This window comes from Amblyomma mixtum, chromosome 2 (genome assembly GCF_055824585.1).
Source record: "Amblyomma mixtum isolate Tamu chromosome 2, ASM5582458v1, whole genome shotgun sequence".
NCBI classification, from domain to species: Eukaryota; Metazoa; Arthropoda; class Arachnida; order Ixodida; family Ixodidae; genus Amblyomma; species Amblyomma mixtum.
The window spans coordinates 165,860,862-165,932,950 of record NC_143013.1 but is presented as its reverse complement, the minus strand read 5'-3'; the positions used below and the strand labels follow the sequence as shown (position 1 = coordinate 165,932,950).

Below are 72,089 nucleotides of genomic sequence, written 5' to 3'. Positions count from 1 at the left end.
AAGATACGTATCAACAAAACCTAACGACTGAGACGTACCAAGCTAAACGAAAAAGATGTATGAGATAACCAAGGTCAACAATAAGATTAACCGTACTTCTCGCTACGCACATCCACGCATAACTGCGCTGAGCCACAGCCAATTTTTTTTACTGCATCACAGCCCCCTTGCTCCTTGGAGACATGAAATCTGGGTACCGCATACTGCACACACGCTTTGAGGAGGGTTATTCATGTTTAAACACGGTAGCGTGGAAGGCCCCGTTACGCGGAAAAATGAGGCGTCGGCGCGGTGAGTGAGAAACCACGAGAATGGCTGGCAGTGCCCAGAAAGCGACCTAGGTGGTAGTTGGCCCACCTAGGTGATGTGACCTTGCGGCATCATCCCAACCTGCCCACTCGACTTAGACAAGTGCCACCGTGGCTGGTGGCAATTTAATTAATGGCTGGACCCGCCGCGGTGGCTCAGTGGTTACGGCGCTAGGCTGCTGACCCGAAAGACGCGGGTTCGATCCCGGCCGCAGCGGCTGAATTTCTTGAAGGCGAAATTCTAGAGGCCCGTGTGCTCTGCTATGTCAGTGCAGGTTAAAGAACCCCAGGTGGTCGAAATTTCCGGAGCCCTTCACTACGGCGTCTCTCATAGCCTCAGTCGCTTTGAGACGTTAAACCCCAATAAACAAAACCAAACCAAACCTGGGAAGAGCAGCCTGGACCCAGAGCACCCACAATCGCTGGGCAGCGGATGCATCTCTTGACCACTGCATCACTGCGCCAGGTGGTACGTGGACTTCTAAGAATCTGTGAACGTGGAGCGGAAGATTAGCTTTCGCATATATCGGAATTAACCGATTACGCTATGGGTTCACGCCCTTGAGGAGTGCTTTAAATGTACCCTCTAATTTTTTTCTATGAATTGTGACATTGTTTGGGAAGCTCTACTCGGCGCTTCACCGCACCGAACGCCATTTGTCCAAAATCAAGCCATAACTAGGGTGTGGGACCGGAACTTTTCGGGTTCGGATCGGGTTCGGATTCACGCCTTTCGGATTCAGTCGCGGGTTCGGCTGCAGAGAGACGTTCTGTGCTGACCATACTGAACCAGTTCAGACGGGTTCAAGTCATAAAAAAAAATTTGAAAGTAGATGGGTTTCAGCCAACCCTTCTCTGCTGTTTACTCTTTTCTGGCACATCGATATACAAAAGAGAAAATGCAAAAATTTGTATACCAGAACGGAAAACTGGACTTGCTAAGGGTTCATGCTTAAGCAGCGCAATAGACAGCACAAAATGAAGACGAGAGACGACTCGAGCGCTAACACACAACTGGTTATTTTATTCACGGGAAAGGATATAAGGCGCAGGACACAGTGAATTTAGAAGAACGTCAATTTGGGCTAGATGGTGCATTATTTGAGACTGAAATGGCAATAGCGCTACAGCAAGATGTACACAACAAAGACCGACACAGGATATCCGCTAACTTCATCTGAGTTTATTTACTGCGAAGCCAGCAAATATGTAGAAAATTTAAGGCATGCGCAAAAAACCGGTACAACAAGGCATCTACAAAACCGTTCAAAATATGGTATCTCAGTTTTGAAAAGGCGGACCGAAGTATCACTTGCTAAATTTAATCCCCTCTTTTTAACGTGCAATGCTTCCAAAAGCTCCCGCTCCTTCATATCTCCACTCCTGCCCAGAATCTTTATCTCCTTATCTCTGGCTCACACTTCTTGCATTGCTGGCATCTTTTTTGCCCCGGCCCTTGTTCTGCCGCACGATTACACACGAAGCACTCAGTGCAGTGCTTCGAAAGATGTGCACCTCCTAGTTTTTTTAACGATCGTGTGTGCTCAGCCACTCGGTCTTTAACGCACCGCCCCGTTTGGCTAACATAGGCTTTTCCGCAGGTCAGGGGTATCTCGTATACCACACCTGTGCAGCACTTCACGTACTTCTTGCCACGCTTTTTGTTGCAGGAGCTCTATTTATCGCTCCCAATTCGCGCGCATAGCTCGGAAAGCTTTCGTGGAGCAGAAAACACGAACGGCACGTCAAGTCGCTTCGCCACTTGTTTCACATTGTCTGCGACTTTGTGCACATAAGGCACCGCTTCTGGACTCAGGGAATGTTCTTCTGGCTCACACGACTTCTGAAACATGGCACACTTGATTTTTCTTAAGAGGGCTTCAACAACTGGTGTGTGTGCTTCAGCACTTGCAGTGTGTGCTTCAACAAATCAAGTGTGCCATGTTTCAGATGTAGTCTGAACCAAAGAATCCTTCCGTGAGACCAGAAGTCGTGCGTTATGTGCACAGGGTCGCGCACAATGTGCAAAATGTGGCGAATCGACTTGGCGCGCCGGTCGTGTTTTCTGCGCCACGAAAGCTTGCCCAGCTACGCGCGCGAATTGGGGACGATAAATAGAGCTGCTGCAAGCAAAATGCATGCCAAGCAGTACGTGAAGTGCTGCAAAGGTGTGATATACGAGGTACCCCTGACCTGAGGAAAAGCGTCTGTTAGCCAAACGATGCGGTGCGTTAATGACCGAGTGGCTGAGCACGCACAATCATCAAAAAAACTAGAGGTGCACATGTTTCGCTGCACTGCGCTGAGCGCTTCGTGTGTAATTTTGCGGCAGAACAAGGGCCGGGCCAAAAAGATGCCAGCAATGCAAGAAGTGTTAGCCGCGGCGTAAGGAGATAAAGATTATGGGCAGGAGTGGATATATGAAGGCGCGGGAGGTTTTGGAAGCATTGTACATTAATTACAGGGGATTAAATTTTGTAAGTGATACTTCGGCCTGCCTTTTCAAGACTTAGATATCATATATTGAACGGTTTTCTTCATGCCTTGTTGTACCGGTTTTTTGCGCATGCCTGAAACTTTCTGTATATTAGCTGGGTTTGCAGTAAATGAACTCAGATGAAGTGAGCGCATGTGCTGTGTCAGTCTTTCTTGTGTACATCTTGCTGTAGCGCTACTGCCGTTTCAGTCTGAAAGACATATCATCATCATCATTATCATCAGCCTGACTGCACCCACCGCAGGGCAAAGGCCTCTCCCATGTCTCTCCAATTAACCCTGTCCTTTGCCAGTTGCGGCCAGTCTATCCCTGCAAACTTCTTAATCTCATCCGCCCACCTAACTTTCTGCCGTCTCTTACTACGTTTGCCTTCTCTTGGAATCCACTCCGTTACCCTTAAGGACCAGCGGTTATCTTGCCTTCGCATTACATGCCCTGCCCGAGCCCATTTCTTCCTCTTCATTTCAACTAGGATATCATTAACCCGCGTTTGTTCCCTCACCCACTCCGTCCTCTTCCGATCTCTTAACGCTACACCTATCATTTCTCTCTCCACAGCTCGCTGCGTTGTCCTTAACTTAAGCTGAACCCTCTTTGTTAGCCTCCACGTTTCTGCACCATAGGTGAGTACCGGTAACATACAGCTGTTGTATACCATTCCCTTGAGGGATATTGGCAAACTGCCATTCATGATCTGAGATACAGTGAAAAGAATAAAAAAAGACACTGAACAATAAAAAAAAACAGAAGAACAAAGATTAAAACTTAAAAACCATACTGCTTATGGACATCACAGTCAAACCTTTACATCTTTTTCAACGAAATTCGAAGACAATCTGCCATAGTAGACTGCACTCCCTTACCTCCTGGACCATACACTGTTGCCAAGAAAGCCTAACTCCATATATGCCACACTGATAGATGGTGAAGCAACACACTATTCTGCTTCCTACCTGATTATAAAGGCCTCCACCGGCTCCCTACAAATTCTGTCAGAGCTATTAAAGAGGCCACTTGTCCTATCTAAGTGTGGGAAGCAATGAGCATTTGTTCGAACATCGCAGATGGGTGAAAAAAAGGAGCGGGGTTGTACAACTTGGCTTTGCATTGCAGAAATTGCATCTATTACTTCTCTCACCCGTTAGATAAGACAAGTTTCCCGTTTGATCACCCTGATCTAATTTGTAGGGAGCCCGTGGTCAGCAAAGAAGCAGATCAGCAAGCAGATCAGATGATCAGCAAAGAAGCAAATGAGTGTGTTCCTTCACCATGGATCATGCTGGTAGATAAGGAGTTACGCTTATTTGTCTACTGTATGAGGTGCAGAAGATAAGCGAGTGCTGTCTACTAAGGGAGACAGTCTTCGAATTTAATTGAGAAAAATGTTATGACTCGACTGCGATGTACATGTGAAGTATGGTTTCTAGGTTTAATGTTTATTCTTATGCTTTTTGTTGTTTACACTGTCCTGCGCCTTTATATACTTTTCCCAGAATAAAATAACCAGTTATTAGCGCTCGTGTCGTCTCGCATCTTCATTTTGTCCTATTTACTGCGCTCCTTAAGCATGAAAAATATATTTCATGCGAGATGTTCTCATTTTACCCAATTTATTGATTGTCCGCAACAAAAAGACGGATTTACGGCAAGAGCCGTGAAATCAAATGGTCTCGAAATTAATCTGAATCGGAGATGTATACGCTTCAGTCCACCTTATCAGGTAAAAGGCGAAAAGCCGGTGGATTTTTCACCTCCACCTACAAAACCCTCCAGCTTGGGCAGTTTCAGGGACCCCGTTGAGCGAGTAATAGGTCTGCCCTGAAGCTTAAGTCACTCGGGAATTTCTCATACGCATTGCACTTAGCAGGCGCCGATGGATGGATGGATGGATGGATGGATGGATAGGAGCGCCCCCTTTGAAACGGGGTGGTGGCAATTGCCACCATGCTCAGCTTTTGTTTATTTATTATTATTTTTTTTGTTTACTGTGTTGGCAATTCTCATTAAGATTCTCCATCACCTTTGCCTACGGTTTCCTACTATTCTAACCTTATGCCACATCTCTGCTTTTCAGCCACCAATCCTCCAATCGCTTTTTGCTGACTTCCACTGCAGATTTATATACATGACCATTGTTATCTTTAAACCCTAGGGCCTCAGAAAGAGCGACTGTGCCTGCATCGACATCCGGATGGATACCATCACATTTGATTATGAGGTGTTCAATTGTTTCGACAGATCTACCACACACTGCACATGTGTCATCTTCTTCGTTAAATTTCTTTTTGTAGCTGCGCGTTCTAAGACACCCTGATCTAGCTTCAAAAAGTAGGGCACTGCCTCTTCAGTTATCATAGAAAAATTCTTTCCTGATCTGCCTTTTCCAGAATCGATATAGTTCTACACTATGTTTCTTTTCCATTGAATTCATACAATTTTTAACTTCCGCGTTTTTAACCTGTCGTTTAATGCTCTTTCTTTCTCCGTCCTAATGACCGGCATACTTACTGGTTAGTTTTCTAGTTCTTTTCTGCCACTGTGAGTCAACGTTCTTTCTGTATAAATATTTAAATACCTTAGCTGCCCATCTGTTATCGTCCAATTTCCTCAGGCGTTCATCATATAGTATTTTACTCTTAGCTTCCCGTGCCTCGAACGATGCCCAGCCCATATCCCCTTGTACTGCCTCGTTTGTGGTTTTGCTGTGGGCACCTAGTGCTAATCTTCCAACAGCTCTCTGATTTACGTCTAATCTCGACTGAACTTCTGCCCTTAAGCACAGAACCGCATTGCCGAAAGTAAGTCCCGGCACCATTATTCCTTTCCAAATACCTCTTAGTACTTCATATTTGTTGTACCCCCATAATGCCCTATGTTTCATTATCCCGGCGTCTCTTCGTCCTTTTGCCCTAAGAGCCTGTTCATGCTTTTCCGTGTATATCTTCCCTTCGTTTAGCCATATCCCGAGGTATTTGTATTCGGCCACTTTGGGTATTTCATGGCCTTGTATGGTAAGCACCTGATCAGTTGTATCGTTAAAAATCATCAAACCTGATTTAGTTGCGCTAAAACTGAAACCTAGAGCGTCTCCTTCGTCTCCACAGCAATTAACCAAAGTTTGTAAATCTTCTTGGCTATCTGCTAACAGTACAATATCGTCCGCATACATTAAACCCGGGAGTCGCTGCTCAACTACATTTCCGCCTAATCTGTACGATAGATTATAACCCAGATTACTTTCTTCTAGCCTTCTTTCCATATTTATCACGTAAAGCATGAACAGCAGCGGTGATAGAGGGCAACCTTGCCTTAATCCTTTGTGCACCCCTACAGTTGTGGTACTTTTTTTCCCTTCCCATGTAATTTCAACTTCATCATCTCGGTAGATTTCCTGTAGAAAATCAATTACCTCATCACCAATACCTAAATCTTTCAATATGCTCCACAGGAGTTCCCTGTTCACGTTATCGTATGCACCGCTTACGTCTAGAAAGGCTATAAACAGAGGTCTATTTTCCGCCTTAGCTATTTCTATGCATTGGTAAGCACGAACAGGCTATCATCTAACCGCCTACCCCTTCTGAACCCATTCTGAAGTTCTCCGAGTATCCTATTCCCTTCTACCCATGACTGCATTTTTAATTTCACCGCCTGCATTGCCAGCCTGTACATAACAGATGTTATCGTAATCGGACGAAAGGATTTTATGTTCATCTTATCTCCTTTCCCTTTATAAATCAAATTCATTTTACTCTGTCTCCAGCTGTGCGGAATTTGCTGATTTGTTATGACTGCCTCCAATGCTTTTATCAGCGCGTCCTTGCTTCTTGGGCCAAGTTCATTAATCAGCTTCATTGGAATTTCGTCTATCCCTGCGGATGTGGTTTTAGGAATATTCGCTTCCGCCTTTTCCCAGTTAAGACTAGTCAGTTCTAAGCTGTTCTCTTTTGTGCTGTCCTGTGTTGCCGCCTCACTTGGGGAGATTACTCCATTGGCGTCGCTAAAAGACGCAGCTATAAATGACGTAATGTAGTCCACAGCAGCGTCTCCCTCTAAACATTTTCCCTCATCATCTATAATCTGTTCCTGCTTTCTTTGATTTGTTTTTCCCATCCAGCTTATATGGTTCCAGAATTTTCTTGGCCCCCCTTTATTTGCCTCGCGAAGTTCAGCCAGCCATTTATCAGAGGACTGCTTTATTTCAGCCTGGACTAGGACCTGAACTTGCTGTTTCTTTTGTCGATAAGATTCCCATTTTTTTCCTATTTCCTCTACAGATAACTGCGCCCTCTTTGCTTCTCTGTGTTCCCTTGAAGCCACCCGTCGTTGTTCGATGGCCTCCTTAATTTCCATATTCCACCAGCTTCGTGGCTTCCTCTTTCCTCTCCAGCGGTTAACTCCTTTCACGTGTTTCATTTTTGTAGCGATGAGCACTTCCAACTGATTATAATCCCAATTTTCCATGTGGCGTTTCTCAATTACTTCTATATCGGCTGATATTAGCGCTATTTGTTCATCATTTAATTTTGCGTTGTCTTTTGGACTTCGTTGCATTTCTATTTTGACTAGGGCTCCCAACTGTAGACTAATACGTTTATGATCACTTCCTAGGCTGTCCTTCCCCTCTTCGTCTATTTCCATTATTGCGAGCTTGCTATAGATGCCCTGCGACATTAGACAGTAGTCAATGGTTGTTTGCCTGTTACGGGATTCCCACGTGATTTGTCCCTCACATTTAGTTTCTCTATTGACAATAACTAAGTTGTGCCGCTCACACAAGTCTAGCATTAACTTCCCGTTACAATCTGTGTATCCATCCAGATCCTCGATGTGGCCGTTCATGTCTCCAAGCAAAATAATGACCGAAATGACCGCCACACGCGCCCTCTATGTTCCCGCGCACTACTGAGAAAAGAAGCTGTCGTGTATCGGCAACTATATACAGACTGACACCTTTCCATCGCCCCGAAAGCGACTTGCGAGTCCATCCCCCCTCCTTTCCTACACGTAAGAAAAAGTGTGAAAATCCCCCCACTACCCATCGCCCAACAGCGAGAGCCTCGTGGAAGCACTGGCTCTCCCAAACATCCAGAGCTAACCGAACATATTTTATTCAAATCACGTCTTCGACATCACCTGTCTGTCTCGCGTTATATACCCTGAGTCCCTATAGCTGAGTATCTTCAAAAACACAGCTAATCGTAGCTTCTCGCTAGTACTGTGAAAAATTACTTTAGCCTATTATGATGACGCCGACGTTTTTTCTTCACATAAGAGTATGATAAAAAAAACATGCTTGGTTGGGTTGAGAGCGTTTCGTCTTTACACGGACACAAAATGGCAACATCTTCGTTGCGACGTTGCGTTGCAACGTTATTGCAAATGCAGCATTGTGAAAAAAAAAGAAGTTATACTGGCAATGCGTAGAACTTTTGTGACTTTTCCTGGGGCGCTATCAAAGGCAGCCTTTGGTGAACAGAATTATTTGCGCCCTTGATGGAGACTGGTTAATCTGGCATCCACCATTTGTCCACCAACTTGTTTCAGGCATTTATTTTCAAACCTACAAACAACACCTTTCTGGCAGCTGTGATTAATTGGCAACTAAGTGCTGTCCCGTCTTCTCTGGATATCCTCGCGAGAAAACTTTGCGCTGGTTGATTCGGTTGTCTCAATTTTCGCTTTTCCTTAGGATACGCATCAGGCCTATCCTCAAGGCAGACGACAAAGTGCTCAGATGAATAATTACTTCTTCTTCCCATACAGCTACAGCCTTACCTATACTTTCTTGACACCGCTGTATTAAAGCGAATTCCGCGGATGTACAGTCAAGCCCAATTTAACGGCCGCAGTTATAAGGAACGCTCGTTTATTACGAGCCAATGCGGTGCTGCCGTCAAAATATGCATAAGGGCAATGCAAAGTCGTCGCAGATACAACGAACAACTCTGGCCACACCACTAGGCTAGAGCTAACGAGGAGGCGCGGTAAACTACACTCGAAGTTGAAGAGGTCGTGCTTCCACTAAGCCGGCAGGTGAATGAGCGTCTCTCAACCTTTACGACTCCACCTTGGAAAAAACACGCCGACCCAGAACTGGAATGAAAAGGCGGCACTGGCGTGCACAGCGCTACCCGGAAACTCCGGCGTCCGGTAACAGTGTAAACGGTATAGTAAACGCGGTAACTCTCCATTGAAAAAGTAAGTAACCGCCGGCCAAGCCCGCGTCGATGGCCTACGAGGGAAAAGTTTTGCCTATGTTCCAGCAATACTTTGATTTGAGCTAGTTGGTTGTAGCATGACATGTTTACGCAAAAGGCGTACTGGCGCTAAAAACGCGGTAAAATTCATTGCAAGGTCAAAAGACAGATTAGAGCGTGAAATAATAGAAGCCAATTACATCAAGCAGAGGGGCGATATCTTGAAGAAATTGGTGAGCGCTAAAAACCACGGAAATAGGACGAACACACAGGCGATATCTGCATAAGCAAGCCATCTGGGTCACTGTCAGAAGAAGAGATTAGGTTTCTGAGTGGGTCCCTGTCAGCGTTATAATCATTCCATTGGTCCGTTTGGCACGTGTATCTTTGTTAAATCACCCATTGTATCTGGTTTGTCTGTATCTTTTTGCATGCAGTGTGGTTATTAAGTGGTTTTTCTGTGAATAAACTCAGTTGGAAGTTGGCGCCAGCCCTGTCCTGTTGTGTGTGTTGTCTTCGTTTTTTAGCGCCAATACGCCATTTGCGTAAACATGTTTTGCCTACGTGTTCGCCGGCTGGGCAAAGCATCCTAAATGGAAGAAGCGCGGTCCGCGCGAGATGGGGCATTGTCGAAGGCGAAGCTACTGACCACGGCCGTGGATGAATTAAAAGCACACATTTAACGCTTTTGAAATCCTTGCTGGCTATACTGGTCACATGCCATCATAGCCTGCCCAGTCAGCTCCAAATTTTGGGCTGCTACTACGTGCAGGCAGCATGATACAGCAGAAAGTGCAACTGATGCGCTGTGCGCGACAAGCGCTGCGCTACTTTCTTCGCTGCATCAGCCCTGAAACGACACAAGCAGCTCGAAAACACACGGGACGAGGCGCATGTAGATTCCTGACAATGCTTCGGTAATCCTTAGCTGGACAGATGATTCCTCCGATAACTACCTTCCTGCGGACCACCAAATCGCAGAAGCGCATGCTCTGACGAAGACGTTGAACACCAAACAAAAGTTCTCCCCTACTGCGAAGAATCTTATTTATGTGACCAAAATGCCACCTGTTGCCGTGTACGCGTCATCCACGATTAGTTATACCCTATCCCTAAATTTGATAGTTGGCAGCAAGGGTCTCGACGAGGATTAAATTACCGCTCTAGACAGCCTGGAAATAGCCACGGCAGGCTCTGATTTGCACAAGTAGGCACGCATAACGCTGTGTTATACGAAATAAACGCCACATTTAGCGGCCTTAGTATTTTGGCTGTTGTACGAAGATTGGTTTATTGGGGTTCAATGTCCCAGAACGACGCAGACTATCAGGGAAGCCGTAGTGAAGTGCTCCAGAAATTTCGACGACCTGGGGTTTTTATCATGCACTGACATCGCAGAGTATACCGGCCTATAGAATTTCGCATCCATCGAAATTCGGCAGCTGCGGCCGGGATCGTGCTATGCTAAGAATCCACTTGCTGCGAACATCAGATATAACGAACGGAACTCACGTGACCGTCAGGTTCCGTATAAGTGGGCTCGACTGCAGTTTCAATTGGACAGAAATACCTTTTTCACGTTTCAGACATGGACCTTACGCGTTAGGACGTACCTTCCCGCCAAGGGGACGTTTGTGCCGTGGTCAGTGATTTTCTGCCTGTCCGAGGAACGAGAAACATTGATCAATGAAATGATAATTTTGTCGTGATACTGCGTTCTTTTGGGGACATAGATAAGCAATCTCTTAAAGCAACCATTTACATCATGCATATTACCACGTATCATTATATTGTTTGTTCGTTCACGCTCAAGGCTGCAGGAAGGGGTTGTTATCACTTTTGTTCGAGACGCGAGAAGCGACCAGACTAATTTCGATTGATCGCAGCCATGAAAGGCTGCATCTAGGTTTTTCCAGAATACAGTAGATGATCATGTCCTGTTATCTGGAAGTTTCCTTAACGGCTTTAAATTGAGCGATGCCGCGAGCGGCGGGCATTCGTAGTTCGACGATTGACGAGCACGCTTGTTGCTTACGCCGCCACCGAGTGATTTAGTTCTTTATCTGCCGAGTGATTATCCGAGTGATTATCCGCAATACCGAGTGATTATCTGCAAAACGTCACATGACGTCAACATGGACTTCACGAGTGTGAAACTTGAATCCGCAGCAGCGGTCCAACTGAAGGCTGAGTCGCTTCCACGAAGTAGGGCGCGCATAGGCTCAACGACGTCGGAGTAATGCGGGATAAAATTGGAGTGGAAACCCGCAAGTCCATGGAGGGAGCGAAGCTCCGTGATGTTTGATGGAGTCGGAGACTTCATAATCGCCTCGATGGCAGAAGAAAGCGGAAACACTCCTTCACCGCTGACAACGTGCCCCAAGAAAATGAGCTTCGGAACATCGAAGACACATTTGTGCTTGAGCTTCAGTCCGGCTTGCGACAGGCGCTCGAGAACAGCACGCTGGTTGGTCAGGTGCTCCTGTCGGGTGGTGCCATGGACTGTGATGTCGTCGATATAGAAGAGGACATCTTTGCACCCTTTTAAAATTAAGTGCATCATTTTCTGAAAAGCCGAAGCAAGGCTGAAACACACTCGCTTGAAGCCGAAGAGGCCATCATGGGTAATGAATGTGGTCAATTTCCGACTCTCAGGGCTAAGTTGTACTTGATGGTACGCCGACGCGAGGTCCAACTTCGAAAAAAGTTCTGACCCGGCCAAGCTATGTAGAAGTTCTTCCGTTTGAGGCAAAAGAAAACTGTCGACCACAAAAGCTTTATTCTACTCACGCAAATCGACACACATTCGAATGGAGCCATCGTTTTTCCGAGCAACGACTATCGCCGAAATCCACTTGGAAGCGTCGACCCGTTCAATGATGTCTTGAGCTTCAAGCTTCTGGAGTTCCTCGGATACTTGCTATCGAATGGCAAACGGCAGCCGTCGGAGCTTGCAAGCAACAGGAGAAACGGAATCCTGCACTCTGACTTTGCTCACGTAGCCACGGGCAACTCCGAGTTCCTTGGAGAAGAGATCTTCGAATTGTGGACGTAGTTCAGGAGGTAAGAGAGGCGTATCAGGTGTCATGGAAAGACATTCCAACGATGCACGTTTGATCTTCATTTGTAGGGCTGCAATGGAATCCAGACCCAGCAGCGCTGTGCCTCTCGAGACAACGTACAACAGGATGCAGGCGGTACGGTCGTGAAACTTGGCTGTGGCAACAAAACACCCTTAGACTACAATCCGAGACTTAGAATAGTCCAAGAGTTGAACTACAGTTGATTTAAGCGGGAAACTTTCAGCGAAGAATCGTTGGTATAGGTTTTCAGAAAGAATTGGCACGGATGATCCGGCGTCAATCAGGAAGCGGATGGACTTGCCTTCAATCAGGACTGAGGCGAAAATTTCGTTTTTTTGACTTTCAACATTGAGAATAGATGCACAGCTGGAGCCATCCGGCATTGACGACGTGTCAGCAGAATCTGCAACTTGCTGAACTTGAACAGGATGGTCGGACGACTTGCAGAAAGCGTCTAAATGGCCCATCTTGGCGCACCGACGACATTTGCGGTTGCAGGCACGGCATGCAGGGTTGTTCGCTTGTGGGCCGTAGAACCGTTACGGTAGCACATGCGGTCTGGTACTACAGCAGCAGGTTGCGATGGTTGACTTTGACTTCGGCACTTTCAGCAATGGACCTGAGGTGGTGTGTGTCTCGATCCGCGATCGCATCCCACACGCTGTGTTGGAGCGACCTCCTCAGCCAATTCCCTGGCTTCACGGGAAGCTTGCTCGCACTGTCGAGCAAGGAGCACGGCGCGCGACAGAGTCACACCCCGGAATCAGCCGCACGAAACGTCGGCTCCCAGAGCTCTACTGGTGGCCGCGAATGGACGAGCACGTCGAAGAAACGGTACGGACATGCGTCGTGTGCCAGTCCTGTGACAAATCGGCTCGTCCGGTGGCAGCTCCTCTGCAACCTGTCGCATTGCGAGAATAACCTTGGGATAAGGTTGGCATTGATATCGTGGGGCCTTTCGACCAAGCTTCCAGTGGCTGCCGCTTCGCGATCACTCTCAAGGATTATTATAGTAAGTGTCCAGAGGTTTAGTTCGCTGATACCATCACAACTCAAACAGTTCACGAATTCCTGCTAGGCCTCTTTTCTCGTGAGGGGTACCCTCAAGAGATAGTCTCTGACCACGGACCTCAATTCTCATCGATTGCCATGCAAAGTTTTCTCCGCGAACGGGGGACACGCCATTGCTCCTCTTAGGTGTATCATCCCCAAGCCAATGGACTTGTTGCACGATTCAATCGAGTGCTTAAGTCTTATATTGAGCTGGCTCTGTCCGAGCGACGCGACCTACGTACAGCTATTGTGGACTACCTCGGTGTCTACCGCTGTACGCCACATGCCACGACAGGAATTGCACCAGCCGTCCTACTTCATGGCCGGTTGCCCCGCACAAGACTCAACGTCGTAGGACTGCTGGATCAGTGCTTCTCAATGGATCCGATAAAAGCGCTTAAGCTTTTGCGGCAGAGCCTTGAGGAGAAGCAAACGCAGTACAAGCTTTATGCGGACCAGCGGAGTGGCGCAAAGTGTCGTGACTTCCAGATTGGCCAGAACGTGCGTGTTCGCAATCACAGTGTACGAGGCAAACTGTCAGCTCGGTTTTCGGAGCCTCGGAAGGTTGTGGAGCAGCGTGGACCTGCATCTTATGTGCTGGATGATGGGCGAGTGTGGCACTCCTCTAAGGTTACTGCGGTTCGTCCAGAAGTGGTTAAGCAGCAACTGTCCTCCCTAGCTCCAGCGGCCCTTTCGCTGATATTTCGCCGCCTATCGACTGCAACAGAATGCCGCCGCCCAGTCCACCGTCCGGAACCGTGGTCCAGGGTTCATCTTCGGACGCGCCTTAAATCCATCTGATGCCAGCCGCTCAAGTTAGCTGCCAGAGCCCTTCATCGCACCTGGTTTCGCCCACTCCGCAATCGGCAGCCGCTCCTAAACCCCCATGTAGTACATCCACAGCGGCAACTGCGGCTTCACTTCCTGCGCCGCCTCGTCGAAGTACTCGCAAAAAGATGCGGCCCGCATGGTTCAAAGGCTATGACATTCAGTATACATTTTTTTTAAGTGCGGCGGAAATGTAATAAAAATTAAGTGTCGCAGGTGCGCTGCACGCAGTCGCGCGCACGGTAGTAGAGAAGACGACGAAGTAGGAGAATACAGATCGGCTTGACCGTATGATACCTGTACTGTTTAATTGCTAACTATCATTAATTGCGAACAACACCGTTGAATCAACTGGAAACCTAATGAACTAAGCGTATGTTGAGCCTACTCAATACCTGCTACACAAAATTTTTGTTGACCGTAGTCAAGACATTAACTGATGAGCAATTTCTGTTGAATTTAAGTTATATCAGCCGCCGCGATGGCTCAGCGGTTATAGTGCTTGGCTGCTGACCCGAAAGACGCGGGTTCGATCCCGGCCGCGTAGGTTGATTTTCTTTGGAGGAGAAATTCTTGAGGCCCGTGTACTGTGCGATGTCAGTGCACGTTAAAAAACCCCAGGTGGTTGAAATTTCCGGAGCCCTCCACTACTGCTTCTCTCACAGCCTTTGTTGCTTTGGGACGGTAAACCCCATAAACGAAACCAAACCAAGTTGAATCATCTCAAGGCACCCGTTTCTAAGCCTAACTGAATGAAATGATTTCGACGTGCATCGTGTTAACGGAACCTGATCACATTACCCAAATTAAGAACGCATGCAGCACAAGTTAAAACTCTCATAAACCGCTCAAAGTCATTTTCTTGCATAGAATAAAGTGCTAGTAGTGAAATATGCTTATTCAGGCATACCTACTTTGGAGGATTCGTATGTGCGCTCACAAAAAAGGGCGCTTAATTATTGCTTTATTTAAGTTGCTTATGAATGAATCAAGGTCGTCAAATAACAGAACGTTGCATATGAACTTGATTACTTCTGCTACTCCAAATTAAATAAACAATAATTAAATAAACAGATATAGCTTTTCTGATCGGCAGGCCACAACCTGCGGAGGTCCGAACACCCCCGAGTAGGACTATATAAGGGCGTAGCCGGGGTTGGACTAAAGATCGTAAGATGAACTGTTAGCCAGTTCATGAGTGGTGCTCACGCTGGTCGGCGATTGCTCAGTGTAGCTTGTAGTCGACGAGTGGCCGTCTCTCTGCTCGCCCTGGGCCCGCGCCGTCCACCGTCGCGTCCCAGGACCGGCCTGCGATGGGCACCCGAGCCTCCCCCCCCCCCAACCACCCCCCCAACCGGCCCCCTTAAGGCACATTGCCTCTACATCGTAGCGCCTGAGGGCACTCCTAGTCATCACAATGTCGTCATTGATGACGACATTGTGATGTCACTACCCAGTTGAAAAATACACCAGGATGGCTTGGTGTGTTCTGGTGTTTCCTAGTGTGAACACCAGCTTCTGTAGTGTGTTCTGATGTTAACACCAGACCGGGCTGGTGTGTTGTAGTGTGCACACCAGATCGTTTTGGTGTGTTGTAACATGCACACCAGCCCGGTTTGGTGTGTCGTAGTGTGCACACCAGAATGGGTTGGTGTGTTGTAGTGTGCACACCAGACTGGGTTGGTGTGTTGCAGCGTGCACGCCAGACTGGGCTGGTGTGTTGCAGTGTGCACACCAGACTGGGTTGGTGTGCTGCAGCAGGCACACCACAACGGGTTGGCGTGTTATAGCGTGCACACCAGAAAGCGTTGGTGTTGTAGCATGCACATCACACTTAATTGGTGTATTTTGGTACCCACAGCGTGCAGTGTTAGTGTGCTGTAGTGCATACACCAGACTGCATGGGTTGTGGTGTGCACACTGTTTTGGTCGTCAATTGCACTTAAGAGTGGATTGGTTAATATTGGCATGAAAAACACTTTGAATAGGCATTAAGGTTTGGACACCAATCAACCACATTCTGGCTGACACACACAGGAAGTTAGTGTGCTGTTGTAAACGAATACAACTACACTGCAGTACCTAATTTAGTTTACTTCAGTTTGGGGGCATACACAGCAAAGACAAATATTGGCAGAGTGCATCCATCCTAATCTGGACTTCTTGTCTAACGCGCGTCGCACTGATCACAAAGTGCAGTATAGAACTATACCAACCATTTTTCAGGTAAAGCGAAGGGCAGAAGTGTTTCATGCTTAAGCATGCCCTAACTTTGCTTCACTGGATGTTATGTGCTGATGCAAATGCCTCGACACACCAATTCAAGCAGAACGTATGCAGCAGAAGGTCGCTCTTCTAGATCTAATCGCCTCTGTGAAACAATGTTGAGTAGAATGGTAATTAAGGTAACCTCCTAACATGTTTTCATAAACATGTGTGAAAATTATATATCAAACATCATAATTCTTTATTTACACTACAAATGAAGCGCTATTTTAACAAACCTCACATAACAAACTAACAATCTCAAATAACAAACCAAAACACGTACATTTGAACCTTAGGCCAAATATGGCATATGAAAAATGCGATTACAAGCCACATTCAACTTTAGTAATTACAAACAGGACTACACACTGGACATTAGACAGAATGCTTCTTCTATATACAATGACCTATAACAGTGCAACACAGAGATGCAGAGATGTTTCACAATAATCGAGAACAGCACAAGGAAATAAACTTCAAATGACATATGCAGCAAAAGGTGCACACCTTCCATACAACTGAGGCAAATATTGTCACAGAGTGGTGACTGCAGTACGGAGAGCAAGAAGACAGCGAAAATTGCTTCTAACCGAAACTCTTTCTGTGCTGACTTGCACAAGCAAAGAACTGAATGACTCCGCGGCGGCGTAGCAACAGGCGAACTCTGCGGTCAGACAGAATGCCTGCCGCTCTTGGCCATGCTGAATTTAAAGCTGACAGCGAACTTTCGAGATAAAGCGTGCAAAGTTACTAGAACATTCTGGAATAACGTAGAAGCGGCTCCGCCTGGATGCGATCAATCGAGATAAATCTGGTCGCATCTTGCATCACAGCCAAAGCAATAAAGCGGCGCACCGGCAACACTGAAGAATAAACAAACACTACAAAGGTTAACAGAATTTCTCCCCTTTCAAAGAAGCATCGACCCAATGCTTTAAAACATAAGACTACAAACAAATAAAATGGACTGTGCAAAAAAAAACAGTGTGGGAACAGTGTCCTTTAGCATGCATAATAGGGCTCTAGACGGACAACATAGAAAACTTCTGGTCATACGCAGCGTCGCAGGGATTGGCTATAAGCCAATTTAAATTTGTCCCTGGCATCTGTTCCTAATCACTTTCATAGATATTGGGCACCTTCACAATATGTGACTGGTCGCTCTGTGCCACAAGCACACAAGCACACAACTTTCTGCTCACAAATTAGGCACAACCCAACATCAGTCGAAGGGTGTTCAGCAGTGAACATGAAAGGCATAAAGCTTTCCTCGGTAATTAGTTCTTGGCAGAGTAAGAAGATACTGTTTTCCACTAAAAAGATTTTGATCACTCGCAAGAACTTGCCATCATCTGTTAGAATATATTCAGAGCACGTTTTCTCGGTCCTGTTGTAATTGGCACTATATACAGTGAACCCTTTAATACGTGCTCTGAGGTATTCACTCATACTGGGCACAGCACCAATGGTCTGGCTGATCAAATCCAGAACATGGCATTCAAGACTGCCAGGCTGCAATGGCGAACCTAATACTCCTAACTGGAGCTTATTGCCTTGCTTCCCCGAGATCAGTTTTTGCTGCTTGTTCAGGTAGGGTGGCAGTAGTACCAGACGCTTCAGGGACTTCTGCACCTCTCGCATGATCAAGCGCTCTGCTATTTGATGTGGAACACCTTTCGCTGCAGAAACCAGCTCGAGAATGTCACCATTCCCTCCTTCAAATGGGAAGGTAGAGGTTGCCCACAGTGGCCCAGTCATGCGCACAGATTTTGCAAGGTGCACAAGTTGGTCCACATTGAATGTCAGGGTGTGTTCACCATACAGAACTGGCATCTACTCAACAAACTGCACAAGAAGCCTTTCGGCACAAAAAATATCTGTCTCTTCAACACTTGCTTGTAAGAGTAAAAATAAACTCTGTGCAAGAAGGCAGAAATGCGTCAAATATCTCTGCGGGAGCATATTGAAGAGGCAAGGTGCACTGTAGTAAAGAAGCCAATATCTCCACTCTGTAGCTTTCCAAAACGAGCGCTCAGTTACCAGTGATGGCAATCTGGTAAAATTGGTGCCCGAATTTTCAACAGGCGGTCATTCAACTCCCTCACATGATTCCCAATGTGCCAGGCACTTCCTGGTGAACACAGCCAAAGTTCCATTTGCTGCGATGTGACACCTTCCAGTACGCAGTGCATGTAGTCCGGTGGAAAGCCCCACGACAGGTCCAATGTGCTGAGGGTTGCAACGGCTGACAAGCCCTTCATACCATCCACAGGACGGTCTCGCCTGGCTGCAAGTTTCATTGTACTGTACACAGTGTCATGGCATCGCTCGACCATATCTCGCCCCTCCATGATATATTTCAGGGTGCCTGAAAAAAGAAATGACAGATAAAATTCTCACAGTACTATGCATAATAAACAAAGAAATACATGCTAAAGAACAGACAGGAGAGTACGAATGAACATGTAAGTGATGGTTATGAAATGCTACAATAACTTAAACTACATGCAATGGTACCACATCTACCTTTAATCAATGCACAAGCCCATTTTACAAAATTAGGCTTTTCATGTTACACTCAGAATATGTACATGGGCAATAGGTCAACATGTGGAGCTTGCATGTCCTATTTCTCACTGCAGAAGCCAACTTCCAAGAGGTAGACCTAGGCTATGGGAGATGCTAATGAAAAGCTCTGGATTATTAGGGTCACCACGAAATCTGACCTGCACAGTCAATCTTCCTGACCTTTAATGTGCATAGCTTCTGCAGGAAGAGGTACAAAAGTTTACAAGAGTGATTGTGTAAGATAGAACTTCCAAGTGACAATTTTTCCATTCTGAATCCATACATGTGCACCACAGGTGACAACTCCCAAGCAGCACAAATTGATTGGTCCAACAGTGGCAAAAGAGTGGCGGAAATTGGCATGAATATTGGTCCTACAGTGGCATTTGAGCAATCCGAGACTTTTTCCAACAATGGCCCTTCATTCATGCCAAGGATGTGCCTATACTCAGCCAGTCTAGCTACAAGCATTGACCCAACATTCAGCCAGTCTATCCACAAATGGCCAAAGTTCGTGCCAAGACAATGCCCATGTTCAGCCAATCTATGAATTATGGCCCGACATTCGTGCCAATACTATGCCCATGTTCAGCCAATCTATTAATTATGGCCCGACATTCGTGCCAATACTATGCCCATATTCAGCCAATCTCACGCCAATAGTGTGCCCACATTCTGTCGATCTGTCAATAATGGCCCGAAATTCGCGCCAATAGTATGCCCACATTCCGCCAGTATCAATAATAGCCCCAGGTTCACTCCGACTTGTGCCCACTTTTCCACCCTTGATCTAACTTTTATAGGTGGCATATCAATTGCAAGGCCAGTGGGAAGTTGTATGCGATCGGGGGTCCCACCTAGTTTTGTCCCACACCTCTTGCTGGCCAGCAACAAGGCAGACATATACCGCTTGTTTTCCACCAGCCGGAGCTTGCATGTGTAACATTTTACATATAAGCAGTCAGCAGACGTACAAAAAAGAAAGAACGGATTCAAAGAACGAAATTTATTGCATCTACGGTGCCAGTACATCGTGAAATGCACACTGCCGGAGCAGCTGAATCGATGAGTCATATCGGCACTAATCGTTGCACTCCTCTTGTAAGAGAACTTTTGCAGTGTCTTGAAACAAATTCCTCGCCAAGCTCTTGCACGATGACCTGGCTGTACATCGCAGCTGCAAAGAGGTGCATGATGTGATCTTGAGTGTAAGTACAACCATCGCAGAAAAAAGGCAAGAAATAAAATAACACATTGATCTTAGAGGCGCGCAGTGTGCGAGAAGGTACTCGCAACATATGTTGAAAGTGTAATTTCTAAATGACTCTTAATATAAATCCCCACACTAATAGCAAAATGTTGAATTGAATTTAACATTTTTTTCCCACCGTATTGCTAAATTATTATCCCAATTTGCCGTGTCACGCCCTCAAATGCATATTAAAAGTCACAAAAAGAGATAAATATAGTGTTTAATACAAATCAATCTATTTTTATATTTCCTATCAAAATTATATGTCAATTGCGAGCTGGTTGCTTGCCTTTTTGTTCCAGCAAAGTATGGCACAGGTGGTAGCAGCTCCTCCCCATTGAACAGCTGTGAGCAATTTTTTTTTTCGCTATGAAATATAATATTCCATGCAAAGACGGCTTGCACAGTTTTGCGAAATGCGCTGAACGCAGGAGACCGAATACACTTTTTTTTAAGTAAGCAGATTACCGATGCCGCTTGGCATGCATGGAACGGGGCAGACGGAAATCTCACTTGAAAACCACACGAAATCACTCTTCCGATACTCCATGGGTGATTAATTCCGAGACAACATGGATAAAGTTCGCTCGGACCAGGAATTCCCCTTTTTCTCGTACGCCTGCAACTGGCCAAGACCAAGGCACCCGGCACGGGAATATTACATGCGGCCAGAAAACTGCTGCAGTGGAAGAATAAGCGCTTCTGATACTCATCTTGCACAAACGATAGACGACCAATGTCGTAATGAACGCAACATGAGTCGGGCCACACAACACTCCGCCACGGTGATTGAAGAGATAGTCAACGTTCGGTAAATCCATTTTTTCAAAGCTGAAAAATAAAGTTCTCACCATTCTGTGCATGCCTTTGCGCTAGACATTTCGCTGTGAAAGTTGGCATTCAGAAGTTGGCGCCAGTGCTTTGTCGCTTTCTCTTTTCCTGCCGGAGAAAAAAAGGTCGGCGCTGTTTCAAAGCCGCAATTACGCCAAGAACCATATTCATTTCCGAACACATTCCAATATAAAAGTATGGTGGTACTCACAAATAGAATCTTGCAGGCCAGGCTACTGAATTCCGTCATAATTGTCAAATCGTATCGGGTGCGGATTCTCGACAACGAACGGCGTCAGCTTGAGCGCGCATGCTTCGTCGGCACGCTGGTTGTGTGGCTTTTCGCCGCCTTGCTAGCTACAGGCGATATTCGCTGGGCGAGTGTTCGGGAAAGGAGGAGACGACGATGGGACAGGTTTCTTATATTTTTCGGAGAATTTGCTGCAGCAAGAGAAACGGCAGCTGGAAAAGGGGTAGAAGAAAATCTAGGGAGGGTGGATGAGCGGCGTTGAGCTTAGTTGGGCGCGAGGGGAAAACAGGTTAGAGAAGGTCAGTGTACCTAAAATCACAAAGAAAAAAAAACTCCTAGCATGGTGAGGGCCAGCGCTCTTCCAACAAAGAGGCTCGGCCCGGCAAAAGGCGGCTGTATGGGACTTCAAAAAGGGGGTGGAGAGGGGGGGTGGGTGAAATGAGTGAAAGAATTCCGGAATGTCCGGAGGATGCGCCATATGCGGTTGAGCACGTGGAAAGTGGCAAGGAAACGACAATGCGGAGATGTTGGAAGTGGAAACGTGGAGCTTGGGCATGAATTTCGTCAAAACGTCTCCAAACATTAGCGTAATCTCTGCGGTCGTGTGCCTCTTTGGTTGAAGCTGAGATAAATGTGTTACTATGAAAATACCGAAAATATAAAACAATAAATAAAATTAGCGGGAACAATGCGTGTTCTTTGAGTGTTTCATATATGATACTTGTGGCGGACAAAGTAGGATGACATACGTCCAAGCAACACCATTCATCAATATAATCCAATGATTCTCTTCTAGAGCGACGAATACCCTACATTTTATACACACCAGTGTAGGCAGGTCGGTCTAAGCCATAGTTATGCGGCCCACCCGTGCGTGTCTGCGCTAGCTCGAAATGACGCGGCGCGCTACTCAGCAATGCACCTGTTATGGCTCATTGGTATTAAGGATACGCGCAAAGAAAAGGCAAAAAAAAACTAGTGAAATGCGACCGGGAAAAAGTTCCGATCTTTAATTTGATAAACGTGATAATTTAAAGCAAAAACGTATGCTAGAGCCGTCGTTATAGAATACCCACAAAGCACAGCAGAATAACAAAACAATTTGCGACATCAAAAAAACCTAGCCACCTTAGCTTCGCGGCTTCAGGAAGCAGAGCCGTTTGTTCGCTTATTATTATTTTTTTAATTTAACATACATCTACATTTTCTTTCCCGTCTGCTGCTTCTTCACGCAGTAAATGCGCAGCAAGTTGTTCACGTCAACTTTTTATTTGCGATAAAACCAAAATCCCGTTTTACTCACATCGTTTCTTCTCTCCAAATGCGCCACGCAATAATTTGTGACCTAGTGGAAAAAGCGATTTATTTGTTTTTTTTTCTAGGGTGAGCATCCTGTGGGTGATCGAGGCATTGTGTTCCGGATTGTGTAATACGATTCAGCGTTTCGTGCACCATAAACTTATTAGTTAAGTTGAGCCTATATCTTGAGACACGAATTTGAACCGGCAACCTATAATCGGGGGCTGTGGTATCCGAGGTATGCGAGAGATATGCGAGGCAGCACGTTAATTAGTGCGTTATTATACCATTCCTCAAATCAAAATTTCATTTTCTTGATTGTGGCACCTCTTTCTCTCTTTCTTTTTTTCTTTGCATACCATAATTACAAAAGACGCCGCTTTTCAAAATTCGTATACCTTCGTGAATGAATCTGACCTCTGCTCACTTTCGCTCAATCAATTACATCGCGCTTTTTATTGTAATTTCGCGTCAGAGTTCGACGCTAGCGCTGTTGTTGGTCATAAAAAATAAATAAATAAACAAGTCCGAATATTAAAAAAAAACGGATTGAGAGAAATAACCACATATAATCACAGGGACATCCTTTGGTGTGTCGTGGAGCGGCACTGCCAATACAGGAAAAACAGCGGACAAGTAGGGCCATCGTTGCATGTGTAATGAGGCGGCACTGCCAATATGGGGACGACAGCGGACATTTAGGGCCATCGTTGGAGGTGTAACTAAGTGGCATTGCCAATATGGGGAAAACATCGGACAAGTAGGGCCATCGTTGGAGGTGTAACTAAGCGGCATTGCCAATATGGGGAAAACATCAGACAAGTAGGGCCAATGTTGGAAATGGCACATTGTGGCGGTGCCAATATGGGGACAATGAAGGCAACATTGGTCCTGTATAGGGCCACAAATAGCCAACAGACTCCCAATATTGGGCCAACGGTTTGTGCTGCCTGGGCTGTGATTCCAGTCTTCACACCTCGTACGTCTTGGATCACCAGACAATAAACTTATCACAGGAGTTTAAACAGACAGCACAGACATTTGCTCACATAATTAACAGCACCAAATCTCCTCGTAGCTAGAAATAAGTGCCCTGTGCATATCTGCACATATTTCTCACAGTAAACACAAAGCTAAATGTGACTGCTCACCAACGCGCAAAATGACCGTCCTTTGTCATTATGCCTGCTAGAGAGTAAACTAAGCACCCCACAACAGCCTTTTGTTTCAGAATACTTATGAGGAGTTTTAGAAGACCTGTGATCCCTATGGTCGAAAACTGCTATACCCTGGCACTTGTCAGGCTCCATCTCTGGAATATGTGAATAGAAAAATTTCTTTAAAAGACTAAGCAGCAGAGTTACAGCTGTCACAATCAAGCAACTTTGCCATCCTTTTCTCTGCCATACCATCTTCGAGTCTCTCTCTCCACCATATGGGTGATAATCCTTCCCAAGTGAAATTTCTTTCACTGCTTTTATGGGGAAGCACAGATTGTCACGTCATCATCATGGCCCTCCATCACCAAGTTGCTGCAACACCAAGTTGTTTTTGTATTAGAACACAACCTTGTTCAAACTGATATGAACCAGTATTTTTATACATGGTAACAGTTGATACCAACCACATGGGATACGAGTATGTTGCTTGTTGCATGTGAATGCATTTAAGCAACAAAATTATGTTCTTAGAGCTGTACAGTGTGCAGAAAGCAGAAGAGGCAAAGCTTGTAAGATGACTGAAACAATTCTTACCATCAACAAGCGTTTCTTTTTGAAGGCACCAAGAACAGCCACAGTATCCGTTGTATTGCTTAGCATTCAGCAGTGAAGCGCGAGCTGGCGAGTCAACACAAAAGCACAACACATTCACTGTTGACTGCACAACTTTGCTGGCAAATGACCACGTGAATCTGCCCATAGTGTGGAATTTCTCAACAAATGTCTTCAAGTAGAGGCGAGTAGGTGGGTGACCTTTGGCAACCCAAATGACGCCGATGAGGATGTTCTTCCAACGATAGGGAAGAGGGAGCTCATTAAGCGCTACTTGAATTGGCCAGACTGACCCTTTGCTAGAATTAAATACTGGCGATCCATCGCTGTTAGCGGTAACAGTCAGGTCACTCCAATTCATGTTCCTTTCACGGCGGACCTTTCTGTACAGTTGGCCATCTGTGATATCCTTATAAGCTCCCTGATGAGTTTCAGCTGTCAGTTTCTGGAGGTTTGCGCCAACTATATCCCCAAACTTCTTTAAGAGACACTGTAGCTGATGCTTGAGGTCGACAGTTATGAAAAAGCTTCCTTTTTTTCACCAGCTGTGCCACAGTCATTGTGGCTGCACAATTAGTCCAGTGCTGGAAATCTAGGCCGCAGCTTGATGTCAGGCACTCACACGTTGGGCAGTATGTACGGACTTCCACCATCCTTGATTTGTGCAAATCCCACAACTTCCTAAAGCCATATTTTGTCGATGGGAAGACGTTCTAGCCAAGAAATGCATTCAACAGCTTCAACAAGCTGTCCACTTGTGTCCAAGGAAGGCGAGCAGCAACAACAAATGTTAATAATGTTAATACAATCAGCATCGCCTGCAGGTGGATAGTGTTCTGTGTGGAAGTCTCGACTCGGAGTTCACTCTGATAAATTCTGACAAGTCTTCATCGGGGTCCTCTAGCACATGGTTGTGAAGCCCATTGGTGTCCTCATCAAGCCTTGGCAGTTGTGCATCAGAAACGCTGTCATCAAGATGCAGGGTTGAAGGCTCATCATCCAAGTTGGGATGACTTGTAGAGGCGTTGTCATGCACCTCATCTTCAGCTTGCTACAAAAAACATTGGAAAGGCTACATCAGCAACAGAAGAAAAAAACATCAGTATCGAAGTGAATGACTGCAACCTGTTCATGTATACCCCGAGTTGGTATCATTCCGCATGAACATCATTCCGATTCCCTTCACATTTTAATATTTTCATCACAGGTTTATGTTTTTTTTCTATATAATGATCCATAAGAGATAGTATACATGGACCACCATGTGACATTGACCTATAATCACTAAATAATTTATAATCGAATTTCGTATCTCACCTTTTTCAGCTTCAACAGTCAAGTAATGGCTACAACGTGAAAGGTCAGTCTAAGTCACGTGAGACACAAATAAAAAGTGCAACATAATCACTGCTTCATAATTTTAATTCACTGTGATGCTAAAGACAGCTTGCCGCAAGAGCTGGAATGGCACTGGGTTTGGTGCATGGTTCATGGGAGTTGTGGCGTCCTAAAGCGACCCCGGCTATGAGGGATCCCAAAGTGGAGGGCTCCGGATAATTTCACCCACACCTGGGGTTCTCGAATGTGTACTGACATCGCGCAACACATGAGACTCTAGCATTTCAACTCCACTGAAATGTGATCATAGTGGCTGGGACTTAACCCCCGCTTTTCAAGTCAACAGTCGAGAACCATAACAACTGAGCCACCACAGCAGCAGAATCGCAATGAGTGAAGCAGCAGCGATTATATTGCAGCTGTCTTCATGCCTCATGCGACCTATACTTACCTGACATCGTAGCCATCACACTGCTTTTGTAACAGAAGCCGAATCAGGTGAGAGATGAAATTTGATTATTATTTGGCAGCTGTAGCCAGATACCTCATGGTGTTCCATGTATAGTAATGTCTAACGCACCATTACAAACAAGAAAACATAGGCAACCAAAATTTGGTATCTACACTCCTTTAAATTTTATATGGGAAAGTGTTAAAAAGGTAGGACCAAGAGTGAACGTGCGACAAGCCGCCTTACAGTTCAGCATTGCCAGTTTCGTTGAGTATGATTTCACAACAGTCACACAAGGCAGACAACAAGAGATGCTAATATTTTTAAAAAGAGAGTTGCTCAACAGCGGCATGAGCCCATGCATAGAACAAGCATTAGCACAACTGAGTGGGCAGGAAACATAGGCAAATAAAATAATACATTTTCTCATAATACCGCATCTGCCTGGTTCACAGGCAGCTAACATTAAACTATCAAAAGGGCACACAAGAAACCAAACATGCATTTTCGGGCTCAACTGCCAAGCACCTAAACACATAGTCACCACAGCAAGTCTACGTGCACATATCTATGTGGCTTCGCTTGAATTCAAGAATTGCCTCTGAACACCTCAACATTTACACGAAAATTTAGATTCATTCTGGGGCAAAGGGCAGTAGGGTAGTACATCAGTGCGTGTGTGTGTGTGTGTGTGTAAGGGGGGGGGGGGGAGGGAAAACAACTTGAACTGTGTACTTCTTGGAGATTTTTTTTTTCTTCAAAATTGGGATAAGCAAAGCTTTCCTATGCAAAATTTCAGGCTTGTGGAGGGGGATAGATTGTCCCCTTTCAATGGGTGAGGTGCGTTTCCAGAGTCAGCGCAGAGGCTCATGGAAAAGTCGTCTGCTACAGCTACTTCCGGTTCCAAATTTCTCCCCCTGCTTGTTGCTTCACGGCAGTCGCTGTGTTAATTCGCTTCTCACACTAATTTATTTCCACTGCAACACCGCTGATTGTATTGCATCATCGCAAGACCAACCAGACGTCGACTCTGTTCTGCTTCGTAGCGTGTACTCGCATGAAGTACAACCACAATAATGCAAACGGTCGGATGCTGACAGCTTTTACACGCTTTGAGGCAAATACATCAATCGTTTGCTAAACTGTGCAAGCTCAGCCTTCGTTGCCTTCGTGATGCAGCAAAAAAAAAACAAATATATAACGACCAACGCGTTAAACTATTTCGCGCACACAGCCGACTGCCGTGCATACACTCGAGAAAACACTCGTACCTTTCGTAATTGTCATTTTCTGCGCTCAGGACGCGTTCATACACAGCACGCGCTGATCTTACGGTGCAATACGCAATGTCGCAGCACAAATAGATTAGCGAATAAACGATGCACGAATACAGGGCATTTGCTATGCAGAAGGCAGTGCATGGGAGAAATTTGTAACCGGAAAAAGCTGACAGACGATTCTTCCATGGTTGTTTGCATTCACTTCGGAAACACGCCTCACCTATTCACCACTGCCTGTTAAATCCGCCCCCATCCCTCAAATATGCACTCGCCTCGATTCGGTGCGGGCCTCACGACACGCTAGAAACAGGCTTACTTGCCTCTGCTAATAGATTTTTTTTTTTCGTAGAAGCCCAAGGTACAGCCCAAGGAGTACGGGGAGAAATTGGGGGGTAGCGGGCGTATTTGGAAACGTGCCATGCACAACGGCTCACCTGTGAAACTTCATTCGACGGTTCCCTTTGCCGCTGGCTCCACACGGTTTGCCGCGGAACTTTCGCTGACGACGCACCGGGCTCAAAATAAGCAAGTTACCGTTTTTTAGGAGGCATGCTGCGATAAAGTGGACGGCCTGCTGGTAAAAGAAAGCCTTCGAACCGAGTACCAAAAAGGCGACACATATTAACAGACGCACTCAACGAAGGCGAGGCACGAAGGGTCTCGGCCTCCACAGTTACGTAACCATCACGCCGCCGCTTTGCACCTCTGAACACTCAAACAATACCTTTTTTTTCATTAATACAAGCGTAAATGACCGTTTTTCACAGTTCTTCTTTCTTCGCGGTAGATACTGTAGATCGGTGAGCAGGGAAATGTTTTGTCATGCTGTTTCGGTTTCGGTTTTAACAGCCGAACGATGACTGTACCGTCAAAGTGGCTTATAGGTCAAGAAGCGCGAGACATGAAAAAAACTACAATATAATCTCTGCTTCTACATTCGTTGTCATTCCGATTCTTGAAGCAGACTGCATTGTAGCGAAGTAAAACGACTAATCAACGTATCGCAGTTTTTTCATGTCTCCCATGACCTGTGAACCATAAGCACAGTGCAGACAACTGACACAAACAGCACATGCACAGAATAGCAATAGTTATCAGTATCAGTAAGCGCGATATCTGCACTATGAAGGAGCAGCTTTAGGCCCCGCTTTTGCCTTGCTAGCTATAAACACACGTTGGCGTCACAGCCATCGCTATAGGCTGTTGAAACCGAAATAGCACGAGAAAGAAATTTGATTATAATTATTTAGCGCTCGTAAGAGAACACCACGGAATAATCCATGTACAGCAATGTCTTGCGCATCATTACAATCAAGACATTACACACAATTAGATGCATATACTACTGTAACCACCACAGCGGCTTCCTGTACCATTTATTTTCGCTTCCTTTACTGAGATCTTTGTTTCAGTTGCTGTTAACTGGTAAAAGTGAAGAAATATCATAGGCAGTAAAATTAAGCGACCGCAGAAAGATACACCATTTGAGGGGCCTGTAATTTACGAGCGAGGGCTCATTTCACATGCGTATACTTCTTGGATATTTTTCGCCGAAAAAGTGGAGTTCGGCATGGCCTTCCTACGTAATTTTTTTTATTGGCGGGGGGGGGGGGGGGTTAGAGAGCGCCATATTTCTACTTAAATCATGCCTGAGTTTCTGGGTTTGTCATACGTACGGTTTATTATTCTTAGCTGTTCGCATAAAATGATCGCGAAGCTTTTTTTTTTACCAAAGAAGCTTTTCTCAGTCTAACTGGATTATTTCCACCACATTTTGAGTTGCATAATGCGCGCAGTTCCTTTTTATGAGATTTCTATAGCTTCGAATGTGACAGCAACAACTATATATTAGTAAATTTTTTTGACGGGCTAGTTGGTACATATCCATATTTGAAAGGGTGTGCGCTAAAAAGACGTACACAGGAAAAAGATAGAGACGACAGGAAAGAAGCGCAACTTCCAACTTTACCCAGTCAACCACGGATATCCGGGGTAGGTCCGAGTAAGGTCCGAATCTCCAGTGCCAGGCTGGGATGTCCATAGGGCATGCCTACGTATGTCCATATTCGGATATACGCATCGGAGATTCTGTGTATGTACGAGGGACGTTCGTTTTTGGATGGCTGGCGGACATCCGCCGGCGGATGTCCGAGGAGTATCCGTAAACATCCCTCTTGGGATGTGAGCTTACATGGCATATATAATTTGTTTTCCCTCAGACGAACATTTTAAAACAAATTCTATTTTGCCAATGCCAAAATTCACACAATCACATTTCTACCACCAACTAGTTTAATATTCAGATTGATTAAGATCACTCAACTATGGTGCTGATGTAAAAGAACCAGAATTAAACGAATCGCTTGGCTTTCTGGCGCCAGCGCTCATAATTAACGCCCTTTTATCCTGCAGCACTCCTTCGAGGTAACCGGGGCATGTAGCCATGCATGCTGCCTTCCATGAAAACAAACCCGAATAAACTCCTACCAGGGGCCGCGGCAGAGCGGTAAGCCTAAAAGTCAACCCAATCCAATCTATCAGCCAAGCCAATATTTGTGGCGCGATGGTCTCGTTGGTTTTCGTCGCGCGGTGCTCCTTTCGACCTTTACTTTTGCTGCAGTGTGCGGTTTGTTCGCTCTGTGGTTGCTTGGCTGTGCTACAAATGTGATGTGTCATCTACGCTCTCGAAAAGACGTTCGTTTGATTCTCAAGCTCTCGTGAAAAAGCTCCGGTGTCGCCTGACCCCTTGCCGAGACATGCTTTGTTGCTTTGGATGAAAGAAGAGGCCATGGTGTTAACACTTGCGAGGTAAGTAACTGTGCTTGAAAATTACTTTCAGGGTGTTGCTGTGGGATGACTAAAGCGCATTAACGCAGTTGTACTCTGTTGCGCTCCTTGTTTGCCACGGAGTGGAAATTGCAAGCACTATGCATTAGCTGCCGCAAACGTGTTTCTCGTGTTTGTGGAAAAAAGTTGAGACGGTGTGTAGTTGCATGGTGTGAATCTTAAGGCAATTGCGCGTAGGTTCATAATTACGATAAAACAGAATGCACGAAAAGCATAGTGCCAGGACGGTGTTAGTTTTTCAGTGCTTCGCGACTGAGTTTTTCTTTTCTGCTGCCTTTGCAGTGTGGATGTGGCCCGGCTACCGAGTGTATTGGTGCCTACATTAATTATGCTAAGCCGTGCAAAGCACAGGTAGGTTGAAAATGTCATATAAAAGTTGTGCATACTTCCACAGCTTATCAATTTATTTATTAGGCTTGCCAAATGGAAGTCTCCAACCATCCACTCACTACACAGTACTTTGCACTGTGCAGTAGCATTGTTTAGGACAGCTTAACTGTTATGTTAAGTTTGCGAGCTTCAGTCACACATTTTTCACTTACTTTCCAATCACTGAGTGCAATGAGCTCTTGCAGTGCTTTGGTATAACTTTGCCAAACTTGTTATGCCCACAGGGCTCAATGCTGAGCCAGATAGCAGGGCCATATATGGCACCCCTAAAGCCACATATTCCTGGATTGTGACCAGACCTCTCTTCCTTACTCCTGTGCAGCTGTGGATCATCATATATGCTGTCATTGCCCTGATGCGTGGTTCATCAGTGAACCCTGTGGGCATTGTAGTTTCAACAGAGATTGTGTTTTGCTGCATCGTTGACAACGTGCTGTATAAGGTGCTCTCTCGTACTTTATTTTCTTGTCCATACAGTGTGGATGTGACTGACCTAAGCTAGCAGCTATATAGTACCTGCAGCTTACAGCAGCAACCTTCAGGTAAGTTTGAACTACAGTGCAAGTTTGACCCTGTCACATAATGGATACTTTCCTTCTGTTTGCTTTGTGCAGCGGAGGGTATCTAGCTATACTGCAGTGTACTTGTACAATAATGGATAAAAATTTGTGGGATGAGAGTTCTTTGTGAAACATTTTCTCTGTGCTGTTAGCCAGAGCAATTTAATCAAAAGCCTAGAATCAGGAGGGGACATCGATACTCGATCTTATTGAACAAATTTCAGCTGACTGCCTGGCGAGGCAATGCAAAAATAAATATTTTCGGAAAATCGACATCCAGCAAACTTTTCTCTATGAGTGTACCTTGTGCCAACCTAAGTCATTAGCTAGCTTGCAACGATGTGGTAAGGATCCCTACTCTTGCACTTGAATTTTTTTGACCATCAGTATGGAAGTGACTGCCTGTGGGAGTAGCTGTGGTGTCTTGCAATGTAAAAGACAAAAGAGCTACTACTGGGGCGAGTTGGAAATACATACTTGAAGGAATTGGTGAGCGCTATAAAAACACTGAAAACGCACAGGACGAAGCGCTTTTTAACTACTGTTTAATCTCAGAAGAAACATGATATACACACATTTGACGACAAGAATGAAGAAAAAACAGGTAAAAACTACGCGCGCTTACAACAGCCGGAGATTACTGTTCTTGAGGGAGGTTAATTATGTTCCCCCTAACATCACTGAAGGGGAGCTGACGCATTGCTTATCTGGTTTGGTTTGGTTTGGTTTGTTTTGGAGCAATGTGCATTGCAAAAGCTTTGATAATTTCTTGTTCCCGTCAGTTTCTAGCCCTACCTATTACCTTGGTGTGCGAAATGAGCTGCCAGATTCCCGGACTTTGCAAGTTGTTCACATGATCTTTCGTATTCCCGGAGCCTCTTGTTAAGGCATCTTCCCGTTTGCCCTGCGTAAGTTTGTTGGCAGCTGAGCGGAATGCTGTAAATGACGTTTTCGTCACACTTTACATAGGTGTTTTCATGTTTGATGTTGCACCCAGGTTTCTTTTTGTGGTCTTCATTCTCGTTGACCTTTTTTACACATTCCAATGAGCTTATTGGCAGCTGAAAAAACCACCTGGACTTCGTACTTGTTGGCTGTCCTCCTTATTCTGTGGGAGATATTGTGAACATACGGCATCACGGCAGGGCGTCCCTCGTAGCTCATTTTCTTAGTTTTGTAGGACCCAGTAACTTCTCTTAGTAAGCTTTCAGCAATGCCGCAAAGTAACTGCTCCGGATAACCGCTCTCCTTCAATTGGGAGACCTGTTGGTCTACGCTGTGAATTATCGAGTAGGGGAAAGATTTTTTTATAGCCGGTTTCAGGCAAGACGTAGCTACAGCTCGCTTTACAATTCTGGAATGACTGTGCCATCTGCCATCACAGAGCGTGGTGTTGAGGTTCACATGAGCCTGGATACTGTGCTCTGTTATGGCAGATCACGCAGCAATGTTGTTTTGCTTCGCCCCGCCACGCATCACAGATCCTGCAAACTTTTGCGGCCAACAGTACCGTGTTATGGATGAGGAAACGCCTAATGTACTTGTGGCAAGTGGGTGAATCTCCTTGCAATGGTCAAACAAATGCCAGTATGCCGATTATATACGAAGTGCATGATGACTTGTGCATGATACACATTTGCTGCATTTATATTGGTTATGCCTATGCTTTAATTCTAGTCAACAAAAAAGGTGAAGAAGTTGAGAATGGCTGCGAAAAGAAGTGCCAATGAGGACATTGTGGCACTCAGAGAAAGCAATGCGCTAAAAGAGGAGCTGGAAGCCCTCAAGAAAGAAAATTCGAAGCTGTGGCAGTTAAACATGAAGCTGCAGGAGAAGCTTCTGAAATGCCTCTCAGCTCCAGGTTAGTCTTGTATGGCAGTATGCCTACTTCTTAATCTGGATACCGCTTGCTACAGCCTGTAAGTTATTACTTTTTTCTTGTAAGCTCCAGTGTGTTAAAAATACACAAGTGCATTATAAAAAGGACTTCTTTTTGGGAAAGCAAGTGTTAAAAATTTTGCATGTTTATTACATTCCTCATTGGTTGTAGAAATGCAGTTTTACACTAACTCCATGGCTTTAATGATCCTAATGTCTGCATCACAGTGGAAATGTGAACTTTAGCTGCATATGTTCATGTTCTTAGTGGAGCTTAGATAAATTACCTAAAAAGACCAAAAACAAAAAGATGAGAAAGTATGATGAAACAAGAAAAAATGAACTTGCTAAACGGGAAGTCTAACACAGCAAACGTTTTTGTCAACAGCTGCTGAAGTGAGCAATGTGGCTAGCATTGCACTCGTTGAGAATGCCGCTGAAGACACCCCTCCAAGGGCGGTGACACCGTTACCACAACAGTGCCACCCCACCCTGTCACTGGAAGGGCCCACGCTGCTGTCATCTCAAGTACGCAATGCGTGCTTATCAGCTGAGGAAGGTATGGAAAGTCATCAGCAGCACTCCAGAATCATGTCTATTATCTGTGCCCTGCCGCGGTGGCTCAGTGATTACGGCGCTCGGCTGCTGACCCAAAAGACGCAGGTTCCATCCCGGCCGCGGCGGCCGAATTTCGATGGAGGCAAAATGCTAGAGGCCCGTGTACTGTGCGATGTCAATGCACGTTAAAGAACCCCAGGTGGTCGAAATTTCCGGAGCCCTTCACTACGGCATCCCTCATAGCCTGAGTTGCCTTGGGCCCCAGTAAACCCCAGTAAACCAATAAACCATGCCCACTATCTATAATTGCCAGTGACATTGTTGCGGAGTCCTTAACCTACCACCGGGCACATTTTTTTCAGTTCGCAGCAAGTGTATAGCCCGTTTTTCAAGCTGCAAGGATAACCTAATGACGGAACGAACAGGGAAGGGTATAGAAATGAGGAGCTCGTTACAGCATAAATAGGAAGGTAGCCAACAGTCATTGAAACCAAAGGAAGCATACGAGAATGTTGTTTTTAAATCACTATTCATGATGCTAATGGGAAATTCATCGGTACGGGCAGCAGACATGTTGAGAAGGCTTGAAATTAACCTCAGGACAGCGCAGTGCGTGTAACATTAAGAGACAGAAAGAGAGTAGTGCGGTAGTATATGGTATGGAGGACAGGTGGTGAATGGTCCATTACTACTTATGAAATAGATTCCAAAAAAAGGTAAACATTGCACACGAGATTAGGAAATCTGTGGGCTGTAGGATGGCTGTAGCTGGCCCAATACTAAATTGGGGTCAGTGGGTAGTGCCTTTAACCTGGTTTGGGCATAGGCAGGGTGATGAAGTTCACCACCAGAAATAACTGCATTTTGCTTTTCTTTGCTATGCATTAAACGGAAGTACTAAGGGGTAGCTAGCTGTCTTGCCATAAGTATGGATAAAATTGATTCCATATTTCATGTCTGCATAACAAAAGAATAATCTAATTATTTATTTGATATGCTTCGAGGCTGAGGGTATTGATTTCAGCGTAAATTGTATGAAATGTTGTTCCTACTGCACTAGTCTGAATTGTGGCTTAATCTCTACCAGGTAAATATCAAGCTTGTGTTGTGCCGTATTGCGTGCAGACATGCCGGCTTTGGAAGGAGGTGAGGCATCTGTGATGTCTCCAGAAGTACACCTTCCAGCAGTGCCTGCTGGGCCGCCTGCAGCAGAACCACGACCAGTCCAGTGTGTTTGTACTCTGAGAGACAGTGGAAAGGTGAAAGCACCTAAATTTCATGTCTTATAAAATGTGACTTTGAGAACTGCTTGCTGTTGCATCAGTGGGGGTAGCATGCACATATATTCATTCACCGGTGTTGAATGTTTAGTAAGTTGATATCTATACTGGCTATAGCAGCATAAATAAGACGTGGCACCAGCATTCACTTGCATCTGTAAATTTTTATTCAAGAAACACAGATTATAGAATGAAAGAAAAAAAAAGAAACAGAAAAAAAGGTCACCATCCAAATCGAGCAACATTTGTCCTGCTGCGAAAATTTACTAGACGCTCATGAAACGAATTTCACCTCTACATGTAATTGTTATATCTGCCCTTTTATTCCCTTAGGTAATCTCTGGCGTCGCAGTACAATTAACCAACTCCTATAAATACTTGGGTGTAACCTTAAGCCAAGATATAAGCTGGAATGCGCATGTCACTAACATTCTATCATCAGCTAACAAAACCCTTGGTTTCCTGAAACGTCATTTGCGCCATGCACCGCCAAACGTTAAGCTTCTTGCCTACAAGTCCCTGGTTCGAACAAAACTAGAATATGCATCCCCCATTTGGAGCCCTAACCAAATCTATTTGTTAACATCACTAGAATCGCTACAGAACCGAGCCACTAGATTCATTCATTCATGTTATTCATATGATATCAGCATGTCATCTTTAAAAGCAGAGTTGAGCCTAGCAAACCTTGCCTGTCGTCGTCGCATCGCCAGTATGTGTTTATTTCAGAAGTTTTTTTACAGCTCATTGCGTATTCCACCCTACATTAGCCCTCCAGCATGTATTTCACTCCGCCTTGGTCATCCCCTGCAAGTTTCCCGTCCACAGACTCATACCACAACGTTTGCTGCATCATTCTTTCCTCGCTCAGCCAAACACTAGAACGGCCTTCCACACGACGTCGCTGCAACCACCTGTCCATTCTCATTTTTGAATTGTATAAACGCCATATTTAATGAATAACATCTTTGTACACAAAATTTAATTCTATTTGTACCCACCCCTTATGTAATACCCCCTAACTGGGGGTCTTTAAGGTAATAAAGTGAAGTGAAGTGAGGTGAAAGGAGTGGATACCAAGAGAAGGCAAGCGTAGCAGGGTGCGGCAGAAAGTTAGGTGGGCGGATGAGATCAACAAGTTTGCAGGGATACGGTGGCTGCAACTGGCAAAAGGACAGGGTTAACTGGGGAGACATGGGAGAGGCCTTTGCCCTGCAGTGGGCGCAGTCAGGCTGATGATGATGCATGTGGGTGTCTTATATTTTGGAGTATGCTTTTCAGCTGTGCACTCTTTCTTAGCATTGTCATGCGTAGTAAACAAGCTAGACACTTTACAAAATTTGTCTATTAGGCCAGTTGGTTTAGCACACTGAATTTTGAATGCACGAGTAAGGACAGAGGAGAAGTGCTTGTCCCGTTCACTTCTGTCCTTCATCATTACCAGTGCTTTTAAAATTCAGTAAGCTATATGCATTTTATTTTGGTGGTTTAACGACAGGTATATGGGACTAGTTTTGGTCAGGCTTGAACAGTCAGATGTTTATTTCTTGTGGCTCGTGCAGTTACTTTACAGGTTCAGTTTGGTCCACAAAGGTAGCCCATATACAGTCAAATCCACTTGTAACAATATTCAAGTGCCATGGAAATACCATTGTTATAACCAATAATTGTTATAACAGGGTTGTGCCGAAAAAAATAAAAGATGACAAACTTTACAGAATTTATTGACAGGAAGGACCTGGAGGGATTTAATTCTTCTAATGCCTGTAAAAGCTCGTTAATTCGAACTTCAGGAAACCGGAACAATGTTCACTGATGACCAAAGCACCGCCATCACTGCGCCACCAGGAGCTTCGCGCACCTCCACGTCACAGGAATCATTCTTATGGGAAATTAAAGAAGCATGCAGAACTAATGCTGCGGTGACAGCTGACAAGAAAAAAAAACCGGCGCTGGCTGCATGCACGCGCACTGCACAGACTGATTTGGGGTGTGCGTAGCCAATGCAGCAATGCAGCAGCTCTCCTGACGTGATGACGCCTGCCTCTTTTGCTATCGTGGCGTTGCTGCGACAGCTTAGTCCATTGGTCGGCCCCACACATGCACGCTTTTGTGTTGTAAGCATGGTTTTGATGGTGTGGTTGTAACATTTCCTTGTTTTTTTTCAATAATGGTTGACACTCAATTACCAAATTTAATTGTTATAACCAATAATGTGCCTTGACAGCATTGCTATAAGCAGTTTATTTTACCATAGAACACACGGCAAAGCTGATGGTGCCATGACTGACCATTGTTATATCCGATATATTGTTATAACCAGTATTGTTATAAGTGGACTTGACTGTAGTATTGATGATCACTAAAATTTTTCCATATGATCATGCTTAGTGCTGCTTTTAAAAAGAGCACTGGCAGCTAGCACGCCAATGAGATGTTAGGGGTCAGTGCAGGCTGAGCATTAGAAGAGCCTGTGTTGCAGCCATGTGCCCCACAATGACAGCAAAAGGGGAGGGATGAGGGTGAAGCATGAGAGGCCAGCTCAGTGTCGGAAGGGTAGCTTGTCTTTGTGTGTGGTCTTTCGCATTGATTAGTCATCATGACATGTCTTGAGAAGGGCATCTGGTGGCTATAGAAATTTCGTGACCATTCCACTCTACAAGGGGCACCATATCATGTGAAGCACAAACAGCACGGCTTTTTTGTGTGCTGTTCTTATTTTTTTAGCATTTGTTACTGTGTGCACATACTAATTGGCTATGTCCAGCAAGGTAGAGCCATTTTTCTGAAATTATTTGCCGATAGCATTCCAAACATGAATTGAGATTAGCATTAGCCAGTTACAAGCACTGCATGCAGTTAACTTTGATACTCCACTGCTGTTAAGAAGTGCCACTAAATGCCCATCGCACTGCTAATGTCCACGCTTAAGTTCTGCAGTTATTTTCAAGTTTTAAATGATTTTGACCTTGGTGCTGTGGCAAGTGCTAACACTGAGTTTTAAGTCAGAATGCACTCGGTAAACAATGATAATTTGTACATTATGTACGTTCCTTTCAGTTCGGCATGCCATTTTTCTTTTTCCTGCAGGTACACCTGGCCAATGGCCACGAAATATCGAAAGAGGCATATGATGCTCTCATGGCGCTGCCAAAAGATTCGCTGTTTGTCAAAAGAGCGGCAACCACATTGTGGTCAACAGAAGTGCAAGTGCTGGCTCAGCGCAGCTTCAAAGGGACGCTGTCCTACAGATTCCTGGCAGAGGGTGGGGACAAGGCACCGCAGAAGCCACTGACGCTGCTGAAGGTGGAGACGATAAGGGGTAATTATTGTATTCTACTGGGGTTAGCACATGTGCATATTGCCATATTGCATTAACATATGAAAGGAGGCTATCTCGACCTTGGCAATAGCTCATGAGAAGGTAACAATTATCAAACACTATTTGACTCATATTAGAATGGATCAATTCATTGCATGGCTTTTGGTTGTGCATAAGAATTCATGTGCAGTTAGCTACTTGACAGGCACAATGAGAAGCATTTGGTAGAGATAAGAACTTCCTACAGAGCTGAGCTGCTAGATGAGTGTATGTCATGAGCACTCCACATCTGTGGCAACAACCAAAGAACATAACTTGTTTTGTGATGCTAATATAGGCTGTTGTCACATGACAATGTTGAGCTGGAAAGTTAGGTTCTTAAGAGCTGCGCATTTTTAAAACCTTTAAATGTGCACTGAAGAGGAATCAGAACTCGTCTTTTTGCCACGGGAACCCGATCTACACGTTCCAAGCATTCTTAGAAACTTTGAATTATTGCCCTGGGGGGCTTATTTTTCTCATTTAAATGTGATTAATGTCTGGCTCCCGCCCTTTTTTTTAATTCTCCCCAGTCGGGGAGGAGTCAGCCAACGCATGGAGTGCCTTGCAGGCAGTCACATGGCGGCTTTGCTTTCGTTTTTATTTTGCTTTTTTTTTACATTTCCGTGGATAAATAGATCTATTCAGAGACTACATAGCTGCAAATTAGGCCCACAGAAATAAAAATACGCGTGGACTCTGCTTTCGCCAATCACTCCGTATCGCTCCGCCGATGGCAGAGCGGCAAGCCGCCACAGGACTGGTTGAAAGATTAGTCGACTCCTCCCACTGTCTGCGGGGGAATTAAAAAAAAAAGGCGGGAACCGGGTGTTTAATTCGATTTAAACTAGAGAAACCGACTGCACAGGGAAATAATTCGCAGTTTCTAAGAACGTTCGGAATGTGTAGAACGAGTTCCATCGGTAAAAGTATGAGTTCAGATCCCCTTTAGGGCACCTTTAACGCAAACGCTGATGGTATCATTCTTATGTATCTTCCTGTCCTTTTTTGTTATTGTTTCATCTTATTGCCTTAGCAAAGGCCCTAATTACGGGATGGTTTAGCACAAACATATTCTCGGGAAATGTACGCAGTTCGACCTGTTGTACACTTCGCATACATAGTAATGCTTGGTGTTCTTTGGCTTTGTGTTCAGGACCATACCATGTATGCATCTGCTAGGGCACTGGGCACTGCCTGCATTCTTACAATTGACAAACACTTTTTTCTGATGACCTTAGTCATTCTTCTGCTTTACACTTGGCGTGAATATTAAGGCGACATGCTCATTTTGATGATGTAGGCAGTGCAAAGTGTCACAGAAGCTGTCGTGCTTGCAGTATTGGCACAAATGGCCTTTGCACATGCACAAGATTTGGCAACATAGCTTTGTGCAACCTTTCTAGAGTGGAGAAAGTGATTTGTTTACATATCTGCTGAGATTTACCCAGAATCAGAACGCCTTGTGGCACTATTACTCATATTAGGCAGAAGTGTTCTAGGCTTAATTCTAGGCTCATTTACAACTTTCTTTTGATGTGCTGTGTTTTAGGGTGTTTCACTTAAATTTGCTCACAATTACTGCTGCACTGTTCTGTTGATATTGCACATGCTTCTACACTTACTAAGAAGAGCAGAAGGAATGGCATTGTGCATCGTCAGAGGTACAGCTTTGTGCCCTAATTGTGTTACAGGTGTTGAAACATGGACGGTCTCACACCAGGATTTGGCCCTTTTCATGTGTGAATCGAACTATGGGTTCATTTTCTAACCCAGTTTTCGCAGCAATGAATGACTCTGCAACATCAACATGGCCCCAAAGCCATACAATTAATTTTTACAAATAACTAAAGCTGGATGAGGTTGTCCTCTGTGTCCCTTTGATATGATCAGGTGAATGAATTTACTTATCATGTAGCATACTGTTCTTTGTTACAACAAGCCGTGGCGTTACAAGTAGATGCGGCAGTTTTTGTAGTTCTGAGCTAATTGTCAGGCTAAGACTTACTGTATGTCCAGGAAATTGGTTCTACAACAACAATTCTGCCGAAGCCAGAATAATAACAAAGCTTGCGCTATTTTTAACTCTTATGCATGATTTTCTTTCAGTGTTCTTCAGGCATTATGCCCGCAGTCGGGGAGTGACGGACGAAGCAGCCACGAAAGCTGAAAAAAGCTTAAGACTGTGGCTATCACAGAAAACTTGCGAACTTCGCCGAAAGAGGCCCTCTGCTTCAAAGAGCTAAGCGAATCAGAATAAATTTTGTTTCTTTTTTCTTTTCTACATGCCCTTGCAATTTCTTTTGGCAATCATACGAATTGAGTATTGGCGTATGCGTGCAAATTTTGTTTAATTTTCTTCCCCTAAAATTTCTATTGGTAAGTGTAAAAATTGAGTGCTGGTGTATGCATGCTGTTATGTGTATCCTAATGCACTGCATCGCTATCAAAGCACATTGAATTTGCGTTTTTCTCACGGCCACTCTGCGTACACACAACTCTTCGCTTTGAGCTCTCCAGTGATAGTGAACAACTGCGCAAGCATTGCAGAAGCTGGTGGTTTAACTGTACTTATGCAGTTTATATCAGCAACAGTACCAAAGACAGAAGAGGGCAGCTGTCGAGCTCACACTTGCCTCCTCACGTGTGAAGTTGGCGTCTTGTGGAGCCGCACCTTTCCTGCTTCACCCACGTGCGCTTCTTTTCAACCTGTTTTCTCGGTACCAGGTATGCTCGTTATGCTCCACAGCGGGCGGCACATATCGTGAAACAGGCAAATTGTTCCCGAAGGCTCCTAACCTGGTCAGCACGGCACCAAATTAAATCACATCAGAAAACACCAAACCGGGCCACACCAAAAACATCAGCCCGGGTCACACCAGACCCGGTAACACCAGACCGGGACACACCAGACCGGGACACACCAGACCGGGACACACCAGTCCGGGTCACACCAGACCGGGTCACACCAGACCGGGTCACACCAGACCGGGTCACACCAGACCGGGTCACACCAGGCCGGGTCACACCAGGCCGGGTCACACCAGACCCGGTAACACCAGACCGGGACACACCAGACCGGGACACACCAGACCGGGACACACCAGTCCGGGTCACACCAGACCGGGTCACACCAGGCCGGGTCACACCAGGCCGGGTCACACCAGAACCCGTGTCTGAATTTCCGGTGTGGTGTAAACACCAGATACGGGCTGGTGTTTTTTTCGACTGGGTAGTCCCGACAGCGTGCTGTACCTGCAGCACCTCGGCGACAGCAAGTACTTCGTGTGCGTGCGGTCCCAGGCGCACGCCAGCAAGTTATTACGTTCGGGGCCGTCAACCTGGGAAACCAACGTGTCCCCGTCGATCCAGTGGGCCCGCCAGTCCTGTTCGTGACCATCTGCCGACTGCCCCCGTACGTGTCCGACGACATACTGGTCGCTGCTTTCGCCCCCTACGGCAAGGTGCGCGGCGTTCAACATGTGAACTTCCGGGACAACCCGCGCAAGTTTACTGGCACACGGGTGGTGCGACTGCAGATGCGGAACCCTGTACCAAACGTTTTGACCATTCAAGGCCACAAGGTGATGTTGGAGCACCGGGGGATGCAGCAGGTCTCCGTCCGGTGCAGCCAGGCTGGCCACGTGGCGGCGGGGTTCAAGACGCAGAGATGCGAGCGGTGCGCTGTCTTCGGGCATGCGACGGAGGGCTGCACAGCGAATTGCGAACGGTGCGGTGGAAAACACGCCAACGTGGACTGCACCCAGCGGCGGTCGTATGCGGCGGCAGCTCAAGCTAAGGTCCGTGGTGAGACGGCGGGTAACACGAACTTCATTGACGGCACCGAGGAGGGGGGGGGGGGCTACGCTCAGCGGTTGTGGGCCGACTTCCCCCCTCGTCGGCGAGTCTCCAGAGGGCCCTAATTTAAAGTGGATAACACCAGACGACGGCTCTGTTGTCACGTCGGCCGATGAACCAGCACAGGCCCAGACAGCCGAGGCGCCCATGAAGTTACCTGCGGAATCATCTGCTGGGCCGCCGCAGCAGCTGGCCGGTAAGGAACCAGCTTCTGGCCCGGATAACGCTTCGCAGCAGCCGGCTTCAAAACCCTGCACCGCGGCACTTGGCGCTGGGCTGCCGGCAATTGCGGCTGCAACGGCAACCGGAAAAAAATGTGCAGGCGGCCGTGGACGAAAGAACCCCTGAGCAACCTGGGCAGAGAGAGTCGAGTCGCCCTCTAAGGACGACACTCCGTTCGCGGACATCAACACCTGGTTCTCGGACTCGCAGGTCTTAGATGACCTCCTCGGAAGCCAGCCGATGCGCGCTCAGCGTATCCCACGGAACAATTCTTCACCCGGCGACACGGATGCTTCGTCACCGGTGCCAACTGCCAAGGAGCCTCGAGTCGGGCGCCAGGAACCGGGCACGGACCGCGGCTCCTCCAAGGATGAAATCTATTTCTAAAATCCCCGCAGGCAAGATGGCTATCATCAGCTTTTTTTCTTTCAATTCCCATTTTCTTAACTTTCCTCACGCTTAACGTTCAGGGCTTTCGTAACCCAGACAAGCAGCGTGAGGTAATACATTTTCTAAGAGGACAGAAAGATGATTTATTGTTTCTGCGAGAATGAAACCTTCGTACTTACCGCGATGTGAATGCTTTCAACGACTACATTTCTGTGAAAGGTTTTTTTGTTTTTATCTCGTCTCGCTCTCGTGGTGTGCGAGTGGTGGTGTTTAGGCGCAGCCTGCTTCATGGCAGTCGCTGCCTGTTAGACCCTCAGGGGCGCGTTATCGCCTTTGATTCTTGTCATGGACAGCGCAAAATCCGCGTCGTCAATGTGTATGCGCCCGCTGACCGCGCCCCGACCAAGGACTTCTTTAGCACTGTTTCTTTTGAATAGCAACCTGATCTTTCTTGTTGGGGATTTTGAATGCGTGCTTGACCTGGACCGAGATATACGTTCAGTCGGTAAGGTGCGGCAGTCTTTAACGCAGACTGTTGAATTGCAGCGCATCCTAAGCCAATACAGTTTGAGTGACGCGTAGATCCATCTACTACAAGGCGCTGCGTTTTCGGCCATTTGGCACGGTAGGTTAATAGCAGCAGGCGTGACCGCATGTACGTCCCATTGGAATTTTTGCAGGTGGTCGCACAGTGCCGTGTCCTAAACTTACAGAGAGACGCAGGTCACGTGTCGTACCATCACCCGCTCTCACTTGTCCTGAACCTGGCCGGTCGGCCCGGAGACCGTAGCGGTATCAGGCGATTGGATGTATCAGTGCTGCAAGATACAAGTGCTCTGAGAGAAGTGCAGGATGCGGTCACAGAGTCGCTGGCGCGATCCGAGTTCCAGCCATTAGCCTGGGACTCCCTCGAAAAGGAGTGGCGGGGCGCGTGTATCCGTGCTGGGCGGCGGAAGCGAGAGCAGGAGGCAGCTGACATAAAATATTGTCTACGACGCATCCGTATTGTGAGGCTGGGAGGATCACAGACTCCGGAGGCGCGAGCGTACCTCCAATTTCAGCACGAACGGTACTCGCGACTTTTATGTCAGCGGTGGGGCGCCGCGGTTGCTTCGCGGGCCCACCACCGCCCCATTTCGAACCCAGATGTCTTGCACGTGATGCAGGGGTGACGGGGAAAGTGTCGTCACACGTCTCGTCAGTGTTCTGTGAGGACGGATGGGAGAGCTCTGAACGGCGGGATATAGAGCGCATGTTTTGGAATTTCTTCTGGGAACTGTTTTCCCGCGAGCAATATGGTGCATGCCGCGAATTTGCAGAGCTCGTGGCTTGTTTCGCCTTCGATCTCCCGCGGCTAGACGACGTGGAAGCGCAATCAATCATGCGCCCAATCACAAGCAGCGAAGTGTGGGATGTTGTGCGCAGGATGAACTCTGGCGTATCCCCGGGAACCGACGGCATCCCATTAGAATTCTAGAGTGGTTTGGTCCCACATCCAACATGCTCTTGCAGCGACTTTGAATGCTCTTTTCAAAGGAGAGTTTATCCCGCGCTCTTGTGGCAGCGGTCGTATAACGCTGCTCCCGAAATCTGGTGCGGACAGGCGCAATCCGTCAGGCTGGCGACCTATTACGCTGCTTAACGTAGATTATAAGATCCTCGCAGCCCTTCTTGTCGCCCGAGTCAACCGCTTTCCTCCGAAGCGAATTAGCTCCCACCAATTTTTCTCCGTTCCGCGCCGCAGTATATTCGCTCCGTTGAGCCTTATTCGTGACCTGATTGCTTACACCAACAACCGCGACGGTAGCGGTGTTATAGTCAGAGTGGACCAGGAGAAGTGGTTTGACCGCCTAGAACCTGTTCGTAGAACCTGTTCGTAGAATCTGTTCGAAGTGCCCACGTGTTATAACTTCCCCGCTGGCTTGATCACATTGATAGGACAGTTATACGCGACGACAACGGCGGACATCTTGTTTAACGGCGTTGCCACGGCGAGCTTTCCCGTCACGCGGGCTGTCAGGCAGGGCTGCCCACTGTCGCCAGTTCTGTTCGCCCTCGCGATAGACCCACTGCTGCGACGTGTGGAGGGCTCCGTTGGGATACGCAGACTGCCGCTGCTGGGTAGAAGAAAAAATAAAAAAGAAGAAAAAGAAGAAAAAACAGAAGGAAAAAGATTAAAACCTAAAAACCATACCGCGTATGGACATCATAGTCAAACCTTTACATCTTTTTCAACGAAATTGGAAGACTATCTGCCATAGTAGACTGCACTCCCTTATCTCCTGGACCATACACAGTTGCCAATAGAGCCTAAATTCATATCTGCCAAACTGATAGATGGTGAAGCAACACACTATTCAGCTTCCTACCTGATCATAAAGGCCTCCACCAGCTCCTTGCAAATTCTTTCAGGGCTATTAAAGACGCCACTTGTCTTATCTGAGTGGGGGAAGCAATGATCATTTGTTAGAACATCGCAGATGGGTGAAAAAAGGAGCGTGGTCGTACAACTTGGCTTTGCATTGCAGAGACTGCATTCATTACTCCCCCCCCCTCTTAAATAACACATGTTTCTTATTTGATCACCCTGATCGAATTTGTAGGTGGCCGGTAGAGGGCTATAAGATCAGCAAGGAAGCAGAGGAGTGTGTTGCTTCACCAGCTATCAAGTGTGTAGATAAGGAGTAACGCTTTCTTGGCAACTGTATGAGGTCCAGAAGATAAGCGAGTGCTGTCTACTATGTAAGGTAGTCTTCGAATTTCGTTGAAAAAGATGTCATTACTCGACTGTGATGTACATGTGCAGTATGGTTTATAGGTTTTAAGCTTTGTTCTGATGTTTTTTTTTTCGTTGTTTACTCTGTCCTGCGCCTTTATATACTTTTCCCTGAATAAAATAACCAGTTGTTAGCGCTCGTGTCGTCTCCCATCTTCCTTTTGTCCTATTTACTGCGCTGCTTAAGCATGTAAAATTTTTTTTTAATGCGAGATGTTCTCATTTTACCCATTTTATTGATTGTCCGCAGTAAAAAGGCGAATTTACGGCAAGAGCCGCGAGATGAAATGGTCTTGAAATTAATCTGAATCGGCAATGTATACGCTTTAGTCCACCTTATGAGGTAAAATGCGAAAAGCCGGTGGATTTTCCACCTACACCTACAAAACCTTCCAGCTTGGGCAGTTTCAGAGACCCCGTTGCGCGATTAATAGGTCTCCTCTGAAGCTTAAGTCAGTCGGGAATTTCTCGTACGCAGTGTTCTTAGCGGGCGCCGAAATGACCGCCACACGCACCCTCTATTTTCCCGCGCACTAGTGAGAAAAGAAGCTTTCGTGTATCGGCATCTATATACGAGGTCTGTTGGAAAAGTATCCAACCTTTTCACCAAGAAAAAAAACTGCCATAACTGGAGCGCTAAAACCTAATCACATTCAAAGTAGTCTCCTTGGGACTCCACATACTTCTCCCAGCAGTGCTGCCATTTTTGGAAGTATTCCGAAAAGGCCCCTTTCGGAACGGAGTTTAGGTCAGCTGTCGTTGAAGCCATAATGTCCTATTTTGTCTGAAATCGCGCTCCTTTCAAAGGTCTCTTGATTTTGGGAAAGAGCCAGAAGTCACAGGAGCCCATATAAGGAGAGTAAGGGGTCTTTTGAACTACAGCAGTCTGGTTTTTCGCGATAAAAGTGGGAATTTAGTGCGAGTAATGTGCAGGAGCATTGTCGTGATGGATGCGGCAATTTTCTGTTGACCTCAACTTCGGCCTCTTGCGCCGCACAGCACCACGAAGGCGACGGAGGACATCCCTGTATTATTCTTTTGATTAGTGTTTAACCTGTGGGGTGCATACGGGAGTCAAGGAGGCAGTCAAGGAAAGCAGTCAGCATCACTCTGACATTGCTGCGCACTTGGCGGGCCTTCTTTGGTCTTGGTGACGTGGAATGCTTCCACTGTGACGACTGGGATTTGGTTTCCGGGTCGTACCTGTACTCCCAAGACTCGTCACCAGCAATTATGATACTGATGAAGTCGGGGTCACTGTTTGTGAAATCCAGCATATCCTGTGAGACTTCAACGCGAAGCTGCTTTGGCTCCACCGTGAGCAGCTTCGCACGAATTTCGCCGCATCTCTCTCCATGTCCAATTCTTCGGTGATAATGGAATGTGAAGAAAAATTGGTGATGTCCACCTCTTCCGCAATTGCTCGGATAGCCACACGATGGTCCAGCGTCACCACAGCGTTCACTTCGGCAATGACTTGGTCATTTCGGCACGTTGATGGCCGACCGGAGCGTGGCTCTCTCTGCACCGATGTGCGGCCGTCTTTAAACCAATTGTACCAGTGCATAATATGTATGCTGCTCATAGCATTGTCACCGAAAGCCGTTAGAATATTCCGAAAAGTTTCCACTTGGGTGTCGCCCAGTTTCTGGCAAAATTTGATGCAGTAGCGCTGCTCCTGTCGCTCCGTCATTTTCCTTGCAATAAAAAATCGACAAGAGCACTGCGCACTGCATCATTCAAACGCAGCGTCCCAGCGACTGACGCTATCGGCAGGCGGGAAAAACTTTGTGCACGCGCACGAAGGTTCAGTGTAGCCTGGTGCAAGCGAGCTGGTTTCAAATCCATCAGGTGTTCGTAAAAAAAAATAAAGTGGCATACTTTTCTAACAGACTTCATACAGACGGGCACCTTTCCATCGCCACGAAAGCGACTTGCGAGTCCTTCCCCACTCCTTTACTACATGGTAAGAAAAAGTGGGAAAATCCCCCCACCGCCCATCGCCACCCAGCGAGAGCCTCGTGGAAGCACTGGCTCTCCCTAACATCCAGAGCTAACCGAGCATATTTTATTCAAACACGTCTTCGACATCACCTTTCTGACTCGCGTTATATTAATTAATTTATTTATTTATTTATTCATACTGTCAGCTGCTGCCAAGACAGGAGTTGAGATCCTTGAAATAAACAAGAACTAGATGCAGTACATCAGCAGATCACCGCCTTAGGAGAAATACAAAACAATACAACAATACAAATTTATAGGAAAGACAAAATGACATGTGATATGGGTCAAAAACATACCAGTCAAACCAGTCACAAATACCTCATGAGGGCGTTTTCAAAAGCCTTTAAATCCGAACATTGAATCACTTCTTTTGGTAATTTGTTCCATTCGTCAATAGTGCGAACCAGAAAAGAGTATTTGAAGGAATCTGTTCTAAAATCCAGAGGTGTGATATGTTTGGAGTGTTTTGTTCTGCTGCCAGAAGCATTCAGTGGTTTGATGTATCGGTCTAGATTGACCTTACAGCTACCTGTGAGCACATGAAAAAAGAATATCAGTCTGTTAAGCTGCATTTTCTGCTTCACAGTTGTCAGCCCGGCCTTGTTTCTAAGTTCAGACACTGATTGTGTTCTAGAGTACGAGTTAAAAATAAATCTTAGAGCTTTGTTTTGTACCCGTTCACATTTCAATATGTTTTGTTTAGTATGCGGCTCCCAAACATGACTAGCGTAAGTGAGCACTGGAAACACAGCCATCTTGTAAGCAAGTAGTTTTACCTCTACAGTGGCATCATGAAGTTTTCTTCGCAATAACCAGAGCTTCCGCGTGGCCTTATTGCAAACATATCAATGTGCGTTGTCCAGTTTAGGTCATGTTTAAGGTGAACTCCTAAGTATTTGACATCGGTTACTTGAGTTAATGCTGTACCATTGATACTGTAAGTGAAGGTTAAAGGGTCTCTTTTGCGTGTCATGCACATAAAAGATGTTTTCGTTGCATTCAGTTCCATTTGCCACTCGTCACACCAGGAACTAATTTTCTCCAAATGGTTGCTAAGTTCTTGCTGGTCAGAAGAGGAATATATTTTTGAATACACAATGGTATCATCTGCATAATGTTTCATAACAACTTGTGGGGAAAAACCTGTGCTCATGTCATTGATATATATTGAAAACAGTAAAGGCCCTATTACCGATCCTTGCGGCACACCTGATCGAACTGATTTTTTAGAACTATGAGTAGAGTTTAATGGAACAAATTGCTCCCTTTGTGATAGGTATGCCTCTATCCATTTCACTAGCTGATTGTTGCCGAGGGTAAAGGACAGTTTTATAAGCAGCTTTCTATGCGATATTCTATCGAAAGCTTTCCGGAAGTCAATAAAAGCTATATCGATTTGCCCCTTTCCATGAATAAATTCACCAATCTCATGTACAAGCTCAGTCAGAATTGTGGATGTTGAGTACCCTCGTCGAAAACCGTGCTGATTGATCCCCAGAATGCCGTTTTCCTCCACAAATTTCATCAAGTGGTTGGTCAAAATATGCTCCAGCGTTTTGCAACATGTACTGGTCAGGGAAATTGGTCGGTAATTCATGACATCATCTTTGGGACCTTGTTTATGAATTGGTATTACCTTAGCCAGTTTCCAGTCATTAGGTACTTGACCAGATTCAAGGGATTTCTGGAAAACATCTGCGAGGTAAAATGAACACCACTCTGCATACCGCTTTAAATAAGCATTAGGAATTTCATCAGGACCTGGGGATTTTTTTTCGTCCAGTTTGAGCAGTAGATTGAAAATGCCGGTATGACTAACTTTAAGCTCAGGTAAAGGTTGTATATGAAGAGATTCCGTTTGGGGCGTAGTACCGTCATCCAAAGTAAAAACTAATTCAAAGTATTCATTTACGAGGCATGCCCTTTCCGTCCTATCAGTGATAGTTCTATCTTTGCTTGTCAAAAATTCAATGCCAGATTTTGGCTTTGAAACAAATCTCCAAAATTTTCCAGGAGCCGTTTTGATAAAACTAGTTAGTGTTTCACTCATATAAAGGTGCTTTGCTTGGATAATTTCCATTTTCAACTCCTGAGAGAGTACATTAATACACTCGCGAGTTGTTTTAGAGGTGGATTTTTTAGCCCTGAGACGTTTCAAAAGGCGCTTTTTATGAATAATCGTTCGTGTAATCCATGGGTTTCTTTTGTTGACTTTTTTAGTGCGCATGGGAACAAATCGCTTTATCGAGTCAAACACCACTGTTTTAAACCTCTCCCACGCATCATTTACAGACGTAAGTTCTAGAGATATATAACGAGTGAAGTCATCATACCCTAGTTCCAGGCTATCTAATATTGCGACATCATCAGCTTTATAGAAGTCCGGGATGGTCAAGGTTCTATTGTTTTTAACGGTGCAGTATTTAGTGGATATGTGAGTAATCACCATCTTGTGATCAGAGATCCCTTCTAAGACTTCATACCAATAATTTAGCTGCGAAACAGACTTATTTAAAAAGACAAGGTCAAGTAGCGACTCTCCCGATTCGTGGGTTCGCGTGGGTGTGCTCACAATTTGCGTTAAATCTAGGGAGAAGGCAATATCTAGAAGAGCGCGAGAAGTTGCCTGTTCATTCTGACCTTCTTTAAGGTTTGTCCAGTCAATAAGTGGTAGATTAAAATCCCCAGCCATTATCATCTTGCATTTACTGTGACCAAACTTGTCAGCTAAGAAATCATTGAGTAAAATCATGTATTCTTCGGTGGTTTCTGGAGGACGATATACCGCGACAACTACAATTAACAAACCACCAACTTCCATGGAACACACGACACACTCCAAATCAGGCGGGGAAGCAATTTCTGTACAAACAATTGAAGCTTTATATATAATAGCAACTCCTCCTCCTCGAGATCCACGGTCTTTGCGATACGCTGCATAATTCGGAGGAAGAAATTCCGTACTGTCAATGGAATCATTTAACCAAGTTTCAGTGACAATCACGATATCCCGTTCATGTTCTAAGAGGATAGCTTCGAAATGTGATGTTTTGTTACAAATACTCCTTGCATTTAGTTTCAAAATTATGAGCTCATGAGGAAGAGTTCTCGCTGTCCTGTGAGCTGCTTTTACTCCGGCGGTTACGAGCATCCCTGTAAGCCTTTCGCGTTTTCGCGTCATCATCCCAGTAATAAGCCTTGCCATCCACATAGAGCTTATCGTAAGCAAGCCGCACCTTCTTTCCACTTAACTTCACACTTTTTGCGCTTTCCCAAAGACACTTTCTGCGGTGCGAAACTTGCTTTGAAAAATCTTCGCTGATCGGAACCCCAGTGTTCTTCAGCTTGGAACAGTTGCGCATAATTTCCTGTTTTTCGTTGAAATCAAAAAGGTGGATGATAACTGGTCGCGAATTACCCTGCTTTCCTCCGAGTCGGTGTATTCGGTCTAAACTTTTAGGAGAAACAGCAATCACAGAAAACACTTTTTCATTCACTGCTTTTACCAGATCCTCCCGCGTTTCGTTGTCTTGTTCTGGTAGGCCATAAACGATAAGGTTATTGCGGCGTTGGCGGCTTTCCATGTCGTCAACTTTCTTTGATAAGTCAGCGACTGCTTCCCTTAGGCCAGTCACCGTCTCGTGTGTGACATTGAACTTAGAAAAGGAAGATTCTAGTTTAGCTAAGCGGTCCTCAAAGTTTTTTATGGCGATACTGTTTTCTTTCACTTCTTTTTGAACTGCTCTCTGATCACGTTTAATGTCGCCTAGCGTCTTCGTGTGTTCCTTCAGCGTTTGCAAAATCTGTTCAAGTTTTTCATCTGTGGTCGAGCCTGGGCCCGGATTCATTTCAACATCTCCACTTGTGATAAGTTTAAGACATGCAGACCAACAATCACACACAAGCGGTGCTAATGTGCGGGGGCACGGCACGACAACTAGAGACAAGTAATTACTTGTCTCTAGTGACAGGTATCCCGAGTACCTGTCACTCAGTATTTTCAAGAACACGGCTACTCGTTGCTTCTCGCTAGTACTGTAAAAATTACGTCATTAGCCTATTATGATGACGTCGACGTTTTTTCTTCAGATAAGAGTATGATAAAAAACATGCTTGGGTGGGTTAAGAACCTTATTTTCGTCTTTGCACGGACACAAGTTGGCAACATCTTCGTTGTGACGAGCATAGAGACTGATTAATCTGGCGTGCATCATTTGTCCACCAACTTCTTTCAGGCATTTATAATCAAATCTATAAACAACGCTTTTCTGGCTGCTGAGCTTAATAGGCGACTAAGTGCTCTCCTGTCTTTTCTGGATATACTTGCGAGAAAACTTAGTGCTGGTTCATTCGCTCGTCTCACTTTTCGTTTTCCTTAGGATGCGTATAAGGCTTATCCACAAGGCAGACGACAAAGTGTTGCGACATTACTTCCTCTACCCATACAGCTATAGCCTTACCTAGACTTTATTGATACCACTGTATTAAAACAATTTAGCGGACTTACAGTCAAGTCCAATTTAACGGCCGCAGTTATAAGGAACGCTCGTTTACTAGGAGCGGATGTGGTGCTACCGTCAAAATATGCATAATGGCAGTGGAAAGTCGTCGCAGATACAACGAAGAACTCTGGGCACACCACTCGGCTAGAGCGAATGAAGAGGCGCGGTAAAATACCATCGAAGTTGAAGAGGTCGCACTTCCACTAAGCCGGCAGGTGAAAGAGCGTCTCTCAAACTTCACGACACCACCCTGGAAAGAACATGTCGACCCAGAACTGGAATTAAAAGGCGGCACTGGCGTGCACAGCGCTACCCGGAAACTCCGACGTCCGGCAACAGTGTAAGCAGTAGAGTAAACGCGGTAACGATATGCTATTAGTCTCTATTGAAACAGTAAGTAACCGCCGGCCAAGCCCGCGTCGATGGCCTACGAGGGCAATTATTGCCTAGGTGTAAGCCGGCCGGGCAAAGCATCTCAAATGGAAGAAGCGCGGTGCGCGCGAGAGGGGGCATTGTCGAAGGCGACGCTACTGACCATGGCCGTGGATGAATTAACAGCACCGATTAAAGGATTTTGAAAACCTTGTTGGCTATACTGGTCACATGGCATCATAGCCTACCCAGTCAGCTCCGCATTTTGCGCTGCTACTACGTGCAGGCAGCGTCATACAGCAGGCAGTGCAACTGACGCACAGTGCGCGGCAAGCGCAGCTCTACTTTCTTCGCTGCATCAGCCCTGAAACGACACAAGCAGCTCGAAAACACGCGTGACGAGGCGCATGTAGATTCCTGGCAACGCTTCGGGAATCCATAGCTGGCCAGATGATTCCTCGGATAACTACCTTTCTGCGGACCACCAAATCGCAGAAGCGCATTCTCTCACGAAGACGTTGAACACCAAGTACAAGCTCTCCCCTACTGCCATGAATCTTATTTATGCGGGCAACCTGCCACCTATTTCCGTGTACGCTTCATCCACGATTAGTTAAACCCGATCCCTAAATTTGATAGTTGGCAACAAGGGTCTCCACGAGGATTAAATTACCGCGCTAGGCAGCCTGGAAATAGCCAACGCAGGCTCTGATTTGCACAAGTAGACACGCATAGCGCTGTTTTATAAGAAATAAACGCCTTAATTAGCGGCCTTAGTATTTTGGCTGTGTTACGAAGATTGGTTTATTGGGGTTCAAAGTCCCAAAACGACTCAGGCTATGAGGGACGCCGTAGTGAAGGGCTCCGGAAATTTCGACCACCTGGGGTTTTTTTATCACGCATTGACATCGCATAGTATAGTGGCCCGTACAGTTTCGCATCCATCGAAATTCTGCAGCTGCGGCCGGGATCGTGTTATGCTAAGAATCCACTTGCTACGAACATCAGATATAACGAACGGAACTCGCGTGACCGTCAGGTTCCTTATAAGTTGGCGCGACTGCAGTTTGAATCGGCCAGAAAAACTTTTTTCACGCTTCAGACATGGACCTTACATGTTAGGACGTACCTTCGCGCCAATGGCACGTTCCATGGCGGTAGCCGCCCCCCGGGCGCGCCCGAGTAAGGCTTGTTGGGCCTGTAGTCGTGGCAGCCGAGTAGGGTCGCCTCCCTATCCTCCCGGTTTGGGTTGGGGATGGGAGGAATGGCCGGGTTGGAGGGGCAGGCCCACACCATGTGATAGGTGTCCGAAGACACTGCACTACAGTGTGGGCAGCTGCCGCTAAAGGAGGGGTCAAAATGTTTTAGCACTGCCGGGCACGGCAATGTACTGGTGAAGAGGCGCAGAAGGAGCTGCTCATCCGCCTTCTTGGGGCCTTTACATGGGCTAGGGTAAAGGCGATGACAATTTTGATAATATGCTGTAATATCTTTGAATATATAGACCGGATTAAAATCGGCTTCTTGATCGGATGGGGAGGAAAAAACAGCCCGGTGAGAGAGCGCGCGGGCGGCTGCGTCTGCTGTCTCGTTTCCTGCCAACCCCTGATGAGGAGAGGCCCATATAAGGCAACGGTGTGCGGGGTCCGTATCCCGTATGCAATTTTGATATATTCGATAGGCTAGGAAGGCCCGACAGGGCCCTCGCGAGTCGGTGATTATGTATTTTGAATTGGAATGTGAGGCCGCGGGAGCAATCGCGACCTCTTTTGCTTGTGTTTCACTGCGGGCTCTAAAAGTGAGGCCGTTCACTATGTTGCTGTTGTGAACTACCGCGGCCGTGTGCCATCCCCCGTGGTGATTGCCGGAGGCGTCCACGTAGTAGACACCTGTTTTGTTGCCATAATATCGGGCTAGCGCTTCGGCTCATGCCAGGCGCCGACCATTATGGTCTTCATGTGACATGTTTTCTGGAAGAGGCCGCACATGGAGGGCACGTCTCCACAGTTCTGGGATCTGAAACCTGTCTTCCATGAGAGGGGTGTGTTGGATATGGAGTCGAGCAAGAAGGCGACGACCCGACTCGGTTAGCGACAAGCCCGTGTACTGGTTTGTAAGGTGCGCCTCCCCGAAAGTATTCACCACCCCAAGGGCCATAAGCCGGCTGTTTGAAGTAGTGATGGGGAGGTCAAGGACACGTTTAACAATTTTGCGAAGGATAAACTCAAGGGCGTCCTCCTCTTGTTTCCGTAGATGGAGATAAGGAGTCGAATTGAGAATTAGACTAGTTACGAAGGCGTTTGCCAGCCGCAAGGCATCCTTACTTCGTAACCCTCCGCTTTTGTTGGAAACCCGGTGGACTATGCGGCCCACCTGGTCCCCCACCTTACGGAGTTTGGCCAATGTAGTGTCTGGTCGCCTGTCTTTGTGAATGCAGAGTCCAAGCACCCGTACATCATTAGTTTCCCGTATGGGACCACTCTCAAGAGAAAGAGATATTTTAGTTGTGCACTTCTGTGAGGAACGGAGGTGCAGAAATTCCTATTTTTGAGGGGAACATTGAACAGCGCAGCGGCGGGCGTAGCGGTCTACTATTGTATCCGCTGTTTGCAGGCTGGTTTCAATGTCCACTGTGTAGCCCTGCGTGACCCACAGAGTGATGTCATCGGTGTACAGGGCGTGCTGCACGCCGGCGACACCATTCAGCTGGGCCGTCAGGTGCATCATGGTCAGATTGAAGAGCAGCGGGGAAAGTACCGCGCCCTGGGGGGGGGGGTTCTCCGCGCACCGAGTAGGTAAGGACCATGCTCTCTATATTGAATTCGAATGGGAGGCCGAGTCCATCCAGCTCACCTTTTTATTCGAACGACTCGAACTTTTTCTCCACCTCGAGCTTCTGCTTCTTGCACTGCTGTCCTCGCTGGGTAGTGGCGCGATGAAGCTCGAGCGGTCTTGGGACTTGTTACTGCACCCCCAATGAATCGGCCTAATGAAGACGACGATCGGGTTCTGGATCGCGACTGGCGGCCGGCACCCGTGGACTGGGTGCGGTTGGCCTCGTTCACTTCTTCTTTCTCATTGTTGTTTATTATTTACCGTACCACTAGGCGCAGCTTACAGTTGCAACGGCCCGTGTTGTGGGCTCAGTGGCAGCGATGCAGACGGGCTTTTATGTCGGTGGCTCGCCTTCGGCGGGTGCGAAGCGGTCTTCACCGCAGGTGCGGTATAAGGTGTTGATGAATGGATGGAAAACTTTATTATGCAAACGAGTTTGGACCGTGCAAAGTCTCAGGGCCACGCACAGTCCTCACATTACGCGCATGTGTCCAGGCCATGTAGCGCCATGGCACGGGCACCCTGGTTCACACAGCGAAGTTGCCTGTCCGGGTCCTGCGACGCAAGGAGGGCCTCCCATTGCTCCCATGTTCCGATGGCGAGCTGTCCCTGCGGGGAGGATCGGCAGGGCAGCCGAAGAGGATGTGCTCCAGGGTGGTGTGCGCTTCTCCGCAGAGAGTGCACTAGGGGGAAACGGTGCGGAAGTAGGATAGATGGTGAGAATTAGGAGGAGTCCGGGTCTGGAGTCTTCTCCAGAGGATTTGTTGGGAGTGGGACAGGCGGGGGTGGGGAGGGGAATAAAGTCGACGGGAAAGTCGTGCTTTTTGTGTCAGTTCTGAGAACGTGCGTGCCCGCTCCCTCGAGAAATCCCGGCTGGGGTCGCCACTTGCCCGCCAAGTAAGTCCTCGGGCTATGTTATCGGCAGCCTAATTTCCGGGATCGCCAGAGTGAGCCTGCACCCGCACGAGCTCAATACGCCTGTCGGAATTTAGGGTACACATTCTCATTTTCTGCCACGCGGGGGGATGGACAAGTCCCCGGGCGAAGTTAAGAATGGCTGTTTTTGAGTCACTAACTATATAAGGCGGTTCGCCTTATATAGTTATATAGTTCGGTTTCGGCTATGGCTATTGCTATAGCTGCTTCCTCTGCTTCTTCCGGGGTACAGGGGGGTCTATGAAATGGATAAGCGGGGGGGGGGCTGCTAAATGGTGAGCCGCAGCTACTGAACGGTCTGTACCACACGCGGAGTCCCCCCCAGCGCACATCCTCTGAAGTGCCATATTCTTTACGGAGAGCTTTGGCTCGTGCGACTCGGCGGGATTGGTGCTATTCAGGGTGGACATTATTAGGAAGGGGTTGTGTATGGAAGGACAAAGGCGTTGTGTATCGCGCGAGGGAGAGAGGTGAAGTCTGTAGAGTGTGCGGGCATGTGAATTCCCAGAGAATGCAGTGTATAGCATTCGGTTTTCGCGCCAGCCAGAAGGTACTCCGTGTAGCTTTGTGCATCTAAAATGGTCTTTGTGCATCAAAAGGCGGTCTTTGTTAGGTTAAGCGCTGCTTTGGTAGCCATGCAAATTAGAGCATTGATCTTGTCTTTATCCGCACAGGAGGAGTTCAGGTAAGGAGTGGCGTAAAGAATGCGACTATACACAAAGGCATATAGCACCTTGAGATTGTCTGCTTCATCCAACCCGGATCGTGAATGTGAAACCCTTCTAAGAAGATGGATGACGCAGTAAGTGGGCTGTTTTACTACTTTCAGGGTAAGGTTCTTTTTCTCCGTGTCCTGCAAATGCATGCCAAGAATGTGGAGGGTAGGTGTTTGCGATGTGGGAGTGTCATGTAGGTAATTTGTAGTGGGGGTGGTAGGGACGCCCTCGGGCGGATTATGAGTAGTGCTGACCTGTTGGGGAGCATTCAAACCCAATGCTTGCCGTGTGAGTAGCTATAGTTGTGGCTTGCTTCTGATGGTCTTTCACCATCCGAGCCGTATGTGGTCCAAACCGTTATATCATCCGCGTAAAGTGTGTGTCCTAAGTGCGGAATGCGGCTGAGAGTCTTGGCCAGGGGGATGAGAGTGAGGATGAAGAGGAAGGAAGATAACACCGCTTCTTGCGGGGTACAAGTGTTACCAAGGGTGAACGAGGAGGTCTGTATATCATCTATATGCAGGGAGCCGGTGCCACCGTTTAAGAAGACTCAATCTAGTTGTAGGTCTTAGGCCCCAACTGCAGCTCTTGGATGCCCTGCAGGATGGCGCTGTGCGTAACTTTGTCAAATGCTCGGTGAGGTCGACTGCCAGGATTGCACTCATATGATGTGACATGTCACTGAGGATAGCGTGCGAAATCTGCAGCAGGGCGTCCTGTGCTGAGAGATGGGCTCTAAATACTACCATAGTATGGTGATATAGTCCATGGGATAGCATGTGTTGCGTGCGACAGGTGAGGATGACATGCTGAACCAGTTCGCCCAGGCAAGAAGTCAGCGAAATGGGACGGAGATTTTGGGCATTAATGTGATTGTATGGTTTAGGGATGAAGATTAATATCCAGTGCTTCCATTCAGCAGGTAGCGCCCCCTTTCCCAGCTATCATTGAAGTAGTCGGGGAGAAGGGAAATTGAACCGTCATCTAGATTTATGAGCATCACATCTGTCATTTTGTCCTCCCCAGGGGCTGAGTTTCGAAGCTTGATAAGGGCTGCTCTGACTTCAACCACCTTAATGGGGGCGGCAAGGGAGGGTTGATTGGATATGATAGAGCCTGGCCCAAATTTGTATAAGTTGATTGAAGTGTGACATTACAGTGCTTGATGATTTTGTCGATTCTGATGGGTAAGTCTTTTGAGGAAAAGCAGGGTTTGCTTTTTAGCTTCAGTGGGGTCTATCATATGTTGAAGAAGATGCCAGGCCCTGGTGGAGGAGACATTACCTCGTAATCCGTCACATGTATGGTGCCACTGAGATTTACTGAGTGCGGCACTAGGCTCTTCTCTTTGTTGTAGTTTGCCAAATTTAGCGTAAGTTTCCGATTCTCATTCTGAGTTTTCCAGTGGGTGAGGATACTGTTTTGAGCTTGGAGTAGGTGCGCTAAGCGACTATCTGCGACGGGAGTCTCGGGGGTGGCGTCTAACGTTTGCGTGGATGCCTCGATATCTTGTTTCAGCTCTGTCATACACGTGTGGAGGTTAAAGGGGGATTCTGAAGTTTGTGTCTCTGTGTGCTTTCGAAGATTATCCCAGCTAGTAATTCGCACACGATAATTTATAGCTTTTTTGGCAAAGTCAAGTTGAATAGTTATGATATAAAGATCACTGCCCAGGGCCTCAATTGAGTTCGTCAATGCCGATGTGTGAAAGTTGCAACCAATAGCAACATCCGGGCTAGTGTCGGCGGGGACAATATTGCCGATTGTTGTAGTTGCGCTCAGATCCTTATATATGGACAGGTCATGCATTTGAAGGCTGTGGAGCAATTCCGCTCCTCTCTTGTTAGTGCATGTGTGCCCCCAGTCCACATGTGCGTAGTTAAAATTCCCTAATATAATGAGGGGTCCTTTTATGCAGCGTTGGAAGTGGTTTTAATGAGATAAATTAAACCTCAGACCGGTTGCCTCGGAAGGAGCCAACAGTTGAGGATCAAGAGGGAATGAGATCTGTGAGTGGAGGGGGTTAATTCTAGGAATGTGTGAGCTACCGGCGAGGTTAGTGCATGACAAGTGTATGGCACAAAATGTTGGACATATTTTGTAACTCTGGGGTTTGTTGTGATGTAAGAGGGTACCAAAGCGTATCCTGGCAGCGATAAATTTGTGGCAGCATCCTGAAGTGCTACTATATCAGGAGGTGTAGAGGAAGCAGAGAGGGGCTGCTGCAGGGGCTCTCGCTGGCAGCGAAACACCTTGCAATTTCATTCTAGGAGGCTAAGTTGAAGGTTGTTGCCCGTCAACAAGGCTATGCTGGAGGGTGGGGGGGGGGGGCGGATAGGAGCGGCTATGGGGTTGCTGGATGGGGTATGTGAAAACAATCCAGCAATTATTTGTGGAATTTGTTGTAGAATTGCGTCGGTTACCTGACTGATAATCGTTTCTGTAGGCATAGTGATGGCAGCTTCAATGTATTTTGAGTCTGAGTCACAATACTGGCTCCGAGCTGTTGGGCAAAGCTTTTTAATTTAGAATGCACGTCTGGAATGTCGCCTAATCTGCGTTTCTTTTTGTGGAGGGGGTGTGGAGGGTTGGATGTTTGCAGAGAGGTTTGGGGTGTTAGTGAAGGAGTGGGTGGAGAAACGGTAGGAGGGATAGAATTAATGGCTGCCCGAAGGTGCTTTACCTCTTCCCGCAGGAGAGCTATCTCTTCCTGCCGCTGTGAGGTTTGGGGCGTACTGGTGGGTTTGGTCCAGGCTCGCTGGCGATCTTGGAGACGCACTAGCGGTGGAAAGTCCCTTGGCGTGGGCACTGATTGCTTTGGTTTCAGCGCAGTCTCTCGTCGAGGTGCTGGGGTCCTGGCTTTGCACGAGTCTGTGCCGGTAAGGTGGAAACCACCACAAAGAATGCAGCTCGGCGTGCGTGGGGTCTGTTGGGTGGTGTGCTTTTTCCCACTCCGTGGGCAGTGTCCAACCATTGGTAGACGGCACCCGTCATCCCTATGGCCAGGTTTTCTGCAGTTTGTGCAAGCATCGGGGCTGCCCTTGTACTGGGTGGAGCGGTGTACCACACACTGATATTTAATGGTGTGAGGCACGGGAGCAGATGTAAAGGTTATTAGGACAGGATAGCTAAGCGGGCGAGTTGATGATACATTATTCAAAAAACAGCGCGAACGAAAAGGTTATTCGGTTGGAAGCTGTTTTTCCTATGGGTCGGGCCACTATGATGTTGGCCTCCGGGTTTCGGTACTGCAAATCACCTAGAATTTGCTCGGGTGCCTTATTCTAGTACGCCCTGGAAATAACACCCTTGACTGCCACTGGAGAGGCCGCGATGTACGCGGCTTCCGGATACTGCGTTCCATCTGAAGTAAATTGTTGAATTTTTACTAAATTAGAGCTGTTGCCTCTGCTACTGTCGCTACTGTGAAGGTGTTAGTTTGATGGATTCTGATGTGCAACTCGCCCATCACTAAACAGCTGACCATCGAGTGAAGTGTCTGCAGTATACTGGAAGCCGAGAGCTTCTCCAAGGAGAGGCCGCCTCGCCGCCGAAAGACGACTCTGATGGTTCCCACCGGCAGTTGCGTCGAGTTGCTTAAGCCCCCTCGATGGACACTTCCGAGGCGTACACGCGAAGCGCCTGCGCGCCCAGTACGCGCCGCGACGGGCGTCGAAAATTGGCATGTGCCTTAATGCTCCTGGTGCTGGCTCACTCACCCTCGCGAGCCCAATGAAAAAAATGTCGAGCCGTCAACAGCAGATGGTTGGGGAGCTTCAAGGATTCCAAGAAAACTTGGGGGGAATCTCAAAGAGCTTCAAGCAGTGAAGAAAACAGCCCCCAGTGCCCCGCTCTCCTCCTATTGTTGTAAACCGAACCCCGCTTCCGACGCGCGCGCGAGCGCCCGTGCTCAGGGCCGATATCTGACATGCACATATATCTGCGCCGCGCTCGCAGTCGCGCCTTGCGCATGCGCAGACAGGCTCCCCGTGTGCGTAGGCGCTTCGCGTGTACTCCTCGGAAGTGGCCATCGAGGTGGGGCTTTACTTCTATGGACGACCGCTCGCGTCATGCGTAGAAGCGGTGGCGTCTCCTTGAACGCGGTTCGGGAGTTTCCAGATTCAGCGTCCGGTGGCGTGCCGGCGCTGCTGGCGCTTGGCTTAGGTTGAACCGAGGCCGATACAGGGTGTTTTCGGGGCGAGGTCGAATCCGCGGTCCGATTTCGGTAAGCAGAGATCACAGTTTTCCACTCACAAGGGTGGCAGTCCAACGGGTAAGAGGTCTCTGCCTCCACGGGCTCCTCCGTGGCTGCTGGGGAGTGAGGAACGTGGCGCGCCGGCGAGGCTTAGCGCAGCGGTGTGGCTGCCAGAGTCATTTTCACCAGGTAGCTAACCGAGGTCATTGGGCACACCCTAAAGATGGTAGCGATTATGGTCCGTGTGCCTTCCAGGATCCGTTGAGGGCCTTGGTGGGTTCATGAAAGGAATTAGCTTGGCAGAGGAACCAGAAATTGGCGGAGCCGATATTAAACACGTCCGCTCATTCGGGCCCCTATTGGCCTTCTCATAAGGTCTTGGGCTTGTAGCAAACGTCCGCTCGATGCGAGACTCTTCTGCAATTAAAGCAAGTCTCTAATTGCCTTCGGTGCGGGTGTACTCGGAAGGTGGTTCGCCAGTAATGAATATGACTGGGGATCTTCTTGCCTGAAAGGTGATATTGTTAAATGGCGTGGCGGCCCGCAGAAGAATGAGACGAGACGACTGATGGCAATGAGATGGTTTAATGGCCGCTGGTATAGCGCGAGCGCTCCGTTCCGCGCCTGTGCCACGTTCGTCTTCTTCGTGACATTATCCGGCGCCACCGAGCGATCGTCCCAATCGTAAGCAGAACAAGACATCGACGAAGGGACGCTTCAGACGGTGATGGGCTTCCACGGCAGAACAAAAATGGAAAGGTGGCGAAGTGCTGGCCGCCACGATGAGAGATATGAGGAAATGAGTGCCGGCCCACACTGCATCTGAGCTGCAGGTTGCCAGGAGCCAATGGTCGAGGCCCTTGGACACACAGATTTGCATGGGAAGGGGACAGTGTATTTACCTGTCAGCGGCGTCTCGGGTTGGTCGGGTGATGTTCTGGCTACGGCAGCGTCGTCAATTCGTCGTGTTTTTTGGTCGGAGCGGGGGACGGGGCTGGGATGAGGGGCGAGGTCTGTTCTGGTCTGGCGGGCTGGGGCACAGCCGGGCGGTGCGGACCAGGCACACACGGCCGATTACCGCGGCAGGCGCAGGACGCAGGACTGTTCGGGCTTGTAGCAGACGGAGTTAAAAAAATAAAAACTATAAACAGTAATAAGAAAAAATTATAATGATGAGTGCAAAAAAAAATGAAAGCAGGATAATCGATTAGATTCCGTTAAAAAATTTGAATGGCGGTGAAAACAGACCTGTGGCTGCATCCAAGAATAGTGGCGCCAAATGGCAGTATGATTGGGCTGCTCAAACTAAGGTCAAGCTGTTGAAATGGTGGGTCTAAAAACCGTTGTCTCAGCATGATGAAGCGACGAGAAAAAAACATATCTTGGCCTATTGATTCTTGTTCACCACAGAATACACAGACGGAAGAAAGCGGCAAATGAGACCTGTGCAAATAAAAATTTAAGGGTGGGATGCGGCATCGCAGCCTAGTTAGAGAGTCCTCAAGCTGTCGCGAATGAGATGGTTTCCTGCACCACGAATACTTAAGATGCATGAAATCATCAGATCTTAAATTTGATCCAGATGTCATGCTTAACAAAATACTTCTCCGAAACCTCGCTGCTGGGATGTACGCTGTAGCCGGGAGGATAGGTAGCACGGGGCCATTGAGGGAAGCCTTTCCCAGGCTATCAGCCACTTCATTGACTGTTACAGTGCTGTGACCTGGTACCCATATCGTATGTAAAAGGTTCAAATGTGGAGGGAGTAATCATAAGAAGGTGTTTAGGATCGCAGAATCGCTAGCTGAAGCAGAGGACGAGCACAAATAAAAGGAGTCTGCAATGACAGCCACAGTGGAGAAAAATGGGTCTAGTCTGCGAAGAGCAAGTACCACCGCCAGAAACTCCGCTTGTAAAATAGGGGCGAAATCCAGAAGGCGTAAAGAAAAAGACTAATCTAGGCGCTGTAACTCCACCCCTGGCTTTTCATCACATTGGTAGGCGTCAGTAGCAATCGTGTTGGTAACAGGTAGGCTTTGTAAATGGTCTTCTGTCACCCAGACTTCGCGCACTTTTAGTGGGAAGCTCCCAGACACCCTTAGAGCGTGTGGAGGTAGCGGTCTCGGACTCGAAGGAGATGCCCTCGACTCAGCGTGGCAAACTTAGCGGAGACCAGCTACCAAGTGACAAGAGGTTTTTGGGCGTTCGGTGCCCAGCTCTCGCTGGTCGCAAGCCAGAGAATGGGTCGGAGCCAGAGGTTCACAAACAAAACAAAGTTTATGCAGCAAAGAGACGATACAGAGGACTACACAATCACTAGTACAAACACATACAAAGTGATTAACAAAACAATGCAACGCGTGCAAAGTTAAACTCGAGAGAGAATGCAATACAAAGGCAATATTGCACCTAAAGTGCACTAACACACGAGAGAGAGGTAAACAAACAAAACACAATTTGTTCACCGGGCACTGCGACATTCCGACGACCAGAGTTCCTCGACGATGCCGTCCCGCAGACTGGCGAACGTTGCCTCGTTGGTCCGTGGCTGGCCGAGTGGTGTTTTCCCCGGGAGTCGAACGGGCGCGCTTCTCCGAAGCTTAAACGCCGGTCCGGACTGACTGATAGCGGTCAACGCCTTCTTTTATAGGCTCGCTTCCTCGTCTGTTTGTTCTACGCGCCAGAGTAGGCGCGCACATACACGCAGCATTGGCAGTGCTGTTTCCCTTCCCTCTTCTCACTGGCCGCGCGTCCCCATTGGTCATTGTACGGCGGTCGCATCTCGAAGTTTCGAGCGTATTCTGGCGTGGCGCCATCGTGGCGGCGTCGCCGACGTCCGAGTGCAGAGGAGGGGACATGTCTTAGCGCACGCAAGGCTTCCCCCTCTTCCCCCCGTCAGCTGTAGAAGCAACTCGGATGTTCCAGAGGGATCTTCGTGGATGACTCATTCGGCGCGCGCCGTGGCGGTGAGTGGTGGTGGAGGGGAGAGAGAGGCACATGCTCGGCGGGGGCTCTTCCTCTATCCCGTTGGGCTCGCGCCGGGGAGACGCCGTGCGCGCGGCGGTTTTTCTTTGTTTGTTTCTAAAATGCGCCGAATTTTGTGACACTGCCCCTTCCTTTAAGAATATTGTGTAACAATATTCACAAACACAAAATTTGCGCGCCCATGCATGCGCTCACAAAGTCAGTGGCGAATGCCAAAATACATACATCAATGCCTTGATGCTTTCAAATACATAACACAGTACAATAGACAGATTGCACTCCAAAACACGCCGCAGTTCGGCGGTACAATTCGCGCGCACATGCCTGCGCTCACAAACTACATGTGAAAATACATACACCACTACCATGATGTTTTCACATACACAACACAGTGCAATGTTCACAATGCACATAAATACACGCCGCGATTGGGCAGTACATTAACACAAGGCTACAAACATGGAGCACGCAAATACAAGGTACACTTTCGCCTATACTTCCAAGTTTGGACTACACAGCGGGCTCGGAACAGGATTGTTCGATCAAGCTTCCGGCCGCACTTTTAATTCTCTTACGCACGCGACTCTGACCTTTCTTTCTGTCGCGAGTTCTGTTCTTTTTTTTTCGCCTTGTGCTGAGGCTTCTCTTCCATACGCTGTTCTGTCCCAGAGTCCTATTCGTACGGCTCTCTCTGTTCCTGCTCAAGCCTCGAGCCGCACTCGTGGTTCTCTTCCTTACGCGACTCCTTCGCTCTGTCAGAGTATGCCTCTTCCCTTTCCGCCCTGGGAAATTCCTTCATATCCCACGTGTATAAACAGGTTTCGGGGCGGCATGCACATGCGAACAAGACAATCGACATGTTCCAAGGCACTTGCATCATAACGCAGAGGCTCACGATAAGAACAGGTGTGAACACACTCCTGGTCTCCTTCCCGAATTCGACAGTGCGGCAGGAGACAAGCCGAAGCAAGGTGCCGATCAGCACTAGAATCGTTTCCACAGTCTGCCTTACAGTGAGTTTGGCAGAAACTCCTGACACATTGTTTCCGCGTGTCCTCCTCTGGTTTTTCGTTCCTTCCTTCGGCGTTCGTGCTCCGCCGCGGCCGCGGCTTATCCTCCAGCTTCTCGCAGCTGTTTGCTTTGTTCCCGCCTGTTTCTTGCGAAGAGGGTTTCTCTTGCGCGGAACGTTCCTGCGCAACATTTTGCCGTTCTTCCTTCTTGGGTGATTCTTTTATTTCCTCCTTTCTTGCGCTAGCTCGCTCGCGCTTCCTTCGCCGCTTTTTCTCCTGTCGATCACTGCGACGCTCTGACGTGCAGGACTCGCATTTTTCTCTCTCGCGGCTGCCGTCTGGGTCCTTGGGAAATTTTGCCCCCTTGATGTTACCCAATATAACGTCGTATATGGGGCGTTCCATGCACAATGCAGTCAGTTTTCCGCTGTAGTACGGAGTCTGCACCTGCACTCTAGCTTCCGGTAAGCATTTAAAGGAGCCGTCTGCTAGCCGCACAAGGCTCTTCGTTCCAGTGAGATCCTTGTGTCGCACCAAGCCTCGCTTTATGATGACCGCGCTGCTTCCTGCGTCTCGCAACACTGAAATTCTTGGCGGCACTACTTTCCCTTGCGAGACAGGCATCCTGTGCATTCCGACTTCGGGTCGCGCGTTCACTACGGCGTTCACGACGGGCACCTTCTTGCCGTTCTTCAGCTCGACAAAGCCGTTTTCATCCTCTTCCTCCAGGTGATCACCTGAGGGGGCTCGCACGCACGATACCTGGGGAACGGACTTGCCCGGGTTGGAACAAGCCGCGGCTTTGTGCCCCTTCTGACCGCACTTAAAACAAGCTGGCAGGCTACTGTTCGTAGCGCTGTTTCGGCAGTTAGAAGCGTAGTGGCCTGTCTTGTTACACAGGTAGCACTTCGGTGGAGGCTTTGGGCTGGATCGAGTATCGCGGCTGTCGGATTTCTCTGCGCTTTCAGAATTTTCATTCTTAACTTTACTCAGGTTAGTTCCTCCTTGGGCTTCAAGAAATTGGTCGGCAAGTTCTAGCATTTCAGAGAGGGTCTTGGCCCTTCTCTCCTTGAGGTATAGCGCCAGGTTCGGCTGACAACTGCTCAGTAATTGTTCCTTGATCAGCAGCTCGCGGAGTGCACTGTACTCCTGTGCGATTTCCGACAGTTCCGTCCACCGATCGAAATAGTGGCTTAATCGCGCCACATATTGGGTTGCCGTTTCGCCGTCTGTGGGCTTTCCGGTCCGGAATTTGTCCCTAAATCCCTCGGTGGAGAGTCGGAATCGTTTACGCAAAGCGGCTTTCACCTTGCTATAACTTGCTGCGTCTTCAGGAGACAGTCGCCCGAATACACTTAGTGCTTCACCGCTCAGACACGTGCTAAGAACGGTAGCGCATTCACTGTCTGACCAATTCTGGCTCACTGCGATCCCTTCGAATCGCTTAAGGAATGCGTCAAGATCGTCCCTTCTTTCATCAAATCTTGGAAGCAACCTGCTGGCATCTATACGCACGCTGCTACCTTCCTCTCTAGTGCTCTGAACTACAGCTGAGTGATTCGCACCACGTTGCAGTTCCAGCTTCGCGGCAAGCAGCTTCATTTCGCGTTCAAATTCTCTCTCTTTCTCTTTCTCGGCTTCTTCTCGAGCCTTCTGCCTTTCTTTTTCAATTCTCTCTCTCTCTTTTTCCGCTTCTTCTCGAGCCTTCTCTCTTTCCTGGTCCACCCATTTACGCAGTCCGGCTCCAGACAACCCCATCTGGGTGCCGACCTCTACAAGCTCCTTTAAATTCATAGCGGGAGGCCGAACTCTGTGCTCAAGACAACGAATACCTCTCCACGGTGAACCTCACTAACCGCTTCGGCGCGGCACCTCAGAATATCGCTCTGCTGTCAACACTCGTTTACGATTCGTAAACTCCTTCCGACTCTTTCTCCGTTCTCTGTGCTTGCAAACACCAAACGTCCTGTCGCGGACGCCAGAATATGTATTGTCACCCAGACTTCGCGCACCTTTAGTGGGAAGCTCCCAGACACCCTTAGAGCGTGTGGGGGTAGCGGTCTCGGACTCGAAGGAGATGCCCTCGACTCAGCGTGGCAAACTCAGCGGAGACCAGCTATCAAGTGACAAGAGGTTTTTGGGCGTTCGGTGCCCAGCTTTCGCTGGTCGCAAGCCAGAGAATGGGTCGGAGCCAGAGGTTCACAAACAAAACAAAGTTTATGCAGCAAAGAGACGATACAGAGGACTACACAATCACTAGTACAAACACATACAAAGTGATTAACAAAACAATGCAACGCGTGCAAAGTTAAACTCGAGAGGGAATGCAATACAAAGGCAATATTGCACCTAAAGTGCACTAACACACTAGAGAGAGGTAAACAAACAAAACACAATTTGTTCACCGGGCACTGCGACAGTCCGACGACCAGAGTTCCTCGACAATGCCGTCCCGCAGACTGGCGAACGTTGCCTCGTTGGTCCGTGGCTGGCCGAGTGGTGTTTTCCCTGGGAGTCGAACGGGCGCGCTTCTCCGAAGCTCCGAAGCTCCGTACTCATTCAAAAACTAAAAAACATTAATCTTCCAGACATTTTAATATCGTGGATTCAAGAATACCTCACGAATAGAGTGCAATTTGTTTCAGTCGATGGGTGCAGCTCCAGTTGTCTCCCAGTCACCTCTGGGGTGCCCCAAGGAAGCTTCTTGGGGCCCTTGCTTTTTCAGATTTACATCAATGATATTGTTAATGTGGTTACTCCAGGAACTCATATTCGCTTGTTTGCTGATGATTGTGTCGTTTTCCGTCAAATTACGTCTACTAACGATCAAAACGAACTTGACCAGTCTCTTCGAAATGTTCTTGATTGGTGCAGCGAGTTTTCCATGGTTCTTAACACTGAAAAAACAGTTTCGATGCAAATAACACATAAAAAGAACCCAATTAACCACGTGTATACACTCCGATCATCAACACTAAAGCAGGTTCATAGCTACAAATATCTAGGTGTAACAATCACAAGCAGTCTTTTCTGGAACTCACATATAGATAACATATGCTCCTCTGCATTTAAAAAGCTGTGTTTTCTGAGGCATAAACTAAGAAATTCACCTTCTCACGTAAAACTGCTAACGTATAACACTTACATCAGGCCAAAGCTTGAGTATGCTTCGGTTGTTTGGGACCCATTCACTAAACTTAACATATATAAATTAGAAAGGGTTCAAAGAAAAGCTGTTAGGTTTATCTATTCCAAATTTAAAATCACCGACTCCCCCACTGATCTCATGGCGGCTAACAATATTGAAACACTTGAAACGCGAAGAGGAAAATATCGCCTTGAGTTTCTTTATTCTTTACTTAACCATAAGTTTCCTTTGGATCCTTCACAGTACATATCCCCTTTAACCACACGTTATACGCGACATCATCATCACATTCACTCATTGACACCGTATTTTGCGAAAACTGACTGTTTTAAGTATTCGTTTTTTCCGCGGACAATATCCGATTGGAACCATGTTATGACATCGTAATAGTTTGCAATATTTGTCTCCTCATGTTTATGTATATTTCTTTTCATTGTGCTCTGTATCTTTTGAGTTTTAAGAATATATGCCTGTCCTGCTTGGACCCTGAAAAGGGTCTGCAGTATGTACTAAATAAATAAATAAATAAATAAACGGCGGTCCGGACTGACTGATAGCGGTCAACGCCTTCTTTTATAGGCTCGCTTCCTCGTCTGTTTGTTCTACGAGCCAGAGTAGGCGCGCACATACACGCAGCATTGGCAGTGCTGTTTCCCTTCCCTCTTCTCACTGGCCGCGCGTCCCCATTGGTCAGAGTACGGCGGTCGCATGTCGAAGTTTCGAGCGTATTCTGGCGTGGCGCCATCGTGGCGGCGTCGCCGACGTCCGAGTGCAGAGGAGGGGACATGTCTTAGCGCACGCAAGGCTTCCCCCTCTTCCCCCCGTCAGCTGTAGAAGCAACTCGGATGTTCCAGAGGGATCTTCGTGGATGACTCATTCGGCGCGCGCCGTGGCGGTGAGTGGTGGTGGAGGGGAGAGAGAGGCACATGCTCGGCGTGGCTTTCCCTCTCTCCCGTTGGGCTCGCGCCGGCGAGACGCCGTGCGCGCGGCGGTTTTTCTTGGTTTGTTTCTAAAATGCGCCGAATTTTGTGACATCTTCTTATAATTCATTTAAAATGCCTGATTGTAAATGCTTGGTGGTAAATGCTTGATGGTAAAAGATAGTTTTGACGGGAGGCCCACTGTTTTGTGCCGGAAATATGTTAGACAGGAGTGCATTTGGAGGTTCAAGTAAATGTTGTACCAGTACTACTTGCGGAGTATGAAATCGAGGCAAGCAGACTCCAAAAAAAGGAGGTCGGCTGGCAACAAAAAACCGATGAAGAACGGATAAAACTTGAGTGATATATCGTGGGGTATGTCTGAACAGTGTGAAATTTAAATATAGATAAGAATGGTGTAATTCATTCTTCAAGGTAAAGCACGTTGTTAGTTACAAATTCAGGGAGGCATGGCACAAATGTAGAGCTTCTCGCTCTAAAAGAACGAGCGGGCGAATTTTGTAAGCAGCTGAACCAGAACACAGCAGTGATACAAATTCTAACATTGCTTGGACTTGCATAACATAAATAATCAAAAGTGTGTCTCTCCGCACTCCAGACCGGAGATTACTTAATCTACACAGCATGCCCAGAGCACGAGCGCCTTTCGCTGCAACATGATCAGTGTGAGAGCGCCATCTGAGGTTGTCCTCATAAATGACACCAGGGTATATTAAATACTGAACATGGGGACTAATTTGTCGCTGGTAAGTTAGAGACAGAGCAACAGTATCTTAGACGTCAAAACACAAGGATAACGCATTTGTTAACATTCAAGGTGAGTCATAGGCCACGCAACCAACTTTTAGGCAAGTTCAGGTACAATTGCAGACGCCCGTGAAGAGATTGAATGTCAAGAGCAGGCGAGAAAAATGCAATGTAGTCCGCATAGACGTACGTGCCAATTTGGAGGTGGCTGGGAATAGAGCTCACTAGAATATTGAAGAGTTTGCGTGAAAAGATTGCCCACTGAGTAACACCTCTAGTGTGCATATACCTGAACGCCTGAATCGCGCTTATAGGTACGTAGGGTGATGAGAGAGAGAGATGTGGGCTGCAGGTATTGACAAGGTTGGGCCAGAAACGCGGCGCTGAAACAATAGGGGAGACTGCGCAGAGTGCTCGGAGCGAACGGACGGTCGGACGCACCCCACATGCGTTCCGTATTTCTCCGGTAAAATTCCCTTTTCCCGCCCACTCTACGTTCACTTTTTTGCTCTGGACGTACAACTACCGCATCGGACCCGGTATTGAGTTTTTGAGACCAACACTGGCTAGATTTCCTAATTTTCGGCCAATTTCGTTTGAACATACCAGCAGCAGCGGCATCTAAGCCTAACAGCTGCCCTGAGTCCTCGGCGCGTGCGCGCGCTGTTCCGGCGGTGACACCGCGTCCCGTCGAGCACAACTATGCCTCGATTATGCCGTACACTGTGGAAGGCACCGACATTACGTCCACGGAGTTATCTGATGGCACATGAACGGCGTTCGAGATGACAGGCCGGTACCGCAATCTCCGACTCATCAACAACCTGTTGGAGCCCAGACTCCGGCCTCGACACCTGCTATCCCAAAACCCCCGCCTCGCGGCCGTCCTATGCCGCCGACCACAAAGCATCCGCTTCCCCGCCTGCCCTGGGAAGACCTCAAGATTGTCCTCCGCCCGCAGGGCACGCTCAACCTCCACATCGTCGGCCCCGCACGACTGGCTGTTGCCATCTACAAAGCCGACAAAGTCGACAAACGCCTGGTAGTCACTGCCGACCTGGCAGTCGCCTGGCAGTCACTGCCCCTCTGTCAAGCTACGTGCATCATGTGCAAAGGCCCACATCCCATCGAAAGCAGAAGCAGCAAATACAGTTCCATGGCCACCAACTGGCCCAAATCATCCCACTCATCCACGGATAGTGACACTGACAGGAGAACCTTGTCACACGGCCGCCAGTCCTCTTCCCAAGGCCCCGGCAGCCAGCAACGACCCCCAAGAGATGACTCTTTCCCGCAACTGCGAAGCAGCAGCTCCAGACACAACAGCCGTACCGCTCCTCATCACGCTCTCGGGATTCCCGGGCTAACTCCCAGACCAGGCTGGAGAGCAAGCCCGCCAAGCAGGACCGATGGAAGACTGCTCCACCAGCTACAAGCCAACTGGCCAACCCGCAGGTAAGGATACTGGCAAATATGATCAAGCAACTACAGCTCCAGCTGCCACAGGCTAACGCCAAAGTTCCCTGCCTGGAGTCCGCACAGGCACACCAAAAAACGGCTGCCGCAGCAAATGGCTCCCGTTCACAACCCCGATCACACAAATGACTCCACCATGGACACCGACCAACCCAAATGCTCTAAGCGCAAGGCTCCACTATCCTCCACCTCCGACAGTGATTGCAACTTCAACGCTTTTGACACTCCTATATCTAAAATAACGAACACCCTCCAACGGCTGACCCCCACTATTCAATGCCCTATTGAGGGCTGCGCCACCATGGCAGCCATTACCAGACCCTCACCATCCGCCTCGACCACCTTACGGGCTCCCCACAAATGGTCGACCTCACTATCCCCCCGCGCACTGACCCTGGTCCGACTTCCTCGTCCGAGAGTACAGTAGCGCGCGCGTGTGCTGGCGGTATTCTCAAAACCGCCATAGCGCTTCAGCAGCGCTCCGAATCCTGCAGGAAGCGCGATGGCTAGCGCAGCCATCACGGCATGGCAGTGGAACTTCAGGGGCTTCAAAGCAAAGCCGAGAGCCTTAGAGCATAACCTGCAGGCACAGCAATACACACCAAGAAACGTACACCCACACCAAACTCACCACCTCTGTCGCCTACAACCAACCGGTGGCACCGGATCTCCGCCAGACTACCGCCATCCTGCTACACCGGAACCTCATAGCCAATCATCTCGATCTTGACGAACGCCGAAGTCCCGCATATTTTCGTGTGGGCCCTTCCCAACAGCCGAACCCAATCCCTGCTCAGCATCTTAAACGTGTACAGGCCCAT

The 72,089-nt window shown here is 47.4% G+C and overlaps 1 protein-coding gene across 1 annotated transcript; it reads left to right on the top strand.

Annotated features, from left to right (window-relative positions):
- The first annotated feature begins 34,638 nt into the window (after positions 1-34,638).
- Positions 34,639-40,398, top strand: LOC149361481 (uncharacterized). The gene is made up of 3 exons (XM_089567457.1): positions 34,639-34,770; positions 37,882-38,113; positions 40,262-40,398. The coding sequence occupies exons 1-3, from the start codon at positions 34,639-34,641 to the stop codon at positions 40,396-40,398; spliced, it is 501 nt and encodes a 166-aa protein (XP_089423583.1).
- The last annotated feature ends 31,691 nt before the right edge of the window (positions 40,399-72,089 follow it).

What these genes read in the sequence shown, in the direction of transcription:
- LOC149361481 (XM_089567457.1), top strand. Translation starts at nt 34,639, where the DNA reads ATGCCGGCTTTGGAAGGAGGTGAGGCATCTGTGATGTCTCCAGAAGTA. An exon ending in CTCTGAGAGACAGTGGAAAG is followed by an intron (nt 34,771 to 37,881) that starts GTGAAAGCACCT and finishes TTTTTCCTGCAG; the next exon opens with GTACACCTGGCCAATGGCCA. An exon ending in GAAGGTGGAGACGATAAGGG is followed by an intron (nt 38,114 to 40,261) that starts GTAATTATTGTA and finishes ATTTTCTTTCAG; the next exon opens with TGTTCTTCAGGCATTATGCC.